Source organism: Nuphar pumila, chromosome 13, assembly GCF_984573655.1.
Source record: "Nuphar pumila chromosome 13, dmNupPumi1.hap1.1, whole genome shotgun sequence".
Lineage (NCBI taxonomy): Eukaryota > Viridiplantae > Streptophyta > Magnoliopsida > Nymphaeales > Nymphaeaceae > Nuphar > Nuphar pumila.
Window position 1 is genome coordinate 1,926,087 of NC_143261.1, and position 72,089 is coordinate 1,998,175.

The 72,089-nt window shown below is 36.4% G+C and overlaps 1 protein-coding gene across 3 annotated transcripts; it reads left to right on the forward strand.

Annotated features, from left to right (window-relative positions):
* Positions 1-20,349: 20,349 nt before the first annotated feature.
* Positions 20,350-45,054, forward strand: LOC149817469 (U-box domain-containing protein 3-like). Of its 3 annotated transcripts, XM_089984118.1 has the most exons (6): positions 20,384-20,626; positions 22,426-22,554; positions 22,696-22,976; positions 40,042-40,137; positions 40,275-42,257; positions 44,471-45,054. In XM_089984118.1, exons 3-6 carry the CDS (start codon positions 22,701-22,703, stop codon positions 44,534-44,536), a joined length of 2,421 nt encoding a protein of 806 aa, XP_089840244.1. In that variant the 5' UTR covers positions 20,384-20,626; positions 22,426-22,554; positions 22,696-22,700; the 3' UTR covers positions 44,537-45,054. The 3 variants fall into 3 exon arrangements, with proteins under 3 accessions (XP_089840243.1, XP_089840244.1, XP_089840245.1); XM_089984117.1 differs by lacking the exon at positions 22,426-22,554 and having other exon boundaries at positions 20,350-20,626; XM_089984119.1 differs by lacking the exon at positions 20,384-20,626 and having other exon boundaries at positions 22,334-22,554.
* Positions 45,055-72,089: the final 27,035 nt, after the last annotated feature.

Below are 72,089 nucleotides of genomic sequence, written 5' to 3' on the forward strand. Positions count from 1 at the left end.
AATATCTGGCTTGCTTAAGTGTCATTCACTCATATTTTGAACCAAATTTTTTGAAGATGCCAAACTATGTATTGAATGAAGAGAAGCTATGGAGAGTGAACTCAAAGCTCTTAGGAAAGCCAATACTTGGGAATTTCAAACGCTTCCCAGTGGAAAGAAAATTATAGGATGCAGATGGGTGTTCAAAGTTAAAACCAAGAGTGATAGATCTCTCGAGAGGTATAAAGCTCGTCTAGTAGCTAAAGGGTATAGTTAAGAATACATGATTGATTATGAAGAGACATTTGCTCCAGTAGCTCGTATGGTTACTGTCAGATGTCTCATCACCATTGCGTCCATTAGAAAATGAAATATTTATCAAATGGATGTCAAAAATGCCTTTTTAAATGAAGACCTTAATGAAGAAGTTTACATGGATGCTCCACCTGGTATGAAAATTCTTAAAAATAAAGTTCTTCGTTTTCTTAAAACTCTTTATGGCTTGAAACAAACCCCCAAAGTTTGACACGATAGGTTTAACAATGTAATGACAGAAAATGTTTTTTCTTCATGTTATACTAACACTGCAATGTTTCTTAAGAAATCTGATGCAGGAATCGTTATATTATTGTTATATGTTGATGACATGTTGATAACAGAAGATAATACTAAAGGAATCAAAAGTATTAAATCCAAGGTTGCCAAACTAGGAAGCGGAAGCGAGAAACGATACGGGAAGGGGAAGCGGAAGCGAGAAGCGAGGCATTTTAAAATTTATACGAAGTAGGAAGCGAAGTTTCAATTTAAAATCAAAATATGAATAAAAAACAAAGCAATATAGAATCAAACAAGAAACAAATAAAAACTAAAATAAAATTGATCATTCTTATATTTCATGATTTTTCTGTAAAAGAGTTAAATTTTTGTTAAAATCTAACAATGATGGTTACCAATTTAAAGAAAGTACATGGAAAGTGAGTGAAAGCGTGAGAGAAAATACATGAAAAAGATGAAAAAATGGAAAAAAAATGAGAGAAAAGTATATAGTATGTATAGACCATGTGTATGAGAAGCATAGAAGAAGCGTGAAGGAATCGAGCTTCCCATGAAGTTTCAGAAGCGAGGAGTATCGCGCTTCCAAAGCGAGCTTTCGGGAAGCGAGCTTCCCACCTACCTAAGAAGTTTCCGGTAACCCTGATTAAATCTAGCTTGACCTCAAAATTTGAGATGTCAGACTTAGGTTTTTTGACATATTTTTTGAGAATTGAGGTTGCTTTTTCTCACAGAGGTTACTTTCAGTCTCAAACTAAACTTGCTTGTGAGATTTTTGACAAATCAAGAATCACAGATGACAAGGTATGTGAAACTCCTGAAATAGTGAGTTCAAAGATGAAGATTGATGATGACATTCTTCTAAAAGATCCCACACCTTACAAGCAATTGGTTGGATCCCTAACGTATCTCAGCATTACTAGGTCTGATATTTCTCACGCAGTACATGTTGTCAGTCAATTTCAACATGCACCTACTACGGTCCATATGAGCGTCATCCTTCGCATCATCAGATACATAAAAGGTACAATAAACAAGAGAGTATTTCTATCTTCTTCTTCTGAATTAAGCTTAATTGCTTAGACGATCAAAATGACATAGTAAGTATTGGATCATCTCATGATAATCAAGGTTGTATTCAAGACTCCAGACAGGGCAACTCTTAACAACCTTATGCCCTAGAAAAATATACTAAAGCACAAGATCAAATAGTAACTAGGAGATCATCTAGGGTGTCAAAGGTTTCCATAAAATTTGTATCCTATGAGTCTTTCTCACCAAAACATCAAGCTTACATGGCTTTAATACACTCCTACACAAAACTTTCTAATTATGATACACAAAAGAACACCCTCAATGGGTCGAAGCTATGACAACATAGTTAAATGCCTTAGAAAAGACAAATACGTGGTCTATTCAAGATATTCCGTCAGGTAAAAAGCTCATAGGATGCCAATGAGTATACAAAGTTAAGACCAAGAGTGATGGTACTCTTGAGAGGTTTAAAGCTAGACTAGTTGCCAAAGGCTATTCTCAAGAATATTGAATAGACTATGAAAAAACCTTCGCACCAGTCGCCAGAATGACCACAGTTAAGATCTTAATTGCTCTTGTCTCTGTAAAGAAATGACATATATACTAGATGGATGTCAAGAATGATTTTCTCAATAAAAGCCTAGCTGAGGAAGTATATATGGAACCACCTTCTGACATTAAGATCCTTCAAGAGAAAGCTTTTAGTTTACATAAAGCTTTGTATGACCTTAAGCAAGCCCCAAAAGAGTGGTATGACAAATTCAGTCAAGTTATGCTTGATTTTGGTTTTCAATCTTGTCTTACTGACACAACTTTGTTTGTTAAGAATTCTGATGCAGGTCTTATTCTTCTTCTTCTCTATGTGGACGACATGATAATCTTAAACAGGGAGTTAACAATATCAAAAAATTTCTCAAAACACATTTCGAAATGAGTGATTTGAGATTCTTAAAAATTTTCTTTGTTTTAGAAGTTGCTTATTCCTTTTGAGGTTATTTTTTAACTCAATCTAAATTTGCCCTGGATATTATTGACAGATCTAGTATCTTTGATGAAAAACAGGTTGACACTCCTGAAGTGGTGAACGTCAAAATGAAGATTAATGAGGGAGATTCACTGAAAAATCCTACACCTTACAGACAACTTATCGGGGCACTATCTTATCTCTCTATTACCATACCCGACATTGCGCATGTTGTTCACGCCGCAAGTCAATTCTTGCATGCGCCTACTACTCTTCATATGGGAGCTATTTTATGTATTATTAGATACATTAAAACTTTTATCTTTAGAGGACTTTTTTTATCTTTTTCCTCGTTAGAATTAACTGCTTATACTGATGCAGATTGAGGAGGTGATCCTAGAGTTACCAAAAGCTTCTTAGGTAGGTGGAAAGCTCGCTTCTCGAAAACTCGCTTCGGAAGCACAATACTCCTCGCTTCCAAAACTTCATGGGAATCTTGATTCCCCCATGCTTCTTCTATGCTTTCCATTGTAATACTTGGGAATTTTATCAGATAAATAAACTTGAAATTTAGGTTGTTAAGCTAGTACGAAGTTATTTTTATTGTTTTATTTGTTTATTCGTAATTGAATCTCGGATATCCTATTTGGATCTTCAATGTTGGATCCCTAATACCCCGTTCGAAACTTTGATTTTTCATTCGGATCTTATAGCGGATCAAGAACATTTTAATTGGACAACCAATAAGGGATTTTGGGCAAATGGATTGGATCTCTGATATTGGACCCTCAATATCATGATCAAAATTGATATTGGATCCAGGACGAATGGAGTGGATCCATGAAGTTTAAATCAGATTCTTAATAAAAAAATTTCTATATCGGACTTATAACACCTTATGGGGATTCATAATAGCCTATGCGATGTTTGAAATCCACATTACTTCACATGGATCCTGAACATCCAAGATTTGAGTATGGTAAGGATCCAATTAAAATTCAATTTGGATCTGGGATATGTTGCTTGGAAATCTAAAATATTTGGCTTGGATTTATGAATATTAAACTGGATCCATGGTTCCAAATTAGAGTGTGATCAAAACTTCGGATCCCTGGATTCGGATTTCTTAAAGGGATTTACGAAGCACAATGGATCCAGGATCCATAATAAGTTATGTCAATTTTTGGATAATGTAAATGGATCCATAGTAATTCAATTTGGATTCCTATTCGAAATTTTAAATATTAACACCTTAAAAATCTAAAAGAGATCTGGATCCACCAACGGATCCGGATAAGCCGAGTAAGGAGCCATTAAAAATTTGGGTCACGGGTCGTACGAGGGACCAAACCCAAAACCATATCCAAGGAATGGTTAATATATATATATATATATATATATATATATATATATATATATATATATATATATATAATTTTTTTAGTTGGATCCACAGTTGGATCCATATGGATCTAACCTGCGAATCCAAACGGTAGGGAACCGCAGATCCACCTCGCGGTTGGATCCTGGGTCTCGGACCCGGGCTGCGGCCCATGCAAAACAAAAAAAAAAAATTTAAGTTAAAAGTATTGGGCCACTACAGGGCCTGCTCGATAAGAAGGGGTGGGGCGTTAGGCTTCTCTCATAACCCTAACGCAGGCCTCGTCGTGGATGAAAAGGGGTGGGTGGGTGTGCGCAGTTGCTAGGGGGGAGGGGGTAACCTCCTCCTTCCTTTTCGGGGGGGGGATGGGGGGGCACCCTCCTACAAAAGCTCTCCCTCTCCTCTCTTCCTCCCATGCTCCCTCTTTCCCTCTCGGTTTCCCCAACTGCCTCTTTCTCTCTCTCTCTCTCTCTCCCTCTCGAACCCTTTGTAAGGAGGCGGTGCGGTCGAGGCCAGCGGACCTCCCTCTCGCGGTAGCAGCAGCCACCAAGCTCATCAGAGGTAGGATTTACTGTTATTTATCCTTGTTTGGAAGTGTCATATGTTCAACTATGCTGTGCGGGTTGCTGAAAATCTATAGTAAAAAGGGGGGGATTTGGGGTTTGAGGTGGATGGGAATCCCCAAATCTTGGATTTCCGATAGTAGGATTGGCTACGGTTTTGTAGGGTTTAATGTGTTTTTGCGAGTGTACTGCGTTGCAAGCATGTAACGTAGTTTTTCTACGTTGATTTTAGTATATCACTGATTTTCAAGCATGCAGTGGGTTGTCGTAAATCCCAAATCGACAAATTTGGGGATTTAGGTTGCCGTGAATCCCTAATCGAAAAACAAGGGACATAAAGAGGGAAATTCAGAATTTTGTTTATGGTTTATGGCCAGACTGAGGGTTTAGAGTCTGAGTTGGTAACTAATGGGCATTCTTTTTTTTCTATTAGTATTTCTATCGGATTTCGGAATGAAAAGTCCCTGTTGATGTAGCATCTGAAATCTGCATACCGCTCACCTTATTGCACTCTGTTAATGACTGTTGACACATTAAGTTTCTTTTTTTTATCATGCGACTGAATGAGTTTGCTATCTATTGAGTTGTCTTCATAATGGTCATGAGTTTCTTTTTGTTGTCATTACTAGCATATTGGGATTCAGCTGCTTAACGAGGAAAGTTTTACGTACAATAACATTGCCTGTTAGATTATACATGTAGTCCAATTGGTTCCATAAGTGTATGCATCACCAGTGGATGGGGAAGATGAGTAGGCATTACGGGTGATTGTGAGAGTTGCTTTCAGAAAAAAAGGGACCCAAATCTGCTAAATTCTTAGTACATTTAATTTTGGAATTTTGTTTCTTCCAAAATATTCTTTTCAAGTTTAATTGTTTCCAGATGGAATAATTTTAGGACATGCAAAATTATAGTATTTTCTTACTTCGACTGGTTGTAGTTTGACACAATTCATCTTATATTTTTCAGAAGAAGAGTAAAAGTCTAAGAGCGGTTGCGGGATGGTGTGCGGACCAAGATATATAATCTATTGTGTTCCCGGGACGTCAAAAGTTATTTTGGCTAATATTAATTATGTCAATCAGTCATTCAGAAACTCTGACTTTGTGTTTTAAGCTTTTTATTTGAAATGAAAGCAATGGTAATTGCTTTGAGGATTCCTCTTACGTGCCTGAAATGTTTAGCCTGGTTAAATTAAATTTTTTTGTTGTTAAAAAAAAAATTCTAAAAAATTTGGGTAAAATTTTGGGGCGTTACACCCACACACGGTCTATGCTTCATATATGCTTTTCTTGTGTTTCTTTTCAAGTTTTTCATATATTTTTTCTCACGCTTTCACTCACTTTCCATGTACTTTTTTTAAAATTAGTAACCAACATTGTTAGATTTTAACAAAAATTTAACTCTTTTACTGAAAAATCATGAAATATAAGAATGATCAATTTTATTTTAGTTTTTATTTGTTTGTTGTTCGATTCCTATTCAATTACCATATTGCTGTTAAAATGTATCTCCAAAACCTTGTTGTAAGTATAAATATATATACTTATATACTTAGAGATACATATACATATAATATAGTATATGTATATGTATCTCTACATATATAAATATATATTTATACATATTTTATTTTCTTACCCGAAAAGGGTATTCTTGTAATCTTGCGCATATTCCATTTGGGAATATGTTGTAATTTATTTTTGTATTTTGTATTTCTTTATTTTTTATTTTTATTTTTTGTATTTCATAAAGGTGCATTGGGGGTCCCCCAATAGAGTCGTTGGGGGGCCCCCAACGATTCCTTTGGGCGCCCCTCCCTTTGCACCCTTTTGCTTTGTATAAATAGGGGTGTTCCCCCTTGTAATCTTTCAAGCTTGAGAGTCTCAAGCATTTGCTTTTTTTTGATGAAATACATGCATTATTGCATGTTTGTTACTTTTACGCTTTTTGCGTATTTTGTTCAAGTGTTGTGAGAGTGTCTTCGTGCACTTGTTTTATAAAGTATTTATGATTGTATGTGTATTGTCTCTTCATAGACAATTTTATATGGTATCAGAGCTTGGTTGGTGATAGAGGATTGTGGGATTCTCTTCTTTTCAAGTGCCTCGAAAAGCATGCCTTCAGATCTTTGGAGGTTGGAGTGGTGGATCTTGCTTCTCAAATATTTTAGAAGAATCTTGCGCAAGCTACCATTTGAAATATTGTGTTGGTACGCCATTTCTCCCTTTCTCTTTACTTCATAATGGGCGAAAAAGAGTCTCATTTTACTCTTGGCTTCAAATTAAATGGGTCCAACTATCATATTTGGGCCGGAAACATGGAGGCTCACATAAAAGGAAAGGGGCTATGGGGTTATGTGCAAGGCACAATTCCAGAACCGGAACCCAAAATAACTGTGGTAAACGGAAGTGAAATCAAGATTCTTGAAGGAGAAGAAAGGGTTAAAGCTCTTGAAGAGTATTCTAAGAAGCACAATGAATCAGAAATGAAGAATTTCAAGATTCTTGCTTGGTTCTTTTCATCCGTTGAAACTAAGATTAATGCCAACATTATTAAGTTAAAAAAGGCATCGAAAGCTTGGCATTATCTTGAGAAAATGTATACATCGAGGGATCTATATCATAAGTATTATCTTCAAAAGAAGGTTCTCTCTCTTACTCAAGGTGAAATGACTATTAGAGAATATTTTGCCGATCTTTCCTCCATTTGGGATGAGCTTGCCATGCTTGAACCAAAATGGAGTGGAGAGGCAATTGAACTCCGTCACAAGCAACTTGAAGAAGATCAATTCTTCAATTTTTTGAATGAGCTAAGGCCCGAATTTGAGCAAATAAGGTCTTCTCTTTTATCCTCATTTACTCCTCCCTCTCTTGAAGATGTACTCACCAAATTAAGTGGTGAGGAGACTCGTATGAGTTTATGTAAACAAGGATCAAGTGTTCTTGTGGTTCCTTGTAATCATGAAGAAAACAATGAGGTCAATGCCGTATCAAGACCCGGAAACAATGTTAAAATCTATCGTCCCCCTCATTTTAAACCACAAAATCAAGGTGAAAATGGTGGGTAAAGAGGAAAAATGGATTATAGCAAAATTATTTGTCATTTTTGTAAAGAACTCGGACATATCAAACCCATATGTCCCAAATGGAAAAAGCTTCTCGCAATGGCTACCACCGGTGTACCACAAAAGGAGGATGCATCATCAAGTGGGTCACTCTCTTTAAATCAAATAGTGGAAGCCCTTCAACCTCTTCTCAAGGGAGCTACCTCCGGTGCCGCCGTGTCTACTTCATCTTTTCCAGGTAAAGTCTCTTGGCTTTTGGACTCCGGTACATCTTTTCATATGTCCCCAAACATGTTTTCACTTTCCGATTACTCAAAAAATGTTTCTCCCTCTTTTGTTTCCACTGCGGATGGAATCTCTCTTGAAATTAAAGGAATAGGTAATTTTGAAACTCAAGATTTTTTTATTCAAAAAATTAGATTTATACCTAAACTAAACTTAAACCTTCTCTCTGTTTCTCAACTCTCGGACCATGGTTGCGATATTAAATTCTCTTGTGATAAATGTTTAATATAGGATCGCCGGACCGGGAAATTGATTGGGGAAGACTTTAGAAAAGGAGACTTATACTATATGAAATCTCTTCAAGTTCCAAAATCTTTTTGTAATGTGGCCCAAAACAAAGATATAAATGTATGGCACAAGCGACTTGGTTATCCTAATATCACCAAGTTGTCTTATTTACATTTTGCAAAAGACCTATGTAAAAGTTTTTTTTCTTGTAATGATTGTATTATCAGAAAAATGCAAAGTTTACCTTTTGAGCAAAGAACTATGTTCTCTTCTAAAACTTTCGAAATTGTTCATTCGGATGTTTGAGGACCCACACCTGTTGCTTCAAAAGGTGGCTTCTCTTATTATGTCATTTTTGTGGATGATTTTTCCAGATATTCGTGGATCTATTTTCTTAAGTTCAAACATGAAGTTTTTTCGTGTTTTAAAACCTTCCATTCAATGATCAAGAATCAATTCAACAGTAATATAAAGATATTTAGAAGTGATTCTAGAGGGGAATACCTCTCCAATCAATTTAAAGTATATCTTGAGGATCATGAAATTGTCTACCAAAGGTCTTATCCTAAAACTCTTCAACAAAATGAGTTGGCCGAAAGAAAACATAGGCACATCATTGAGACCACTATGACCCTTCTTATTTCCCAAAACATTCCTAAAAACTTTTGGGCAGAAGCAACTCTTGCTTCTGTTTATCTGATAAATCGCTTACCATCTAGAATATTAGGAAAAATATCCCCTTTTGAGATTTTATATAAGCTTGAACCTGATTATAGTAGGTTACAAGTTTTTGGGTGTAAGTGTTTTATACTTACGAATAAGAATGACAAACTCTCTCCCAAGGCTATCCCTTGCGCCTTTCTTGGATATTCCGAAACTCAAAAAGGGTTTTGTTGTTATGATCTTCGAGATGATAAGTTATATGTCTCTAGAAATGTAACTTTTTTAGAAAATGAAAGTGACTTTGAAAAAAATGTTTCTCAACAAGAAAATTTTGATTAGTCCTTTCTATTTGACTTATTGTCTAGTAATGATGATATATCTAGTGATGATGATGTATCATCAAATCATGATGACGAAAATGATGGTGATGTTGGTGAACATAACTCACTCAATGAACAAGAAAGTAGAATTTCAAGTGATCCAATAACCTACTCTTGTAGAAATCAAGACACCTTTAGAAGTGCTATGGACCAATATAGTGAGCTTGTTCTTACCCTCGATCACCGAAGATCTGAAAGGAATAGGAGACCTCCAACTGGTTTTGTTTCTTTTGATTCTTTCTCACCCCGGTATAGGGCTTGTCTTAGTGTCATTCACTCTTATTTTGAGTAAAGAATTTTGAAGAAGCTAAAAAATGTATAGAATGGCAAGAAGCTATGCAAAATGAACTTAATGCTCTTGAAAGGGCTGAAACTTGGAATTTCCAAACTCTACCCATAGGAAAGAAAACTATAGGTTGTCGATGGATTTTTAAGGTTAAAACTAAGAGCGACAGATCTCTGGAAATGTATAAGGCTCGCTTAGTTGCAAAAGGGTATGGGCAAGAGTATGAAATTGATTATGAAGAAAATTTTGCTCCTGTAGCCCGAATGATTACAGTTAGATGTCTTATTACTATTGCATCTATTAAAAATTGGAACATTTTTTAAATGGTGATCTTAACGAAGAAGTGTATATGGATGCTCCACCAGGAGTGAAGATTCCTAAAGATAAAGTTCTTTGTCTTCGAAAGACCCTCTATGGTTTGAAACAGGCCCCCAAAGCTTGGTATGACAGATTTACCAGTGTAATGCTGGAAAATGGTTTCTCCTCATGTTATACTGACACTGCTCTATTTACTAGAAAATCTAATGCAGGGATTGTGATATTATTACTCTATGTTGATGACATGTTAATTACAGGTGATGATGTTCAAGGAGTCAAGGGTATTAAGTCCGTCTTGACTTCAAAATTTGAGATGTCAGACTTGGGTTTTCTGACATGTTTTCTTGGAATTGAGGTTGCCTATTCGCAACGTGGTTATTTTCTATCTCAGCCTAAACTTGCTTGTGAGATTATTGACAGATCAGGAATTTCTGATGACAAAGTATGCGAAACTCCTGAAGTTGTGGGAGCAAAAATGAAGATTGACGACGGTGTTCCTCTAACCGATCCTACTCCTTACAGGCAGTTGGTAGGTTCTTTAATGTATCTTAGCATTACTCGACCTGATTTGTCACATGCTATACACATCCCCAGTCAGTTTCAGCACACTCCTACAACCGTTCATATGAGTGCTGTGCTTCGCATCATCAGATATTTGAAGGAAACAATGAATAAGGGAGTATTTCTATCTTCTTCTTCTGAATTAAAATTACTTGCTTATACTGACTCAGATTGGGGAGGTGACCCTAGTAACCGTCACTCCGCCACTGGCTTTTGTGTTTTCTTAGGTGAGTCTTTGATCTCATGGCGATGGAAACAACAACAGAAGGTCTCTCTGTCATCCACTGAAGCTGAATATAGAAACATGACATCTACCACCATAGAAATTGTATGGATTCGACGCCTTTTGGAAGATATGAGAGTGTTTATCAGAGAACCAACAAAGCTATGCTGTAACAATAAAAGTGCAATTTATATTGCCAAGAATCACACATTTCACGAGCGAATAAAGCATATAGAAATAGACTGCCATTATGTCAGAGAAGAATATTTGAAGAAGGTCATTGATCTACCATACGTGACGTTTGAGTATCAACTTGCAGACTTCTTCACAAAAGCACTATGTTCGCCCAGATTTCATTTCCTTCTTGACAAACTTGCGGTTATCGTACTATAAGTTTAAGGGGGGGTGTTAAAATGTATCTCCAAAACCTTGTTGTAAGTATAAATATATATACTTATATACTTAGAGATACATATACATATAATATAGTATATGTATATGTATCTCTACATATATAAATATATATATATATTTATACATATTTTATTTTCTTACCCGAAAAGGGTATTCTTGTAATCTTGCACATATTCCATTTGGGAATATGTTGTAATTTATTTTTGTATTTTGTATTTCTTTATTTTTTATTTTTATTTTTTGTATTTCATAAAGGTGCATTGGGGGTCCCCAATAGAGTCGTTGGGGGAAGGGCAACGGTCACAAATGTGACCGTTGGGGGCTCCCCAACGACTCCTTTGGGAGCCCTCCCTTTGCACCCTTTTGCTTTGTATAAATAGGGGTGTTCCCCCTTGTAATCCTTCAAGCTTGAGAGTCTCAAGCATTTGCTCCTTTTTATGAAATACATGCATTATTGCATGTTTGTTACTTTTACGCTTTTTGCGTATTTTGTTCAAGTGTTGTGAGAGTGTCTTCGTGCATTTCTTTTATAAAGTATTTATGCTTGTATGCGTATTGTCTCTTCATAGACAATTTTACAATTGCTTCATTTTTTTAATATTTCACTTTTAAATTGATACTTCGCTTTTCGCTTCCTATAAATTTTAAAATGCCTCGCTCCTCGCTTCCCGTATCGTTTCCAGCTTCCGCTTCCTAGTTTGGCAACCTTGGGTGATCCTAATGATCGACACTCAACTACTGGTTTTTATGTGTTTCTAAGTTAATCTTTGATTTCATGGAGGTGCAAGAAGCAACAAAAAGTCTCTCTTTCATTAACAGAAACCGAGTACAAAGCCATGAATACAACCACCATGGAAGTAGTTCAGTTAATGTGATTGCTTCAAGACATGAGAGTTATGTGTACAGGAGTATCACGGCTTTGCTGCGACCAACGATTTAAAACCCGTGACTCGGGACTCGACTCGTTCTTTATTGACTCATGACTCAACGGGTCAACTCGGTGACTCAGACCGGGTTTTGTTAACTTTTGATTTTAAAAGAAAGACAATATATAAATTGTCATTTAAACATATAAAGGTTTGTAGAATGACTTAATTACTAGTTTAATTGATTAATAAGTAAAATAACATCAAGTAAAACTGCTCTTAATTCAAATCTCACATTTACTAAAGAAACTACACAAGCAGGAACATGTCTTTCAAGACAATATATAAAGAATGACTTAATTACTAGCTTCAAGAACTTTAATAGCCATGCTCGATCATGGTTTACATCCTGAATATATGGACATAGCTGTTGTGTTGCAGGGCCTCAGAAAATCGTTTGAAAATTTTGGGAACATTGAACTTTATCTTGATATTTGTAAGCGTCTGTCTGATGTAGAGTTATTGGACCATGCCTTATATATCTGCACATAAATGCATATAAGCTTTGGATAATGAGAATGGTGCGATGTATATATATATATATATATATATATATATATATATATATATATTATAATGAAAAATGTGGGCATTTTATGCTGTTGGTTTTGAACAGGCTGGCAGGCTGCCAACTATTGTGTAGGTCTCACAACAACAAAGTTTCCTTATGGACATTTGCTTTATGTACCTATGTACTTATATAGTTCTTTGTAAGTAGTGGCGTGGTGAACTTTTAATGAAAGAAATAAACACAAACCCTTTAGGAGGAGGATTTGGAGTTTTGACAGGAACCTCTTCAAGTGGGATCTGATGGTAGATATAGAAGAATAACGATGACTTTCATCTTGTGTTTCAAGTTTCAAGTTTCAATCACCTGGTATGCAGTATCAATATGCAAACAAAGTCAGTGTTGCAGAGATGGTTGTATGAGGGATCAATTATGTTAGCTGGATTAGTGGATTCACTCTATGTTCATTGAGGGGTACTGAGTTTGATTCCTTACCTGGAGCTACCAAAAGGAATGAATGATGGACATGTGAAATTTGATGGACTTTTACTAATTTTGTGATTTCATATTAAGTTGGTAAGCCTATTGTTATTATGCTATTTGTTCTTTGAAAAACGAACACTTACATGTGAAAAAATTGCCCATAGCCTTTGAAAAATGAAAAAAAAAGTGCCCAAAACTCGATCGAGTCAGCCTGAGTTTTCGCAAAACGAGTTTACCTTGCCGGGTTGACTCGTTGGAGGGTCAAGCCGAGCCGAGCAGAGTCAGCCGAATCATCGAGTTGACTTGGCGAGTTTTAAAACCCTGGTTGAGACAACAAAAGTTCTATTTACATTGCCAGCAACTGAATATTCCATGAACGGACTAAGCATATCGAGATGGATTGTCACTACGTACGAGAGGAATTCTCACGCAACACCATTGATCTTTCATATATCTCCTCAAAATATCAACTGACAGATTTCTTTACCAAACCTCTCGCTGCTCCTTGATTTCACTTTCTCTTGGACAAACTTTTAATTTTTCAATTGTAAGTTTGAGGGAGAGTGTTAAGAGAAAACTATCATTTGTAATCTCATAACTTATCTCATATGTAATATATCCCTCATATGTAATCTTTTTTTAGTTTAGTTACATAGTCTAGTTAGGGTTAAGATAGTTATCTTCTTTTTTTTTAGTTCCTTTTTAGACACTTTTAGCCTTTGTGTTTTTTGACCAAAGTCAAAAAGCATAAAGTGCTTATTGACCAAAGTCAAAAAACACAAAGAAGAGTGAGCCATTGGACTCCCAACAACTCTCAATAGAGCCGTTGGGAGCCCAACGACTCTCCTCTTATTTTGTATTCTTGAGTGTGGGTTTTTCTCACTTGAATGAAAGTCTTTTCTTATTCCCTTTTGCTTTGCATACTCTTTTTGACTTTGGTGTATGAACCCTAGTGGTTCTTGTGTGTGTATGCTATTTGTGAACTTCCGTGGTTCTTTTGTGAGATTGGTTTTGAGTATCATTTGAAGATCCAATAGTGGACTTCATTTCCTTACAGTAGGGTCTTCAAGAAGAGTCCCATCTTGAAGTCTTAATTTATCATTCACCACTTCAGGAATTTTCACTTTATTATCATCTAAAATGCTAGATTTAGCACATATATATGCAGTAAGTTTCATTTGAGAAAGTATGCACCTTATGGGAGAGTATGCAATTTCAATTCCTAAAAAATATCTTAAGAATCCTAGGTCAAACATATCAAAATTATCTTTTAACACATTTTAAACATTACTAACTCTCTTTTTGTCGTTCCCTGTTATAATCATAGCATCTACGTAAAGTAGAAGGATAATAATGCTAGTACTTGTATTTCTCACAAAGAGAGTAGTGTCAGTATAGCATGAACAAGAACCCAAATTAATCATAACATTATTAAATCTATCATACCAGGCCTTGGGAGCCCGTTTAAGACCATACAAAGCTTTTAAAAGTTTAAGAGATTTTTCTTTTTCAATATCAAATCCTGGCAGATGATCCATATATACTTTTTCATTTAGTTTTCCATTAAAAAAAACATTTATAATATGTAATTGGTATATAGGCCATTTTTTAGTTAATGCAATGACTATTAGAGTCCTAACACTAGTCATTCTATCTAAAGGTGCAAAAGTCTTCTCATAGTCAATTTCATATTCTTGCGAGTATCTTTTAGCTACTAATCTCGTTTTATATCTTTCTGAAGTTCCATCGTTCTTGGTTTTAACTTTAAAAACCCATCGACATCCAATAAGTTTCTTGTTTGAAGGTAACTTAAGAGGGAAGAGGGAAAAAATGGAATAGTATGAGGTATAAACCAAAAGTAGGGTGGTAATATACAAAGGAGACTTTAAGGGGGAATAAATGTATTGTCTTGGGTATATTCTTGTCCATCTTTGAATTGATCCAAGGAATATGAAAAATGATGGTTAAACTTACGTGAAAAGTTCATGGTCTGCGGTTATAGAAATTGCTTATAAACCATAGGGTTATGACCATTACCATGATAATGCTAATACTAGTGTTCCCTCTGGGGTTGGCTAAAAGCCATAGCAATTTTGCCATTGCAAAGTATTCTGCAAGGTAAAAAGGAATTTATTATTGGTTGAAATGCCGTAGCAAAGTATTCCGGTATAAGTTAAACCCGCCGTTAACTTCTAGGTTTAAAAGAGATGCTATAGCAAAGTATTCTGAGAGACAAATATGAAACTTTACATCCTTGGTTTCAAAGAAATGATTGGCAAACATAATCTCCATGCTCCACGCAAATTTGCCTTATCCCATGTCCCTGCAAATCTGCCTTATCCCAGCTAAATCCTACTAAAGCTAATCTACTTTATCCCAGCAATTACTTGACCCCACGTGTCGACTCTTAAGGGTCGACTCCCTCTTGGAATGATACAGGACAAAAAAAAAGAAAACTTACATGACAGAATTACTCCCGATTATGTTATAATGTACAAAAGAATACTAAAAGGAAAGAGGTAATATACAATTAGTGATGCAGCATTTTACACATTTCTTAACATGAAGTGGAAGAGGGGAAGAGAGTGTTAAAAAGTAGTGTGAAGTGAAAAGCGGGATTCGTTTTTCAAGCGATTGTGGAAGCGTGAGAAGCAAAAAAGAAACATGATGGAAACAATGGAAAAGCTAGGGAAAGCCAGTGGGAAGCTAAAAAAATATTGACATGAAAAACACCAAAAACAAGGCACAAGGGAAGGGAAAATAATGGGGAAGTGAGTGGGAGCCTAGAGCGAAGCGAGTGGGAAGTGTGTTTCCCGCAAAGGGGAAGCGAGTTTTCCCATGCTTTCCCTTTTTGGAGAAGCATGGCGCTTTCCGCTTTGGAAGCGTGCTTCTAGGGAAGTGCAACTTCCCCCCTTATAGGGGTCCTTCCTGTAGCTATGGTTTCATGTTTCTATGACGTGTTAACTGCAATCAGAATGTTCCCTATGTGTTGTGTCATAGTGCTAGACTTGTGTTACATTTGATGTTGCACTTCTATGGATTTGACTTAAAGGTGATTTTGTTTGAGGGATCTAAACAGAAGTCCACTCCCTTTCTCTCCCTTTGCAGTGTTTGAATCCTCCAGCGCCTTCAGTTCCACTTTCTACAGAGGATCTTGAGTTAGCAATGGCCATTAATGCTTCAATCTAGTCAGCCATGAACGAGTGGTTGCTCACTTTTCCTGGCATCCACCAGAGCATAGAAGCAATTAGTGCTAATAATTGGGCAAACCCTCCTGCAAATCCTAGCCATAATGATTGGGGATTCAACAGTTTGCAAAAGCCTATTGCAGATGAGACCCCATCTTCAAAAACTAATGGTGGCAGGCCTCCATCAGCTTCAGCAGTCAATGGCCAGATAATATATCCTGTTGAGATCTCTTCATTGATTGCTTCTTTGGTCTTTCAGCATCGCCTATTACTGAGGATAGACCAATTCACTACCTATCTATTGATTTCAGCCCCGTTGACTTGGGAATGCCTTCTGAACATCCAGCCAAAGCTGATGGTGATGGTTCACCTGCATGTGTGATTTGCTGGGAAGCTCCAATAGAGGGTGCATGCGTTCCTCATGGTTACTTGGCTGGTCGCATGGCATGTTTGGATGAAATCAAAACAAAAAATTGGGGTTGCCATGTCTGTGGTGCCAAGATTGAACATGCTACGAATGCCTACACTGTTTAGGTGGTGAATTCCAGGATGCAGAAAAGAATTTCAGTATACAACAGAAATATGTATATGCTAGATATGGTCATAACCATAGGCGGAGCTTGGGGGGGGGGGGGGGGGCGGGGAAGGCAGGACTGGGCTGTAGCTCCTCCCGAAACAGTTAATTTTTTTTTTAAAAGCCCAGTCCTAGCCCAGCCCTGACTGCAGCAAATAGTTTGATTTGTCCATATGAAATAGATTTTTATTAATAATTGTAGTCATTGTTTATTTTATCTCAAATTTTTTTTTCTGGGCCGCTGCCCCCGAACCCGCGCCTATCAAACCAGTTTTTTTTTCCTACACCCCTGTTTACACCCCCGCCCCCCCCCCCCCCCCCCCCCCCCCATGAATCCTAGCTACCCCACTGGTCATAACAAACCAGCACCTTGTTTATGTATTCTTTGCTGTTTTGCATACAATTATGTATAAGAAGCTGCATTTGGGGTAAAGCAGACATTCAAGGCTGTCATATTCTTTGTTACTGGTCTTCACATAACTAACCTAAATTCAGTTCATTTCAGCTGACTGTATGCAAAGTTTTCTTCTTCTTCACATATTTGAACAGGCCTTATCAGTTAAATTCAAAGGAAAGTTGTATGAGGAAATGATTGGATGCCTCGTGATAAATGACTGTGGTAGGTATGGCCTATCTGTTCTCTTAGTTCTCTTATTTATTTTTTTATATTTGTTCTTGATTTCAATTGGAGCAATATATGATTGGCGAAACTGATGTCTGTATTGAAAATGATTGTATGCCTTTGCAAAAGACAAGTTTGTTAAGCAGCTCTGTTCAACAGTGGGGACAAAAGTTGGCGTTTGGCGTTGCTTCTGGGATTGGTTCCATTCAATTTATTGCAGTTAAAGTTGGTAATGAATTCCAGGTGGCTTGTCATGCAGTCCAGCTATATTTCTGTCCGAGTATGGGGTCAGCATGAAGAAATGCGTAAAGGAAGGAGTGAGGCAAGGAATTATAAATTTATTTTCTCCCTTGTCTGGAGCGATTGGCTTCCATCATGAAATCTGTCTAATGCTGAAGAGGCCTTTGACCAAGTATAGATATTAGATGCTGACTCTAGTTAAGCAGATAACAAATGCGTAGAAGGAAGCATGAACCATTGTGGAGAGAATCATAACTTTCAAATGAAAAAAATGACGTTAAACATGGAAAAGGGCAAAAAAGAAAAAAAAAACGCTTGCTCTACCTTAGAGCATGCTCTGTGTGTGTGTGATCATTAATCCAGGACTTTTGAAGTTTGATAAGAACAAAAGGTTGGATATAACGATCATGACCTTCCTCTCTCCCTCTAAATGGGTGTTAGTTTATGCATCTATTCTTTTCGTTATTATCAAGCCTGTCACATTTCCTCGACAGATGAATCTAAGATCAACCATGTGTGTGTGTAACATAGTATCTAAAATAAGATACATTGTGGGGTTGTATCTGATAGCTGGATGGTTGTCATGCACTATCGTAACCGAAGGATCTTGATTTCCAACTATACGACCTTGGCTTGCTTATCAAAAACAGAAAAAAGTAAAGGAAGTCACAGGGCGTTTGTTACACTCCCACCCAAGGAAAGCCTCTTTCCTTTGAAAGGGCTACTTTGGAGGGAAAGTGATTCCCCATAGGAGTGGTATGAACCCGTTTTGACAGGAAACCTGTTTTGTTTTTTGCATTTATTATGTGAGTCTCCTACCACATATTTCTCACTGACATGTTTGTTTCATCCCTTCTAGGAAAGAGGCCCTATTTCTTATGAAAGAGAGCCTCTAGGAAAGGTCATGAAACAAACACCCTGTAAAGGAAATATGGCTTTCAAATTAATAATGTGAGAAATATGTACTGGGTGAATACACATGTTATCTTGATCATATGTAAATGTAATTTCCAAGGCTTAGGGAGGAGCAAAGGGTGGGTTTTGTCAGGGAATTGAGCCAAAGAGCTTCTAAAGCTGGTGAAAGTTTTTCACCAAGGTTCTGGTTACCACATAAGGATAAAATACTTCCAAGCCTTGGAAATATCTGTGTATACCGATACTTATTCCTCTCTATTCAGAATTTAAATTATAGTGTGCTTGGAAGACTAGATTTTTTCAAAGAGATTTTCTGTCATCCCCAATTCGCCAAATGGGATTATATGGTTAGTCAGCTTGAATATGAGTTGTCCATACACATGGCAACTCGAATTCTCTATAATAAAAACGCACCTTAGAGATATTTTACTAATTGAACATGTTTATCATGGAATTGTCTTCAAGGTAATGAAAATCCCCCATTGAAACGTCCTTTTAGTGCTGACTTGAACACCTCTAGACAACAGAAATAGAATCTATACATACATCTGGGGTGTTTTGGTTTGTGTTCCTTCTCCATAGACACCGAGTCGACATGATTCGTTCAGTACCACATGTGAAAGTGTGTTAGAGAGAGAGATTTGATATATGTCATCTCCGTATGATGCTTGGACCTGTCAATAGCATGATGGAGCGTAACCATTGAAGAGGGGTTTTCCATGTTGGGAACACAACCATTATTGGGCCTCCACTAAACGTGCAGACTCCAACATCAAAGCCCATCCTCTGCTTCAAGCAAGTTTGAACAAGCACATGATGTGCTCATGGGAGAAACAACTTTATCAGCTAAAGCTTCGAAAAGGCGGACCCCAATCTCTCTCTCCTGTTTGCTTTCCGTAGCATGTGGCCTCTCGCCAGTAATTGTTGCGAGGAAACTTGCATTGACTCCTTCTTTGACCCCTCCCTACAACTTTAAGTATCAAACTCTTACATAGAAAGTGGTGGCACCCCTAGTTCATCAAATGGGTACACAAAGCTAAGCCTGATCCTAAAGACCTAAACAGATGAAAAATCATGAAAATTTGCAATGCTAATGACCAAAACTAGACTCGCTAAGCGCCAAATAGTTAAAGCACCTTGAGCTACATTGTCAATACCGTGTCTTGTAGGAACAGTGCAATGAATGTCCTATGTCATAATGGCCTCAGAAATAAATCACAGTATGGTCCTTAATTTTCTTTTTACTAATACGGAGGTCTTGACAAAAAAACAATAATGCAAAACACTAAGTCCACACTTTACCCCCAAGCCAGCAACCTCACCCCCACAAATTAATCCTTTAAGGTGATGATGACTTGATAGGTGGGAATCGGGATAGGGACATGCGGAGTGAGTCATAATGGTCAGTTTTGATATGATGAAATATTGCAATAAAAGGTAGGGGGTGAGGTACCGTTGAGGAAATAAGGACACGGGAGATGCCAACCAAGACATGGGCGCATGATAAAAAAAAATGGTGGTGAGGCTTTAAACCCAGATTTCCTCAGAAACCGTCAAAAGTAAGCATGCATATTGCTCTCTTGTTTTAAGTTGAACAATAAATAATCAAAACACAGACACCCCAAAATAATAGGTTTGTTAATAACTAAACTACCATAAACATAAGATGATGTTATGCTCCACCAACACAAAAATAACCTTGAGTTCACCTCAACCAAAAGTTACTTATCGGCCATACTTTTCTTTCATACAACTGTCAGATGGGTTCAATGAGTTGGGGGTAAAAGAATGTCTTGTAACTACTGACTGTTTTCTTTCTAACTTTGGTATGTTTGTCCATACGAGCAATTTCACAGATCTGTCAATGGACACTCATTAAGCCAATAAAGGGTGTAATAGTATAGCAGTTGAAAAAACATAAATGGGGGTAGTTTGGTCTTTGTCCACATGTTCCCCATGATGTTAAGATCTATGGTTCCTTCTATCCCTAGTTTCCTGCAGTTTAGAGAGAGAAAAAAAAGCCTGAGTTTTGTCTGTTCAACACATCCCGAAAGCCACCAAAACCCATCTACATGCAACACCAATATTCCCCAAAATATATTTTAGAGCATCTCAGTATGCCTATTTTCTCTCTCTCTCTCTCTCTCATGGTCTTGGAGCCATGAGACGAATTGGGGTCTGCGTGCTAAGCTAGAGTAATGTAAAGAAGGGCACTCGTGATATTCTAGAGAGGAAGGAAGCTTGCTTCTTGGGTTCTTCAAGTTTGAAGAGGTAAAATTCCAGCTTTTGTAGTCAATTGTTGATGTATAAGGTGGGGAGGGACAAGACCCACAATATTATTTTAGCTGAAATTATCAAAATAAGTTGATGAATGAGGAATGACCTTTTTTTTTCCTTTCCTTTTTCTGGTTTAATGTGGATTCCGTGGATGTTGTGTACCATCATGTCAAATTGGATTTGTGGACATGATTTCAGAATGGCGTTGGTGGAAGCTTGCCGATCTTTATGCTATTTTATAGTGTGTGATTTTCACACAATTTTGCTCTCTCTCTCTCTCTCTCTGTGGTGGGGGTACTTTTTTCTCTTTTGTGGTTCAGTGGAGGGTTCCGAAGAACCAGTAATGGAGACAGATTACTCATGTATATATTCTCCTTAACAAAAAAAAAATAACATGAACCTTCTTTTGGTTTTTCGTGTCCAATGACATTTATGCTTTTTTTTCTTGAACTGTTCAGGAACGATTAAAATAGTATTTTTTGTTGTATCCCAGTTTTCAGTTTTCTTGTGATACTTTATCTTTCGGCGAGCTGTGTGTCGTCCGTCCATTGGACTAGTCTATGGTTTATGAATATTGTGATCCATCGTAGGCTTGACATTGTTTTTTTTTCCTTCTGGATTTATTACCTTAGGTTTGTATTAACTGTGGTTTATAGTTAGAAATACGTAAAGCAACAAAAAGTCCTAGGTCAAAAAAGCTTACGAATATGTGAGATTTCTCCTTGAAAATCAAGTTGGGCTGGTAGGGTATTAAAACTTCGAGATTCAAATTCAAGATATTCTTTTTTTCACGTTCTAAACATTTCTCTCAAAAAACAAGTTTTTTAGCTGATATTTTGAAAAACACAGACTTTCATTGTTTTTTGGTTTTCACAGTCTTCAAAGGAGTTTTATTGAAAAAGACTTGGTATCATCTCAGGTATTCCTCTTTTTCTTCTTATTTTAATATAATTGGGTATGCTGGAAGCAGAGAATGAATATTATTATCTGGTTCTTTATGTTGATTGGTTTAACTAGCCATATCATCACGCATCCATGACAAGGGTTCCTCTATGTTAGCATGGAGTTTATATAGTCTTCTTTCAGTTTCTCAAATAATCTAGTGTGTCCTGTCACATTAGTTGAACCAGAAACAGGATAGGACATGTTCACAGAGGCCTGACATTGACTGATTTTCGAGAGACAAATGATGGATCAAGGGAAGGAAATAATAGATAGTAATTCTAGTACCAAATTAGTTTGGAATAGGTGAGTAGTCACTAGATAGGATTACAACGTTGAAAAGGAGATACTATGTTTTAGAAGTCAATCGTCAGGGAGTGTAATGAAATTGTTGACCAAGACAACCTGTCCTTGCAATCAAGGGCTGATCCAGGGGGGGCGAGGAGGGGCTCGATTCCCTCCTAAATTTTTGAAAAATGTCATTATTTTATTATAAAAATTTATATTGCTCCTTTTATATTTTAGTTTTATAATTTATTTTATTATAAATTTATTTTGCCCCCCTTTAAGCAAAATCCTGGATATATTTTAGTTTTATATTTTATTTTATTATAAATTGTTTTGGCCCCCTTTTAAGAAAGTTTTGATAAATTTCATTATTTATGATAAAAATTTATATTGCCCCCCTTTATATTTTATTTTATTATAATTTTTTTTGCCCCCCCTTTAAGCAAAATCCTGGATATATTTTAGTTTTATTATAAATTTTTTTGCCACCCTTTATGCAAAATCCTGAATCCACCACTGCTTGCAATTACTGGTTCTGGAAAAGTCTAGTTGATAAAATGCAGAGCGTTGAAGATTAAGGATTTGATACTTTGGTAAGCATGATGCTGATCAAGACCAAATATGAAGATTTAGATCAGTTTGGAAATTCTTTTTATGACTAGGAGGGTTTCTCAAACTAAAGCCAAGTACAGGTATGAACTAGTTGAACATAAAAGAACTGAAAGTCAAATTTTGCTCATTGGCTGGCATGTGTGTACCTTTGCTTGTTTTCCTAATTCATGAGTTTGCTTTGTTCCTGCCATTCTTACCATCTATTTCTATTCTTGAAACAGTTCTGATGGGAAATATGACTGGTGAAGCTCTACTTAACAGTATCTCAAGATATATTCATTTAGTTGCCTGTCGGACCATGATGAAGCTCGAGCCACTTCAGGAAGACTACAGAAAGATTGTTGACATTTTGAAACTTCAGAGGCCAGTGCTTGATGAGGCCATTGATTCGAACATACACTCGGAGGAGCTACTTATGGAATTTGAGGAATTGGATTTGCTCGTTAATGAGGCCAGGGATATCATTGAAAACTGGACCCCTAAGACGAGCAAGATATTAAATGTATGTTCCATATGCACTTGCTTTATGTTGGTACTACCTGAAGCTTTCTACTCTGTTACTATGTGTCTTAGTGCGTTTCTTGAATAGTTTAATGTTAAAACTCTTTCAGAAATTTTTGGGTTTATTGTGATGACATGCTCAAGAAAAGATTCATGAGCTCAGTCATTGTTATTGAATTCATTCATGACTTGCCACTACAGTCATCTTTTTTTTTTCTTTATGATAGTAAATCTAAGCGCACAGTGACTTCTACTTCACACCATTAAAATTGTAGACCATTTATGTAAATTTATTTATCACTCATCCTCTTCACAGTAACATCTCCTTGTCTGGTGTCTCCTTTCATCAAATTCTTTTGTTAAACCTCTATTGTCATCCAATGCGTTTTTCTTCAAAGTATCATGCTTATAACAGCTAGAGAAAATTAAACTCAACCATTATTCTGGTATTAGCATATAGACCATAAAATCATATCAATGGCCACTTCAATACATACTTCATAAAGGAAAATGGACGATGGCAGTGATAGCAAGATGGTACTAAAAGTTTGACATATGTGTGAAAAGATCACCAACTTGTATCATTTCCATATTTTTGCAAGTTATAACATTGTGAGCACCAGGTGAAAATTTTCGGGAATGTGGAAGCATCACAAGAACATCAAAACGAAAAAGATCACAGTAACATATAAATCATCATAACATTAATTAACCTGAATAATGTACAAGAAGTGAGATAGAAAGGTTTTTACGGCTGGTGCTCTCCTCAGAAAGAGACTTATAGAGTAGGATGATAGTCCTATCACATGGTAGATAGGCAGGGAAAGACTGAATATACAAACCAAAATGCCTAATAGACTAAGATACCTTCCCATCCATAAGTAGCCGATGTGAGCATGGAAACTTCAGATTAATTGATGAATAATCAAAGTTCATGATATGTGGTTGAATTACTGAGTTACCCATAATGAGACGTGATATTTGGATCTGGATCCAGATCCACGTCTGGATCCAAATTCACATCATTTAGTGTTTTATAATGTATACCTTGTTTCCAGTTTTCCCCCTTAGTTAAATATTATCTTGTACATTAATATAAGGAGCAGGCTTGTACTTGTACATAAAAGGATCAGTTATCTTTTATTAAAATAGAACCCCACACGTCCCACATTGGGATTTTTGTGTGGTGAGTTGTTGTAACCCTTATTTCTGGTATTCTGTCTCTTCCTCTCCTTCTACCCTTCCCTGGTGATGCGGGTCTGGTTTTACATGGTATCTTAGCACATTCGGTCTTGATTCATTCATCAAGGTGATTCAAAATATCTTGGCTACTCTCTTTTCTTCATCTTTCCATTTCCCTTTCTTCTTTCTTGGTTTTCCTTTTCTTGAAAAACCCTAAATCAGATATTGTGTCTGGATTTTCTTCCTTTTGTTCTTGCTGAATTCTTATTCTAAAAAATCTTTCTTCCCTTCTTTATAACGCTGTTATTCTTGCAACATATCTATCATTTCTCGATAAAACCCTATTTTCTCTTCTTGATCTATTTCTTCAAGTTTTCTTTATTAATATCATTTTCGTAGATTAAACTTGGCTGCTGCTATTTCTATCTTTGATTTTGTGATTGTTCCCTGATCTGCAAAAAAAAAAAAGTGCAGATCTGTGTGTCATGAAGGACTGATTCTCTGCAGTTTTTTTTTTAGTTCTGAATTTTATCAGCAGCAGCCTGTTTAAGAAAGAAAGCATCTTCTTTATAATCTTGTTCTCTTGGAAATCACAAAATTAGCATTATTCTTGTTTTTTAATGGATTCCTATTTTTCTTCTGTTCTCTTTGCTAGTTTTTTAATCAACTAGTATATAAAAAATGACAAATTCCAATTTTCTTACCTGGAAAAGACATTATTCCTTTCATTCGTAGTGAGGATCGTTCAGGTCACCTAGATGGGTCGGTCAAGATCCCACCAGAATTTATTTTTCAGGAAGAAAAGGATGAAAAATGGGTTGTTTCAACAACTCACATTCAGAATCTGGTTTGCATATTCTCGATGAAACGTGATCAGACACTCATTGCCTATATCACATCCACATTTCTCAAAAAGTTTTGATCAACATTCCTGATGATTGTACAATTATGTAACTCTAGGCTAGGCTAGTACAAACATATTCTCAAGTTTCAGAAGCTAGAATCATGTTCTTAAAAAATGAATTTTTGAATCTCAAGAAAGGCTCCATGACAATTATAGAGTATCTTAACAAGATGAAAGAGATAACTGACCAACTTGCTATGGTTGAGTGCAAAATTTTGGATAAAGATAAAGTGCAATAGACTCTCAATGGGCTTGAGCTTGAGTACAATGTTTTCTATACTACCTTGTCCTACTTTGATGTGCCGCGCCCCCCTTTGAAGCATTGCATTCCAAACTACTTTAATTTGAGATGAATTTATCAGGCACAATAGAAACTCTTCAGTTGCACCATAGAGCCATAATGTTCTAGTTTTTAAAATGCAATATGGAAGAGGTCGAGGACGTGGACGTGCAGGAAACCAGGGAGGTCATAAACTTCTTCCTCATCCAAACACTCCTCCCATCACCTATCAAGGAAAAAGGATTCCTACTTATTTTATATGCAAAAAGCCAGGTCACATCAAAGCGAATTGCTGAAACCTGGTTCAAGGATGATCCGAGGTATAATACTGAGGCAAGCACACAGGCAAAACCTTCAAAAAATAAGCCAGGAAGATCCGGAGTAGAGTCACAACTGCCAGTGGATAAACAACTTCCATTGGCTGCCATTGAAGGGTTGAATCTCAAGCAAAACGCTAAGGGAGTTTGGTATGTGGACTCAGAGACAACAAATCATATCACCGGGGATGAAGATAAATTCAAAAACTTGATATCTTATTTTAGAAAAGCTAGAGTTATCACTAAAGAGTAAAGATGACACTCGTCACCCCATCACACACATTGGAAAAGTCTCTATTCCTATGTCCAATTTTAGTTTTCAGTTATCCAATGTCTTTCTCGTCCCCAACATAAAAAAAAGTTCTCTGTTTCTAAACTTGTTGATACTAATTCTTGCATTATTTTTACTCTTTCTGTTTATTTGAAGGATCTTCACATGAATATGACGTTTGTTGAGGGAGAGAGGTGAGGAAACATGTACCCGTATAAGGAAGATCCATCAGTAGAAGTCAAGAACAAATTCGCTGAAGAGTCTAGAAGTTCCCCTTCCTCCTGCTTCATCAATGAGTCTAAGTCAAACAAGTCACATGTCTGACACAATTGTCTTGCACATTGTAATAAAGCTTTTATTGAAAATCTTGTTTATAGTAATTTAATTCTAAAGTTGTGTTTAAGTCGAGAGTCGAGCAATCATGTTTGTCCAAGTTGTCAGATGTCTAAGAGTCATGTATTATCTTTTGCTTCCATCAATAAAAGAGATTCCAAGTTATTTGAAATTGTTTATTCCATGTATGAGGACCATCTCCTAATATTTCTTCTTTTGGGAGTTGATATTATGATAATTACTCATGGTATACTTGGATATATTTCATGAAACGCAAACATGAAGTTTTTAACATCTTTAAAAATTTTCATGCTTGATCCACAATCAGTTTTCTCTTCCCATTATCAACTTCCAGTGTGATGGTGGGGGCGAATGTAATGAAATGAAGACCTTCAACAAAAACACAAATGCTCACAGCAAGTGTCTATTAAAGACACATTAACCATAATCCACAAAAGGGTACAACTAAGAAGGCTCAAGAGTAAAAATAATAATCTTCATTTCATTCACATAAAATGCTTAAAAAACATTGATACAATGAGAGGGGAGTTACCCCTATTTATACGCATAAGAGAGAGGAAAAAATGGGCCTCAAAGAGACTCAAAGAGAGTCGACTCTATTTATAGCCGTTGGACTAGCTCTAATGGCTCTTAAATTAGTCAACAAAAAAAGTGTTGATTGGTTTGAGTCTAGTTCAAAATGAACTAGACAAACTAAACAGAAAAATAAAATAAAAGCTAAAAAGAAAAAATATATAAATATACATATATTATATATATACTTATATATATACACTTTTTAACACTCTCCCTCAAACTTATGGTACAATGATCGAAAATTTGGTTAAGAGGAAATGAAATCTAGGAGCGACGAGAGGTTTTGTGAAGAAATCTGCTAATTGGTATTATGATGTAACATGAGGCAGATCAATAGTCCCATGTAGATACTCCTCTTAGACGTAGTGACAATCCTATTCGACATGTTAGGTGCATTCATGAAATGTTCAGTTGCTGGCTATGTAGATTGCACTCTTATTGTCATAGCACATGCGTGATGCTTTTGTCATTTCAACTCCCATGTCAGCCAATAATCTTTTGAGCTTGACTACCTCCATCGTTGTGGTGGCCATGACTCGATATTCAGCTTCAGTTGACGAAATAAAGACTTACTGCTTCTTGCACCACCACGAAATCAATGATTCACGTAAGAAAACACAAAAACCAGTGGTTGAGTGTCTTTTATTGGGATCACCTTCCCAGTCAGCATTGGTATAAACAATTAAATCTAATGAAGATGAAGCAAACAAAAAGAGGCTTTGTGAAAAAGAAGACTTAATGTATCTAATAATAAACAAAATTCCTCCCATGTGAACGAAAGTGAGAGCGTGCTGAAATTGACTAGTTGTGTGTATAACGTGTGCTATATCAGGTCTAGTAATTGAGAGGTACGAGAATGCTCCAATAAGTTGTCTGTAAGGAGTGAGATCTTCAAGAGGTTTTCCATCATCAATTTACCTTTTAGAGTTGACAACCTCAAGAGTATCAACTCTCTTATCATCTGTGATTCTAGACTTGAAAACAATATCAAAAGTAAATTTAGATTGAGATAATAAATAACCTCTAGAGGAACAAACAACTTCAATTCCTAAAAAATATCTTAATAAACCTAGATAAGTTATTTTAAAATGATTTTTAAGAAGCTTTTTAATGTTTTCAACTCCTTGTTTGTCTCCTCCAATGATGATCATGTGTAAAATCCACATTTTTTTTCAAAAAAAAAAAATCTTTTCGGACCCGAGTCGGATTCAGACTTGACCCAGACCCGATAACCCCCTTTTGGGTTATAACACCCGACGCAGGGGGGGCGAGGGTTTTTAAAACCCTCTTTCTCCACCCCCCCGCCGCTTTCCCCTTTCCCCTTCGACTAAAAAGGGAAACCCTTCGAGGGTTTCTCGAATCGCAACCCCCTGAGCCCTTTAAGAGCGACACAGAGGGGAGGGAGGACTCACATGCCTCCTCCTCCCCTCCCTCTCGACGGTGCTCTCTCGTCCCCCTCTCTGCTGCATCATCGACGCCGCTCAGGGGAGCCCGTCGTCGCCTCCTCCCTCTCGTTGCGTTCAGCGCCGCTGTCGCCGGCAACCTCATAGGTACGCCTCCATCTCTCTCTCTCTCCATGAGGGTGAAGCAACCCTAAGAAACCCTAAGCCAGGCCTCGTGAAATTCCCTAGCTGAAGCAGCAGAGTGGGGGACTCCGAAACCCTCACCCACCCGGTGATCATGTTCTCCCCTGCCTCGAAGAGGCCTAACTTGGGCGCTCACAGAGATCGTAGCTCCGCCCATGGGGCTCCCGGCTCCCCCGTCACGCCGTTGCTGGACCCTCGCCGGCTGGTCTCTGACACCCTCGTCCCTAACCGGCCAGATTTTGGGACGCCAATGCCCAAGCCTTCGAGATTATCTGCTCTCGCCAGATTTCCAGTAACAAAGAAAACACAAAACAGAGCAGGAGATGAGCAAATTCAGCCTATACATGTAGGGGAGTTTCCACAAGCACTTTGTAGTGCACAAGCTAATTTGCTTCATAAGGGCATCACTGTTCCTGACTGGGTAACACATGAATGCCTCACCCTTGCATGCCGTTCAAATGGTGAGATATGGCTATTCAGGTGCAATTCTGCTGGAGTATCTTGTGAAAAGGTCTTTCAGGTGTTCAGCACTGGATCCTGTGGAGATGTTGATAATGATGCTCATTTACTCGATCAAGAGATCCAGTATTGGAATATTAACCTTGCAGGAGAGAGAAATATTTCTAGACTATGGGCTCACAAAATAGTTGGCATGGATAATGAAACTGGTATTAAAAAAGATCCCTCTGGTGACAAACAAGTTTGGCTTTTGGATATGCAGGTGGATGATGTTGGTAAAGAACTGACAATTTTGGTTGCTACCTTTTGTAAAGATAGAGTGCAGTATAGGCCTGGCCTGGACATCTCTAGGGAAAGAGGTGTGCTAAGCAATGAGAAGGTATTGGAGAAAAAAACAAAAAACAAAAAACTCCTATTCAGGTATTCCTTCCTAAAGCACGGATAGAGGAAGAGGAAGTTTTGTTTGCTATGCGATTGTGTGTTGGTGGGAAGCCTCCTGGATCTGCGATGATATTGTCCATGGATGGAACTGCAACAGTTGCTCATTATTGGAGGGAAGCTACTCGACTCTATCAATTTGATTTGCCATGGGATGCAGGGAAGGTTATTGATGCTTCAGTTCTTCCTTCTGTGGAATTTTGTCACGGAGGTGCATGGGTTGTACTCACTGAGAAAAAAAGGCATATGGGCAATTCCTGAAAATGCTGTTTTACTTAGAGGAGTTGAACCACCTGACCAAAGTTTGTCTTGCAAAGGTGTCTCAAATGAAGCGGCCTCTGAGGAGGAAACAAGAAGTATTGCTTTTGGAAGGAACTTTGTTCCTAGAAAGGCTAGCTCTGAGGCCCAGGATATTGGTGAAAGAGAAGGGGCTGTTTTAACTGGTAACATTCAATGATTTTTTACCATCAACCTTGTCCTTTTTCTCGATCCACACAAAGGTACGAGTTCTTTCTTTTGAATCATGTGAGAAATCGAATACCGATTCAATTTCCATGCAATATTTAGTGCAAATCCATGGTTAAAGAGTGATTCTATGTGTTCACTCTAAATTACATGGATGAGGATTCATAGATCCTCTTTTATATGGGTGTTTTCAGTTCTTTACACATAAAATTTTTGTGTATGGGGTTTTTATACAAAAATGGACTCATATTGGGTTATAATCGAGATTTATTTCTGTTTGTTATGATCAAGATTTATGCTTGTATATACATACCTTAAACTGCATTTTCTGTTCTTGAATTGGGTTCATGCTGGATATAGTTTGAAAGACTTGATCGATGCTTATAAAACTGATTTTTTTTAGGCACATTTAAGATCAATGCTTAGGTGATGATTAGGTTTGCAAAATTGTTTTCAAGTTCATTGACTCAGCAAATTGTATATGGCTATATACATATTCTCATATGAAAAGTGTTCATGTTATCCCTTGGTTTACATGTGTTAAAGATTTAGTTTTTCTTTCTACGCATGTGAATGTATGAACATGTGCATGTATTGAAAACATGGATCATGAAAGTTTATTGTTATTGCACTCACATGCTTATATACTTGTATGCATGTTTTACTAGAGGTGAATCAAGGAAATAATGATATTTCTCTTGTGCTTAGAATCGACATGTTACGCTTGATTAAGACATTAGTGCAAGGTTGCTTGCATATGCATGTGCATATATGAAATTGATGTATTTTGGCACGTACCTCATGGCATGCGTGTTCACATATTTTAATTGGAACTGGTTCATGAATAAAAATATGCATTTGACTTTAGTATGCATCTGAATTGAACAAAGACATGCTTATTAATATTTTGTGGCTTAGACATGATATATGTTTGCATTTCTGAATATACATATAAATTTTCAGAAGGTGTGGTGTGCATGTATTTTTGGTTCTCGAGACATGTCAAGATTTGAAATTATTTATATGCTTTGACTTGATGTGACGTGCTTAAGCATCATACTATATGAAGTTTGTTTCAAATGCATGTGCATACATGCATTGATGTGTGTTTTCGCATGTACATAAATGCATGAGTTGTTCACTTGTCCCAATTGAGATGATTCATGAGTGAATGCATGCATGTGAAATGATTTCGTAAAGGCACATGCACATGAATGGCGAACACATGCATATGAATGTGACATATCATGCACATGGTTAAATTGACATATATAAATATGCATTTGGAAGCATGTTGACATCACTGCATACATTGCAAGTTATAGTTTTTGCGTATGATGCATCAATGGTCTAAATGAATCATCACAAGCCTGGAGAGCCTTGAGCTTTGGTTGTTCTTTCTTTAATTGTTTACATGCATCGCAAAAATCACATTTATTTTTATTGCACTATATTGCACTGTTCTATGTGTTTCCACGGGCAGGAGTCCCGTGATGGTTCTCGCAGGGGTAGATGCGAGCTTTTGCCTTGTTTCTGCATGCTGAATTGCAAAACTCAATAATTGGATTTTAATAAAAAAATAATGAATAAGGACAATGTAATATACGTTCTGGGATGTTCCATCTGAAGAATGGGGATCTTAGAGATTCGGTCTTGAGGAGACTGTGAGGATACAAAAACTCCGTGTATTTTATTTTGTCTCCTGAACCCGATATTAAGGTTCTTTCTCCTTGCTATGGTTTTAGGGAGAGTCCGCCACTTGACCTGGGGGTGGTGTGTTTGACACAACTGTTGTTTTGGTACTAAGGAAGTAACACTTGTAGGCGTGGGGTGTCCCTTGTGTCCCCGACATTAGATGTGGAGGTCTAATGTTCCGATGGACGGTACTGTTTCCTGATATTGGTTGAGAGCTAAGTTTGGAACCCAGTAATAAAATACAAATTGTGTGTTAAGCTACCCTGGGAACCTAACTTGACCTTAGGGATTTTACCCGTTTGGTGTATCCACGGGTAACGGTAATTAAAAAGAGGAACTTAAATTATATGCATTTAACAAGACATGCATATGAAAGAGAAAACTTTAATGAAAGATAATGAAATGTTCATATATTGCACATAAATCATGCATGTTCCTGCTATGCATTAGAACATGCATATGTTATCTGTTTCCTTAATTGTTACATGTTGGTGGATGCATGATGTTTAATCTCTAATGTCTTGCTTACTTAAATTGTGATTCATGCTATTGTTTAATGATTCTTCATGCTTAGAAATTATTCCCTATTGCATGGATACTTAATTGAAGTTATAAAGTTGTCATAATTGCTTTCCTCTAAATGATTACATGAAATCTTATTTGTATTCGTTATGCTCACTTGTTTCATTAGAAGAACCTGTGCTCAAGATTTCGGTTCTGACACCCTATTTCTATGATTTTTCACAGTCGCAGGTGAGCAGTGAAGCGACTGGTTTCTGAGAAAGTTACGAGTGTCACATTTTTGCTGGACGGTTTACAGAGGGACAATGTGGCTCAGTTTTTCGTTATTTACTTTTATGTCATTTAAAATAACTCTGATATGTCTTTTGCAATTATTGTTAGATACTCTTTCTTTCATGATTAATAAATAATGAGTTCCTATGGGTTGTGATGATAAATGTAAGCTCTATTGTGGTGTGTTTGGTTATCCAATTGGGAGTGAAACTGTAAATGCCCCGGGTTTCTGGGATTGTTTCTGCACTTGTAAAAAAAAAGCTGCATTTTTCAAGGGGTATGAGTTGTGGTCGTTACATCATGGCATCCACATAAAGGAGAATAATAATAATACCTGCATCAAAAATCTTAACAAATAAAACAGTGTCAGTCGGGCAAGTTCTGAATCCAATATCGAGTATAACATGACTAAACTTATCATACCAAGCTTTTGGTGTCTCTTTAAGACCATAAAGAGCTTTACTCTTAGGAATATTTATACTAGGTGGTGCCTCCATTTATACTTCTTCAACTAACTTTCTATTGAGAAAAATATTTTTGACATCTATTTAAAATATAGGTCATTTTCTAACAACGGCTAAGGCTATTAAGGTCCTAACTGTGGTCATCCTGACAACTAGAGCAAAAGTTTTTTCGTAATCTATTCCATACTCTTAGGAATATCCCTTTGCAACTAATCTGACTTTATATCTTTCAAGAGTTTCATCACTCTCGTTGCTATTAAGGTCCTAACTATGGTCATCCTGACAACTGGAGCAAAAGTTTATTCGTAATCTATGCCATACTCTTGAGAATATCCCTTTGCAACTATTCTAACTTTTTGGGGCAGCTCCATTATACCATTGGAGCTTCTCCCAATGGTCATAAATATGATTGTTGGGAGCAGCCCAACAACCATATTGGGGTTGCTCCCTAGTGGTCCATTTGTATTTTCAACTCATTTTTGAGTGACTATGAAATAACAAATTTGTTAGACCCTTGTGCGGGTGGTTTGATGATTCAATCGACTATTCTACTTGATTGAAAGTGTGTTCTTGCATGTTTATTGGATTCAATTCATTTCATTACATGGTATCAAAGCTTTGGTGGTCCAAAAACAATTTTTAGAGGAAAGTTCGTGGCAATATCAAGAGGAGGATCGTGAGCTTAGCGGATACAACAAATCATGGATTGTTGCATCAGGAAGCTTGCCACCTCTCAAAAAAGTTTTGTATTACTTTTTCTTTCTCTTCTTCCTCACTCTCTCTTTCTTTTCGAATTGTAAAGAAATGAAGAATGAGAGGAAGGTAATGGTCTATATTTCCGTACGCCTAAACGATACTAAATATGTGATGTGGGCATCCATGGTAAAACACAAAATATGGGAAAAAGGATTATGAGGTTTGGTGGATGGTATTGAAAAAGTGCAAAAGCTCATTCTTACGAAAATTGAGAATGGGAAGGAGGTTGCACTTCAAGGAGAAGAAATGGGTAAAGCCGTTTTCGACTATGAAAAAGAAATGGAAAGAGTGAAGGATGGGCCATTCCAAAATAATTGGATGGTTCATCAATAGTGTGGACATCCACAAATGTTCTAGCTTGGCGAAATTTGATTTCGCTAGTGATGCGTGAAAATATCTTAAAGACATGTATAGTCTTAAAGATATTGCACACATATGCAATGTTCAAAAAAATGTGAGAACCATGACTCAATGAGAGATGAACATTAAATAATACTACAATGCATTCTCTCTTCTTTGGGATGAGTTGGCTCTTCTTGAGCCAAAGTGGCATTGCCCACAACACATAGAACTCCATAAAAACCAAATTAAAGGGGAGCATTTCTATCAATTTATTAACGGGCTTAGACCCGAATTTGAGGGAACCAAGTCGGCTCTCCTTCATAGAGGAGGTATTCCTTTCATAGTGGAAACTCTTGAAGAATTGACTATGTAAGAGAATAGATTAAAGAAGTCTTCTGTTTCAAAGGATGAAGAATCCGTGCTCGTCATGTCAATGCCCGAAAATCATACTAGAAGTTATAAACCTACTCATTTTGTTAAAAACGAGAATGAAAAGAACCCCAACAACTTTGAGAGAAATGAAAAGAGGGGTGATCATGAATACAAAAAAGGTGAAAAGATAATTTGTTATCATTGTTACGAACCGGGATATATCAAGCATTTTTGTTCCAAAAAAAAGAAGGATGATCATAAAAAAAGAGTTGCTTCTGTTGAAAGGAGTGAGATAGACGGCTCCAAGTGCATTGACTCACTCTCGTTGTTTCAACTAATGGAGACACTACAACTTATACTTAAAGCTCAAGCTCCATCATTTTTGGGAGCGGCCATATTTACAAGTGGTAATCATGGTAAGACCTCTTGGATCCTTGACTCCGGTGCTTTCTTTCATATGACACCAAATGAGTCCATATTGTCCGAATGTAAGTTTAACGCAAATAACTCTTATGTTTCAACTACCGATGGAACATCTTTGAAAATCAAAAGTTTTGGAATTTTTCAAAATCATCAAATCTTTCACATACCAAATATTAGAGTAGTACCAAAATTAAATTTAAATCTTTTATCAGTTTTTCAAATTACGGACTATGGTTGCAAAGTATTATTTTCATCTAATGATTTTCTAATACAGGATCTCCAGTCCGGGAAGCTGATTGGGCGAGGTAATAGAAGAGGAGATCTCTATGTTGTGGACAATCTTGAGTTACCAAAACAACCATTTTGTAATTTTGTGAAAAAGAAAGATAAAAATTTGGCACAAAAGACTAGGACATTCTAGCGTGACCAAATTACACTTGTTTCCATTTCAAATTATAAAGAAAGAGATTTTGTGTGTGAAGATTGCATTCTTGGCAAAATGAAGTTTTTGCTCTTTGGACCAAGACATTTTATAACTAAGAACCCATTTGAGTTAATACATTCGGATGTATTGGGATCGGCTCCCGTCGTATCCAAAGGAGGGGTATCCTGTTATGTTGTGTTTGTAGATGACTATAATAGACATTCTTGGATATTTTTTCTAAAACAAAAATCGGAAGTATTTGAGTGTTTTAAAAAATTTCATTGTTATATTAAGAATCAATTTAAAACTAATATTCAAATCTTTAGAACCGATAACGGGAGAAAATTTGTGTCAAAAGAATTCGAAAATTATCTTGACCTAAATGAGATTATTCACAAAAAATTGTGTCCATACACAACAAAATGGACTATCCGAGAGGAAACATAGACACATTATTGAAACCACTAGAACACTTCTTGTATCTAGAAATGTTCTAAAAGCTTTTTGGGCCGAAGCCGCCCTTACGACAATTTATTTGATAAATACAATGCATTCCAAAAACATTGAAAATATCTCTCCTATTGAAAAACTTTTTAAAACTTCTCCCGATTATAAAAGGTTAAGGGTCTTTGGATGCAAATGCTTTGTCATTACCAATAATAATGACACACTTTCTCCAAAAGCAATCTTTTGTATTTTTTTAGGCTATGGCGAAAGTCAAAAGGGATATAAATGTTATGACATTGAAAGAGACAAATTGTATGTTTCTCGAAATGTCACTTTTCTTGAAAATGAAATTGGTTTTTGCAAAGAAAAAATCTAAGAAAGTTGCGATTATTCGTTTCTTTTTTACCTTGTCAATGAACATGAAAGGTGTGAAAATATTCATGACACACATGAGAGTAGAAATGAAGACATGCATAATGCAAGTGAGAGTGTGAATGAGGGTCTTAATGATATAGACCCATATCACAATGATATGCATACCTATGCTCGACGTACCGAAAATCATCCACCATGTGCTTTAGAAAGGTATTCTCAAAACCAAGATATAGATTCATCTAGTCTTAGAAAATTTATAAGAATTTCTAAAACTCCCAGTAGATTTATATCTTATGATTCCTTTGAACCAAAGTATAGATCATGCCTCATCGCCATACACTCATATTCAGAACCAAAATTTATCATGAGGTTAAAAATCATCAAAAATGGATTAAAGCGATGAATGATGAATTAAAAGCCTTGGAGAAAACAAAAACCTGGGAAATCCGAACACTGACTAAAGGAAGAAAGACCATAAGATGTAGATGGGTCTACAAGGTAAAACCTAAATGGGATGAAACATTAGAAAGATACAGAGCTAGGTTTGTAGCCAAGAGATATAGTCAAGAATATTGAATAGACTACGACCAAACATTTGCTCCAGTTGTTCGAATGACTACTGTGATAACTCTCATTTCCATAGCATCAATTAAAAAATGACCTATCTTTCAAATGGATGTAAAAAATACGTTTTTGAATGGTAATCTAGACGAAGAAGCTTACATGGATCCTTCGCTAGACTTGAAGTTAGCATATAAAAAAACTCTTCGGTTGCGCAAAGCCTTGTATGACTTAAAACAAGCTCCCAAAGCTTGGTATGATAGGTTCAGTAATGTGATAAAACAACTTAATTTTAAATCTTGTTTTACTGACACAACGTTGTTTGTTAAGTCTTTCAATGCAGAGATGGTGATCTTATTACTTTACGTAGATGATATGATAATCATAAGAAGGTGATAGGCAGGGAGTTGATCATATCAAAGATGTGCTTAAAGCCAACTTTGATATGACAGATCTTGGTTTTTTACGATATTTTCTTTGAATAGAAGTTGCCTACTCACCTTATGGTTATTTTTTGTCACAGACTAAGTACGCAACAGAGATCATTGAACGATCAAGACTCTTGGATGAAAAACTGGTTGATACTCTGGAGGTGATAAATGCCAAAATGAAGAAAGATGATGAAAAACCTTTGCAATATCCAACTCCCTAAAGACAAATGATTGGGGGCTTTGTCTTATCTTTCTATTACTCGTCCTGATATATCTCATGCTATTCATTCTGTTAATCAATTTCAGTATGCTCCCACTACAGTACATATGAGTGTTGTAATAAGAATTGTTAGATATATTAAGAAATCCATTTATCATGACTTGTTTTTATCGTCCTCTTCTTCATTAAAAGTCATTGCATATTTTGATTCTAACCAGGGAGGGCATATAAATGATAGAAGCTCAACAACTGGTTTATGTGTGTTTGTAGGTGATTCCCTAATTTTATGATGATGCAAAAAACAACTGAAGATATCTCTCTCCTCCACTGAAGCTGGGTATCGTGTCATAGCAACAACTACGTCTGGGTTGGTATGGTTGAGACAACTTCTCGAACACTTGGGAGTTCATATTGTGGAACCTTTAAGGTTATGCTGCGACAACAAGAACGTTGTATACATTGCAAGCAATCATATTTCATGAGAAGGCAAAACATATTGAAATGGATTGCCACTACGTTCGTGAATTTTTTTTGAGGAAGACCATCACATTGCCCTACGTTCCGTCTGTGTATCAACTAGAAGACTTCTTCATCAAAGCGCTTCCGTCTCTCAGATTTCACTTCTTACTTGGCAAACTCTTGGTTGTTCCACCATGAGTTTGAGGGAGGGTGTTAAGATATATATAGATTTGCAGTAAACCGAAATACCCTTGGGTATTTCGGTCTTTTATTATAATAGGCGTCAGCCCATTAGGGGCTGAGAATCTTTGACTTTTTATTTTATTTTGTATTTTTGTTTTTCGGTTTTTGTGTTTTTGGGGTAGCTCTAATATAGCTCTTGGAGCTGCTCCCAACGGTCATAAATTTGACTGTTGGGAGCAGCCCAACAGCCATATTGGGGATGCTCCCTAGTGGTCCATTTGTATTATAAATAGGCCCTTTGTGGCCTTGTATTTTCAACTCATTTTTTAGCGACTCTATGAAATAACAAATTTGTTATACCCTTGTGTGGGTGGTTTGATGATAAGTATTCTACTTGATTGAAAGTGTGTTCTTGCATGTTTATTGGATTCAATCCATTTCATTACAAGATCAAGTGGCATACCTATTCACAAAGGGGCCAAGCCAACAATAATTTTGGTATTTGAAAAGCAAGTTGTCCATGATTCTCACCATGTACAACTTGAGAGAGGCTAATGTGACGTGATATTTGGATCTAGATCCAGATTCATGTCATTTAGTGTTTTATAATATATACCTTGTTTTCAGTTTTGCCCCTTAGTTAAATATTATCTTGTACCTTAATATAAGGGGCAGTCATGATCAGTTATCTTTTATGAAAATAGAACCCCACACGCCCCACATTGGGATTTTTGTGTGGTGAATTGCTGCAACCCTTATTTCTCCTATTCTGTCTCTTCCTCTCCTTCTCCTCCCCTTCCTTGGTGACGCGGGTCTGGTTTTACAAGTCATCCCTTAAGGTTCCTACCTCTTTTATACTTCTGGTAGTTCTTCATGTAGGAACAAGTTCACTCTCTTGGCCATCAGGATGGTGCTCCTCTCAGATTTTGTTGCAGAGAACTACAATCTCTTCTATATAGTTAGATGAGTTCAGGTTCATGGTAGTGACAAAGGGAGGATTATTCAATTTCAGCAATAACAAAAATTAAAGAATAAAGAAAACAATAAAAACAGGACATGAGAGTGAACGATGGAGAAGGAAGACCTTAGACACAAAGATGAGTGCAGGTGGAAAAAACACTTACGAGAGAAAAGGGGAAGGTGATATCCAGACAGGGAGAAGACAAAGAAATAACAAGATGAAAAGGGTAAGCAGCTTGGCCAACATGGTGAGGGGGAACTCACAAGGCAAAAGGAACTCCTGAAAACACTGTTCTGTTTTTTTTGTGCTCAAAATATAGGAAAAAATGAAAAAAAAGAGAAGGGAGTGGCTGATTTGGAGAAACCACAGTAATATAGGCCTAGGAGCGTGACAGGGAATGAGCAGACATGTCAAAATTTCCACACTTAGAGAGAAGGGGAAGGAAATAGCCCGATAAGGAGAAGAGATAAATAACAAGATTAAAAAAGGGTTAGCAGTGAGTTCAACGTGGTAAGGGGAATTCATAAGGTAAACAAGGACTACTTCTGCAAACACTTGTCAGTTTTGTGGCTGCCAATGAACACTTAGTTGAATAGGCAGATAAGACAAAGAAGAAGAAACTCCAGCGAGATGATGTTAAAAGAGACATTGGCACAGATAAAGAGAAGGGATTAAGAAGGATTAATAGCAGATGATGAACAGCTAGTTGAATAGACAGATAGATAAAGAAGCAGAAGCCCTAGCTCTGGTATTATGTGATGATACACAGCAGAGGGAGAGAACAATTTATGAGAGCAATAAAAAATATGTTTGAATGCAATAAAAAAGATAATAATTAGAACAAACCCTAAAGATATAAAAAAAGAAAAAATGGGAATACATATGATCACAGTTTACAATCAGTATATCATTAGTAGACACATAAAGTAAAATCAATTTATAGAATATTTTGGATCAATTACTTTCGTTCACTGCTGAACATGTTGGCACCTTAAGAAGGATGGATCCTCTGCAAGCTCTTTGAATCGTTTAGTTAACTATTCCCTTTGCTTAACATCAGTTGGTAGCCATTCTGAACTTTGTGTTACATCACATACCAGCTGCACTTTTCTTTTTCAACATCTGCATGATTGCAGTTCTTGTTTTTGATGCACAACTTCTGAGTTATGATGGATTTGAAGAAGCTACTCTTTCTGGTTATTACACATTTTGATGATATATAGCTTAAAGCAGGAAACTTCATGGGTGAACTTTGCATTTTTTTGTTCTAAGGCCTTGTCCTACATCATGCACTAGCTCTTGGCTAAACTTTTTATATATGTCCAGGTTTTAAGAAGTGAGCCGCTGATGATCAAGGTTAAAAAATGTTCTTTGGGGATTTGTTGTGTGCTGAACAGATTGCTGTTGTCTTCTTCTATAGAGGTATTATAGAGTTGCCATTCATATCTAATTTTTTCTATGCCTTGTGTTTCTGAATATTACATTTTTCGCAACCTTTTTCAATTTTTTTGTGTCATAGAAATATGAAATGGAATCTCATAACACTTGAATTATGTCAGCACTGTATGCAGGAACTTCAATTCATGGAGCATGGGCTAGCATCAAAACTCATTGAAGAAGCTCTGGGAGATCAAAGAGAGAATCTCAGACCCCGATCAGATAATCTGATGAAAATTGTACAACTGCTTGGCTTGGGATCTAACCAGGAGTTGTTCATGGAAAATGTTGCTTTGGAGAAGGAGAGGGAGAAAGCTGAATCAAGGAGAGGAAGAATGGATGTACACTATCTTGATCAGATTATTATGCTTGTTGGTCATATTCGGGATTGCATCTTCAATTTGAAGAAATACATGCTCATTGATGGCAGGCCAATCCCTACATATTTTTGCTGTCCACTGTCAATGGAATTGATGTTAGATCCAGTTATTGTGGCCTCTGGACAAACATTTGAAAGAGCTTTCATTCAAAAGTGGCTTGACTATGGACTAAGAACTTGCCCAAAAACACGCCAATCTCTTGTTCACCGTAATCTTATTCCGAATGACACGGTGAAGGCACTTATTTTGAATTGGTGTGAGATGAACAATGTTCTCCTTCCTCCTGTCATGCCGACGGTTCACCAGTTTTCGCACCCTTATGGTCCTTCAACAGTCTCAAATTCTATAGACAATAAAGCCCTCTCCTACAACAACAATGTCAGTTCAGATGACACATCAAATACAGCTACTCAATACTTTGACAGCAATAATGTCTTGAGCAACCAGATTTCAATTTCTCATGGAGTTAGGAACATGTTGCAGAGTGATGATGCTGTATCATTTCAAAATGGAAGAGGAAACACCTTTCCAGAGAAAATGAGCGCGAGTCATAGCATTCAATGTGAAATGCCATTAAGTATAGTGGTATCAGACGATAAGCATGATAACCTATCATCGTGTGATCAATCTAGTGATCATAGCCAAACCGATTCACTCTCAAGTGCCATTTCTAGCATTGAATATAATCATGCAGTGGGTGCAGAAGATTCAACTGAAGCAACAAGGATGTCAAGTAAGTGTGATAGCACTGAGGCCTTGGGAGAAATAATGTCAGGCCATCAAGTTTCTCTCACTTGGTTGCCTGGGCAAATTCATAGCTCAGGAAACAGATTGCGGGCTGGAGATAGTGCTGTTCCTAGAAAACACCCCTCTTCAGTTCCATCTCATAAACACGAGGATACTGCAACTTCAACCACTGTTGAACATGTTAAGAAATTGATTGAAGGCCTCCGCAGCCAATCAATTGGGTCGCAAATAGCAGCAGCAGCAGAGCTTCGGCTTCTTGCAAAGTACAATATGGAAAACCGGGTTATAATTGCAGAATGTGGAGCTGTAGCTCCATTAGTTTCCCTGTTATATTTGCAAGACAAACTGGCTCAAGAGAATGCAGTGACAGCACTTCTCAACTTGTCAATAAATGATGAAAACAAGATCAGAATTGCAGAAGCTGGTGTCATTGAACCTCTCATTCATGTCTTAAAAACGGGAAACTCTGAAGCTAAGGAAAACTCTGCCGCAACTTTCTTTAGCCTCTCAGTCATGGAGGAATACAAGGCTAAGATTGGCAGATCTGGTGCTATTCGTCCATTGGTTGATCTTCTGGGTAGGGGGACTCTCAGAGGAAAGAAGGATGCAGCCACTGCACTCTTCAATCTATCCATCTTTCATGAGAACAAAGCACGGATAATCCAGTCAGGTGCAGTGAAGTTTCTTGTGGAGTTAATGATGGACCCGGAAGCAGGAATGGTCGATAAATCTGTTGCTGTTCTGGCAAATCTTTCGACAACCCCAGAAGGTCGTTCAACTATATGCGAGGAAGGTGGGATTCCGGCATTGGTGGAGGTTGTGGAGTTTGGATCCCAAAGGGGTAAAGAAAATGCAGCTGCTGCCTTGTTGCAACTCTGTATCAATAGCCAGAGTTACTCCAGCCTGGTGTTGCAAGAAGGAGCTGTGCCCCCACTTGTTGCATTATCTCAGTCAGGCACGCCAAGAGCAAAAGAGAAGGTAATGTGTTCTATGATTTTTCCCAAAGGACATTGTGTGCCTGAAATATGCAACAATCAATGCGTATCTGTGGTGTGAACATCTAGTTGAAAGTAGGGCTGGGAAACAATGAGCTGCTTGTAATCATGTTTGGCTTACAAAGATCTCGCTTGAAATCATAAAATAAGCATAGTAAGCGAACGACGAAGCACATATGTTTGACTCATATAGGCTCATTAAGTAGTAGTAGGCATATTTTAGACACATTTTACTTCATGGAGTATGTGTATTAAGAAAAATGGGTGAAGCATTTGGCTTGCAAACAATAGGTCTAGAGTTTAAATATTGTTGCTTTTACAATAACAACAACTATGCCTTCATCCCAAAACAATTGGGGTCGGCGATATGAACCAAAAAAGAAAATCATTCTGGGTCTTCCACATGAATCCTTCTCCTCCAATCATTTCTATCCAATGCCATGTCCTTGGTGAGGTTCAAAGCATTCATATTCTTTCCTATCATCTCCATCCAAGTCTTCTTAGGCTTACCCCGACCTCTTTTAACTAATATATTTTCCCATTTCTCCATCCTTCTAACTGGAGCATCATTAAGCCTTCGCCGAATATGTCCAAACCACCGTAAACGATTCTCTCTCATCTTATTTTCAATGGGTGCAACGCCTACCTTCTTATGTATCTCCTCGTTCCGAATCTTATCTTTTATTGTATTTCCACACATCCATCTAAGCATACGCATCTCAACTACATTCATTTTTTGAATATGATGTCTCTTGGCAGCCCAACATTCCGTACCATATAGTAAAGCGGGTCTAATAGTCGTCCTATAAAACTTTCCCTTCAACCGCAATGACATTCTACGATCGCACAACACTCAAGTTGCACTTTTCCATTTCATCCACCCAACCTTTATCCTATGATTTACATCTCCATCAATTTCTCCATACTTTTGAATGATAGATCCTAAATATTTGAAACAATCATCTACCAGTATTTCTTGCTCACCAAGCTTCACTACACTCCCATCACTACTTCGTTGCTTACTGAACCGACATTCCATATATTCTGTCTTACTCTTAATCAACTTAAAACCTCTTGCTTCCAATGTCTGTCTCTATAATTCTAACTTAGCATTAACCCCAGCTCTAGACTCATCAATCAAAACAATATCATCAACAAACAACATACACCACGACACATTTTCTTGAATTGATCTTGTAAGCTCATCCATCACTATAGCAAATAGGAAAGGGCTTAAAGCAGATCCTTGATGTAACCCAACCGTTATAGGAAAATTGGTTGTCACCCCTCCACAAGTGCGGACATTGGTTACTACTTCATACATATCTTTAATTATACTAATGTACTTGAGAGAAACACCTTTCTTCATCATTGTGCACCAGAGAATGTCCCTAGGTACTCTATCGTATGCCTTCTCCAAATCAATAAAAACCATATGCAAATCTTTGTTTCTCTCTCTATATCTATCAATAAGTTGTCTAAAAAGATGTATAGCTTCCATAGTTGATCTTCAAGGCATAAAACCAAATTGATTCTCCGATATCATGACAACCTTCCTCAACCTACACTCAATCACCCTCTCCCAAAGTTTCATAGTATGACTCATGAGTTTTATACCACGATAGTTTGTGCAATCTTGTATATCACCCTTATTCTTACTCTTCCTCCACTCATTAGGCATCTTATTGTTGCTTTTAGCTTTGAAATAATATATTTATTGTGAGTCAAACTCAACTTGATACATTTAGAGCTCAAAACCTATTACTTCCAGCTTTGGGTAACAAGACAGCTCGAGCTAGTCTCATTTAACTCAGGCTTGCCATGAGCTCGTTCGCCACAAGGAGCCGAACTTGCACACCTCAAGCTTGGCTTGTTTGGCCCGTGTACCAGCTCTTACTTGAAAGTGACCATGAGAAACACAACGATTAGGGACTTGGACAACTATATCAGACTCTGCCTGAGAATTATTAGAGCTAATGGACTTGGAGAACCTTCTCCAGCTCAACCCAAGTAGGTTACTCTTCTTAGTAAGAGTCGAAGAGCTAAGCTGTGGGCTTGAGCTTGAATAGCTTGGCCTGGATCAACAAATTCATAAGTGGCTTATTCTGAGTACATTGGGTCAGCTTCGCTCATTTGTTTTTCTATTGTTTGATTCAGGAAGAAAAATATAATATGCTTCATGTGTTGTTTTTGCAGGCACAACAGATCCTCAGTCATTTTAGAAACCAGAGAGAGGGGAAGATGGGCAAAGGGAAGCAATGAGATGATTGCTACGTTAGTTAAGCAGTGTCAAATTTCTAAATGCATGCTTCCTGTTAGATGCATTTGTTCAGTGAGATCTACGATCTTCAGTATGCCTTTCACCATTGTAACACATACCATCCACCGTAAGCAGCCCTTCTGCAGTTCACATTTTGTCTGATGTATAAAGCATACTCTCTCTCTCTCTCTCTATATATACACACACATGAAATTGGAGTGTCTTATGTATAAGCTTTGCATATTTGCATAAAGGAAGCTAGTTGAAAGCTTGTACTGGTGCATCGTTCGTTTCAGTGAGATCCATCGTCTTCATTGTCCTTTCACCGTTGTAACGCATACCAGCCACCGTTGCTATCTTGATTTCACGAGGCAGCCCTCTTGCAGTGAGATTTGTAGTTACACAGTTCACAATTTGTCTGATGTATATAGCATGCTGTAGCGTGTTCTCTCTCTCTCACACGTACAAAATTGGAGTTCTTTTATGTACAAACTTTGCATATTTGCATAAACGAAGCTAGTTGAAAGCTCGTAGTGATGCATTTTGGATGCAATATATATATATATATATATATATATATATATATATATATATATATAGAGAGAGAGAGAGAGAGAGAGAGAGAGAGAGCTATAAATATATCCAACACTTTTTTAGCAAATCCAACCATGCTGATGTGCTTGACATGGTAAATTTACTAGGAATCAACCATTGGATCATGCATTTTTGATGAAAAATGTGAATTTATTAAGATTATGAGCCATTGATTTTAAAGCATTAAAAAAACCTTGTTTATGCATCAAAATCAGATGATTCAAGAGCGGGTTCTTATAAAACCAATCTTGTAGATTACAGTTTAGCCTCAAGAGTAGAATAAAAAAATCATGAAAATAGTGGTTCAAAAATTAGTTCTCATATTCTAGTCTCTCTCTCTCTATATATATATATATGTATGTATATATATATATATATAGAGAGAGAGAGAGAGAGAGCAATGGTAATATACCGGGCCCATACCTGATGGACTTTTTTAAAAATCCGACTTTACGGATGTGTTCTATGTGCCTGTTTTCATAAGAATTGATTCTTGAATCATGCATTTTGGATGAAAAAACAGTTTTTGGAGACTTGAAAGTCTTAAAAATTTGTAGACCGTAGATTTTGGTACCTTATAAAAACCTATCCATGCACCAGAATCAAATGATCCAAGACCCAATTCTTATGAAAATAAGCACGTAGAACACATCTGTAATGTTATAATTTTTTAAAAATATCAATTTTTTTTTGAAAAAAACCCATTTGGTACAGGTCGTGGGGTTGGGTATCTTCCCATTTTCTTATATATATATATATATATATATATATATATATATATATATATATATATATATATATATATATAGTCACTAGGAAATATGAGAACTAATGTGTGAACTACAATTTTCATGGATTTTTTGTTCTTTTTCTCTTGAATCTAACAGCCCAGATGCAATCTACAAGCTTAGTTTTATAAGAACTCACTCTTGAATAGGATATAATTGAGCATTTTTTAAGGCTTTAAAATCAGTACTTCATAATCTTCATAAATATTCAAGCATTCAAAGATCACAGTTTTTCATCAAAAAATACATGATCCAATGGTTGATTTTTAGCAACTTCAGTATGCCAAACACATCCACATGATTCAACAACAAAAAAAACGTGTTGGAAATGCCCATATTTCTAATTCTCATATTTCTTTTTTTTTACAGAGAAAGTTGGGGTTACCCCTACCAGTACCATTTGGGGTTCGAACTTATAATGTCCCAACACAAGCTGATGCGCTAACTGCTCCTGCTAGACAAGCTGAGCCCCATTGGTATAGTTCTCGTATTCTAATATATATATATATATATGAAAAATGAAAACCTACAAAATGGGCACAATGCTAAATGATACATGCTATTGGAGTTTCAGTGTTGCTTACAGATTTGATCTATGTGCTTGTTTTTATAGGAATCACTTCCTAGAGCTTTTGATTCCAATGCATGGATAGGTTTTTATGAAGTTTCAAAAATCAATGGCCTACAATTCTCATAAAATTTTGAGGCTTCAAATATAATTTTTTTCATCCAAAATGCATGATCCAAGTGTTGATTTCTAGTAAATCAATCATGTTAAACACGTCTATAGGTCTAAATTTAAAAAAAAACACTGAAAATCCATTAGGCATTTTCGATACTTTTTTTTTGCAAATCCAACTTAGCAAATGTGTTTAACATAGTCCATTTGATAGGAATCGACTGTTAGTTGGATAATGCTTTTTCAACAAAAAAACATGATTTTTGGATACTTGAATATTTACTAAAGTTTTAAGTAATTTATTTTTCAAGCATTTCAAAATCCTACTTATGCAGCACAATTGGATGATTCAAGAGCCAATCCTCTTAAAACTAAACACGTATATCACATTTGTACAATCATAACTATGGATAAAACAAAAAACCCATAAAAATTTTGGTTCTGGTTTTCATATATATACAGAGAGAGAGAGAGAGTATTTAATATCCTGTGGGTAAGGAAACCCTTTCATCAAACTTTGGATTGTTTTTCCATGTAAAAATGCAATTTTGTCAAGGTTGAAATTTGATACATTGTAAGCCGTTGATTTTTCAAACCCCATAAAATCTTTAACTCGTTGAAAAACATGATCCAATCCAAACACTGATTTCTACTAACCCAAGCATGCAGATCATATTTGAAGAGTCAATATGCAAAAAAACAAATTTTTTTTATAATATTATAGTTTTTTATTAAAGGGTTCCTTGCCCACTAATGAAGGTAAGAAACTAAATGCTAAATGAGTTCTTTTTTTTTTATTCTGACGGTACATATGTGATCTATGTACTTAATTTTATACATATCAATTATTGAAGGATTCTATTCTAACATATGGGTGGGTCTTTATAAGGTTCAAAAAATCAATGGTGCAAAATCTTTGTAAAATTTTTAGGCTCCAAATATCATTTCTTTCATGAAAAAAACATGATCCAAGTGTGGATTCCTAGTAAATCTACCATAATCAACACATTTATTGGGTCGAAACTGCAAAACAAAAAACAAAAAACGGAAAAGCCAAAAACCCATTTAACAAGGATATATATATATATATATATATATATATATATATATATATATATATATATATATATATATAGAGAGAGAGAGAGAGAGAGAGAGAGAGAGAGAGAGAGAGCATGGTCTTTATGTCAACCATGCAACATGGAACACGTTCATACTACTTTCACCATGAGGCTGAGAAACATAGCTCAAATTTATTTACATAAAGATAACAACGTCCACATGAGCTATCACCACCACCAGCACCTTCCGCCTCACCTGGAACTTCCAGCTTATGGTTGAAGAACTTGCTGCACGTAGGAATAGACAGTTTTCAATTTCAAAAACTTTGCTAATTACATAAGGGGCAAAGTCCATTGATAAATCTGATCACCTGAATGCATGAAAGTGTATAGTGGACATCGCTTTCTGAGATTTGATGGTGCAGAACAAGCCTAATACTGCAAAAATGAAACAAAAATGCATATGTAACAGATGGACTAACGAACATGGTTTTAAACAATCAACAATCAACCTTGAAACAGAAGCCAATAATAAGAAATAAACTCGTCGATAATAACATAGATGATAGATCATTGCTTTCATCTGATGAAACTATGACGAACACCATATTGAGAGCATATGACTACAGTTTGGGAACTGCAGAGATACTCTACCAATCTATCACATTTGACCGCTTCTTATGTTCTTTTACAGCTATAGTTTGTCACTTTAAGCATCTTGTGAGCAATGCACACAAATAAAAACCTGAAGATATTTGCATGCATTGCTCAATGCTACAAATTAACTAATCCTCTTCCAGTTTGGCTTTGCCAAAGGATTGGAAACAAGAAAAAAGTATAATTCTGTAAAATGATTTGGTGACAGCCAGTTCCCAATTTAAAGACAAGTCTTCGATGGTCTGGTGCCATGAATAAAGACAAATAGGGGTGTCAATGGGTTGGGTCAAGGCCGAGTAAGGGTTGACCTGGACCTGTTCATATAACTAACAACCAGGTTTGGGTTCAGGTTTTGTCGGGTCACTAAAATAGAATCCCAAACCCGGACCCTCATAATTTTAGAATATATGATAATATATATATATAGTCTCAAATATCGATATCAACTATATCTCGGTGAGGCTATTTCTTGCGACATTAGGCATTTTTTATCTATGGTTGATCCAAATTTTGAAATTATATGTAAAGCCTTGATGCAAGGTAAGATCATTAAATATAATGTTTTACATGATTTTGAGCTTCAATTTCATAGTTCTGCATCGCATCTATCTGAATTTCATTTTGTTCTTGCATTGTATTGCATCAAATATTCTTGTCATTATTATAGAGAATTTCCTGCCCTGTTTAGTTATCTTTTATTTGCCTTGAGTAGTTTCTGCACTGATTATATTTTGAATTGTTGTAGGGATTATGGAGTGGCACTTGAGCACAAACATGCTTCGAGGACGAAGCCTTTCGACCCAAAGAGGAATGATGCACCTGAAGATCCGTGCATTGAAGGCAAGTTGGATTCATTTTCAACTCATCAGATCTGATCCGGGATGCAATCCGTGATAGATCCAATCGTACAGGACTATCTGGGTCCAATTGGATCTCCACGTACCCAGATCCACTTTGAATATTATGTTCCAATTTCTGGAATATTTTGTTTGTTTTTGAGAAATTGTATTTCTATGTTTGATTCTATTTTGTATGTCCGAAATCATTAAGACTTTTTATGTATTTTATTTCTGTTATTTTTTCCTTTTTTTTAGGTGCCGTATTCTACGGATCCGGATAGTTCTAATGCCCTATAGGATTATTTTGCGACACTAGAGGGTGTATGGGGCATTCAGGTAGTTTTCATTTTTATCTGTATTTTATTTTAATGCATTTTTGAGCAGGATCCAGATTGTAAGAAGTTTGGATCTTGCCCAAGATCCAAACCATGTTAGATCCATTTGGCACCACTTCAAGTGAACAGTCCTGACCCTCATTTGAATCCCAATTTGACTCAAAAAGTCAAATGGTTGTTGGAGGGTCATAATAACCCTTTTCAAATATTGCAAACTCATTGGTCTAAGAAGAGGTGGCAGCTCATTGGCTCAGTGAGAGGTGAGCCTCTTGTCCATATGCATTTTCATTGAACCAACTTAAGGTGCAATGAGAGTTAAGATGTGTTTGTAATATGCTCTCTCATTGGCCTCAAGAGAGGTTGCCTCTCAAGTGGCCAATGGAGAGCCTTGCTCCTTTTTGAGCTCCTTAAATCTCAGCAGAAAAATGGTGGAGAGGTTGGCTGTCAAAAAAAATCTGCTGCAAGTTTTTGTGAAGAAAAAAATGCGAAGAGTGGTCATTTGAGGAAGAAGGCCCTTGTGAAGGGTGTTCAGGTGTTGCCCAACATGTGAAAAAGGTCTGGAAACCCTTGTGGTTGCTATCCTAGATGTCGGCGACATCCCTCGTATTGTCAAATCGATCGTGGGCTTCTATTGTTGCTACTGAAGTGTGGTTGATCGTGGTTGCATTAGATACATAAACTTCTTCTCTTGTTTCCTTTGAGTTCTAGTTTTCAACTTATGCATGTTTACAAAAATTGTATTGCATCTTTTCTTTGTGTTGGAATTTCATCTGGGTATTACTCATTTGTTATAGTTGGTTTCATTTTGAATTTGTTCAAAATCTGGTGGATTTTTTTGCGTGGTTATCTTGGTTGGATTCGAGATTGCAGTTCCGAGCTTTGAGTTTGGTGTTTGTCGTGTTCGTCATTCTGGACTGTCTGACGCAGTCCCAGAGTTTGGACCGTAGTTCCCAAGTTATTGGTCCGTTTTGTGTGTGCTTTGGCTCGTTGGAAAGCCAAGACATCAAGCTTTAACTTTTATGTTGAAAATTTGGCCGTAATCCGTGTCTGAGAGTGGTTAAAATTGCTGGCAAGTTCCTGTCATTGGGATGTGAACCACGTTCTGTCCTAATAGTAATTTGTCTGACAGAGGTTAGCATTTTGCCATGATCTCCCAAATGATTGAACAAAAAAATCTGAGTCTTAGCTTGTTAAAAAGCTAACATCCGGATCTCCAACTTTTCTGTTAAAAGATTTTTCTGATTTGACTTTGTTGCTAGCCAAATACGGCTATCAATCTCTGTTGCGTGAATGCTAAAAACAAATAAACTTGTTGAACTGCTTTGTTATGTCTCTGACGACATTCGGTATTGGTGACAATTCTTTGTCTGTGCTGCTTTGTCTCCTTTCTCCCCCAGTTTCGTCTTGCTTCGAATGTTTCTCTAGTGCATATTCTTCTTACCCCCACTCGATGGAAGTAAGTGCAGCTCGAAGGTAAGACCACTTTCTTTTTTTCAACCCCTCCGTCAGAAATGGATCGGAAGGTACATTTCTTCTCTCCCATCTTTCAATAGTTTTATAGTTTTAGTTTCTGCATACGTACATCATATCATTGCATGTAGTTCATGATATCATTGCATATTTATTGCATATAGATTAAATTATTTTTTGTTTTATTATCTCTCTCTCTCTATATATATATATATAATAGTTTAGTTTAATTATTTTTCTCGATTTGCATGCCAAGTTAGGTAGTCATATTATTTTATACAGTTAGTTCTTAAACTTAATTCATGTCAAGTGCTATCTTTTATCAGAATTAGTTAGTTGCTTTCATTAGACATAAATTAGTTTAATTAAAATTCAGATTAAAATTAATCATGTTAGCCTATTAGTGTTTTATATATTTTTTAGTTAGTTTGTGATTTTCGATGCTTAGATCTAATCTTTCCGGTTTATTTTCATTAATAAGTTAGTTTATTTATTAATCAAGTCATGCCTTTGCTGCTTTTAGCATGTTAGATTAGTTTTTTTAGTTTTAATTAATGTTAAATATTATTTAATTACATTAGAAATCGGTAGATAGAATAATCATTATTTAAATTTTTTTATTTATTCAGCCAAATAGATTAAATTTATTTATTGTTTCTATCAGTTAGTTAAGTTTATTCACAAAACCCACACCACCAACAATGATTAAAAAACCATTTAAAATGATTTTTTTGTTTTAAAAATAACAAAAGTATATATATATATATAATGATAAAGAAAATAAGTGTTTTCTCATGCATAATGCATGAAATAAATAATACAAGAAATACTTAAAATATATAAGATACATACTGGGTAAATATTTTTCTTGAATCCAAGCCACACAACGATCATGATTTTGAAATGAACTTCGCTTCTTTTTCAAATTTTGAGTGGCACATTTTTTGATGCACCAAAAATAAATTTAACTTGATCACCAAGCTCTAATACCATGTAAGGAAGTATGCAAAAATATAACTCAAGAATGCACAAGCATTCACAAAGTCCAATAATGGACAATCACTAAGGCATACAAGTAAGAAATCCACAAGTGACAATACAAAAGCCTAAAAGGCTAAACGAGCATGAAAAACAATGAAATATTTATTAGAGAGAGCCTTGAAAGGCATAAGGAATACAAGGGGAGAGGTCCCCTATTTATACAAAAAGTGGAGAGTGAGAGACCATTGGGGGCTCCCATATAGAATCGTTGGGAGCCGCCCCCAACGACTCTATGCTAGGACCCCCAATATACTTTAAAAAGAAAGAAAAATAAAAAATAAAAAATAAAAAATAAAAGATTACATTTAATTAAAGCGAGAAAATAATCTAGTTGTTTCTAGAAATAACCATGTGAAAAGACTAAAATATCCCTATTGATTAATACAAAAGAATTACATATTATATATATACATATGTATATACATTTTTAATAGAAAGTTCTCATTTCTATTCCCTCGAAGCTATGCTGCAGCAATAAAAGTATCATCTACATTGTTAGCAATCATACATTTCATGAACGAACAAAGCATATTGAGATGGACAATCATTATGTTTGAGATGAGTTTTTACGTGATACTATTGAACTTCCATATGTCACTTCAGAATACCAGCTTGTGGATTTCTTTACCAAAGCTTTACCATCTCCTCGTTTTTTTTTTCTTCTAAGCAAACTATCAGTGATCTTACTGTCAGTTTGAGACAGGGTGTTAAAATATATGTATATGTATATATACTATTGCTTTATTTTCTATTGTGGGCAATTTAGTCTTTTTCTATTTATGTAAATAGAAATGTCCACTAGGACATTTTTTATCTTTTTTTATTTTTATTTTATTTCTTTCCCTTTTTCATTTATGAAGGGGCAAAAGGGTCCAACCATAGAGTTGTTGGGACTCTCCTCAACGGGGGGAGCTACCAATGACTCTATGGAGCTACTAATTACCGGGTTTGGATCCGGGTCGAATCTGGATCTGACCCGAGTCAAAAAAAATTCCTGGTAAAATCCTGGGCTTTACAAAAACTACCTGAGAATCCAGAAATAGAAATAGATGCAAGGGGACCCATTGAGAACCTATTTACACCAAAATAAACAGAAACCATATGCAGCCAGTACAGGAGCTATCAACTAGGTTTAGGGAGTAAATGGAGCAACATTGAGCTCCTTTTGGCAGGAGTGACCCGTAAATAGAGTGGCAATAACATCTATTTCAGGCACGAATTGTATAATAAGATGTAAAGAAAAGAAGTAGAAAGGGTGTCCAACCTGCAGGACTAAGCTTAAATTTACAGCCAGTACAGGAGCTATCAACTAGGTTTAGGGAGTAAATGGAGCAACATTGAGCTCCTTTTGGCAGGAGTGACCCGTAAATAGAGTGGCAATAACATCTATTTCAGGCACGAATTGTATAATAAGATGTAAAGAAAAGAAGTAGAAAGGGTGTCCAACCTGCAGGACTAAGCTTAAATTTACAAGGCTGAATGAGCAATTAAGCCATAAGAGTCCAGAATTTCTTATATTACACAAAATATCTATTACATTTACCAAAACAAAACAACTCAGATATATGTTCCATGTTCCTTTTTCCTACATGATCCGTATCCTATGGTTCCCACAGTGTTCTTGATTAACTATTCAAAAACAAAACATCACATGTTAAATCAAAGTTATGGTTCTGCTTTATTATTTTAAATGCAACAATTTAAATTTCATTCAACCTGTTTAGTTTGAGAAGTATTGTACTGATTAAATCAATTCAAACGTCTGCAGGATTCATTTCATGAGCTGAACATTGTGCAAAATTTTAATGTCCTACAAATTACAAGTTTCTAAGGTCAGCACTATATTGATCTTTTTCTGGCTTTCTGGCTTAGAGGTGATAAGTTCCCACGCGGTACCTACCATGTACCAAAGTTTTTCCTTCACTCCCAAAAAGGATGAGTACCATAAACCCCCATCATTTTCACAGAAACACATTGACAAATCATTTTTCCCTTGTCAGGCAAGCTATCATTGAGGTGCACAAAGCAGCTGCCTCCAAATGTTATCAACAACTTTGAGCTAATGTGCAATCACAACACTTAGAATATTATTCAGTGTTCAATACAATCATTGAAGTCTGCAATTGATCAAGTTTTAAACACCAAACTAGATCTTTCATCTAAAGCTCCTCGGTTTACCCTCAGCCATCGTTCATGGATCATCAATTTTCCCATCGGTAGAGACCAAAAGCAGTCTGCTTCTGTTAATAATGTGGCATTTTCAAGTGTGCACAATAACAGTCATAGCCATTATAGTGTATTGAACATGATTTTCTAAAACACAAATTAGAAGATCATCAAACAGATCTCTTGTAGGTTCCAATTTTGTTTCTCTTTGGGCATGTTTGCAATGCCCTGTGATTCTTGGATCCTATAATTGTAAATCACAATCACCATATATCTCAAGATTAGTAGAACATAAAAAGTAAAAGTTGTGATTGTGATTGCCACCTGTGATTGTTTTGCATGTTTTTGTCTTAAATCTTGTGAAAGTAGATCACAAGGTTGACCTTGTGATTCACAATCAACTTCTATTTTCTCACCTGTGACCAAAGCAAACATGCCCTTTATATCTCCATTATTTCATCTTTGTCAGAAACATATACTCCCCTTGACCATCTGTAGTGCATAAAACATCACTATTTTGAAGTTTGACCCCATCTTACTGCCAAAGGAGTCGGCCTCATGTCATGTGGTTCTTATCCCACGTAAACAGCATGGTCTCTACAAGCATACAGACCATCCCTTTAAACTTTTTATGGAAGTTCTAGTGCTAATCTAGCTTGCCAGCACCATAGAACTTATGTTGCAGTACAAGTACCATATGTACGTGGTGGGAACAATGCAGTCAGGGGACCAAGGTAAACATCGCCCCCTTTTTTTTTTGAGGCAAAATACTGAGTTGCACAACCTCGGGATGATGCAAGACCCCACTAAAAGGCGATTTTATAATGGAACCATGACTATGGATGTGGCCAAGGGGATAACATTTCATATTCAAACAATGTGGTGTCTCGGACACACTGGTGCACCGAGAAAAAAAAGGAGGAAAGAAGATGATTAAAAACATCAACCAAGAGAATAAAAAAGAAGTGGACATAGACTCTTTCAAGGAACCGATCCCACACTTTCGAAAAGCTACCTTCCTATGAAATGGTGAAGAAAGAATGTCAGGATAACGTCAGCTAAACAATAGCAACATATCGAGAAAAACAATTACAACACAAACGAGAGCACTAGATGGAATCAAGTGATTCCCAAGTCGTTCCAGAAAGAGGGTCACAGGCAGAATTCGTTCCTCCAATTCTTTCCTCAAGTAAACAAGAACCAATCAAGAAATTAAAGAAGAGAAAAGCAAAAATTTACTTTGCATGAGTGTTCTCCAAGCAGATAAGCCTTGTAGTTGGGTAGTAAAGCTCCTCCTCCGGGTCCCTGATGGCTGCTTCGATCAAATCAAGATCCATTGTTCCATCCGGATTGTTAGGGATCGTTCTCGAATGAACGCCTCCGACAGTAGAGATTTCACCATTCTCGTAAACATTGATATTACAGTTGTCTCCAAGAATGACTTTGCTTCCTCTGACCTCGAACCAGAACGCTTATAAGGTTGCCCATCGTCCCTGAAGGAACAACACAGGCTGCCTCCTTTACCATGATTGATAAGATAAGCATACCAGAACCGCTCCTTTCAAGTGATAACCCTATAGGTTGAAACCAGGAGTTATCGTATTATCGTCACACGGTTCGGCTCCTCTAATATAGCGTTTTTGTTATCCTGTAAAGTGAATCCCCTAATGAAGCGTATGCGTTAAAGATAATGCGATTGTTCCTCTAATATCGATAACTGTTATCGTGTAACATGACAGCGTTATCCTTGAGCGTTTCAATGACTTCTAGCATTACCGCAACCCAGTGGAATACCTTTGCAAGTCTCGTATCAATCAAGTTGAACAAACAAAACTATGTTCTCTGAATATGTCAATTAAAGTCAGTCATGATGAGCCAAGATATTCTTGGATTTGTAGATAACTCCTCTCCAGAACATCCCCAGTTCTATAAAAGAATGAAGTCCATAATTGAAATAACATACACTCACAAGAACCACTAGGGTTCATACACCAATCTCTAAAAGAGTATGCAAAGCAAAAGAGAATAAGAAAAAACTTTCATTCAAGTAGGAGAAACCCACACTCATGAATACAAAATAAGAAGAGAGAATCCCATATTTATAGTACAAGAGAATGAGAGGAAAGAGGAAGTCATTGGTTGGGAGTCCAATGGCTCACCCTTCTTTGTGCTTTTTGACTTTGATAAAAAAGCACAAAGGCTAAAAGTGTCTAAAAAGAAACTAAAAAAAGGAAGATAACTATCCTAACCCTAACTAGACTATGTAACTAAACTAAAAAAAAAATTACATATGAAGAATGTATTACATATGAGATAATCTATGAGATTACAAATGATAGTTTTCTTTTAACACTCCTCCTCAAACTTATGGTTGAATAATCGAAAGTTTATCCAAGAGAAAGTGAAATCGTGGTGCAACGAAAAGTTTGGTAAAAAAATCCGTGAGTTGATATTTTGAGGAAATATATAGAAGATTAATGGTGCCCCATAAGAATTCTTCTCGTACGTAGTGACAATCTATCTCGATATGCTTAGTTCGTTCATGGAATGTTCGGTTGCTGACAATGTAAATAGAACTTTTGTTGTCGCAGCACAACCGTGATGCTCCTGTGCACATAACTCCCATGTCTTGAAGCAATCGCCTTAGCAAACTACTTCCATGGTGGTTGTAGCCATGCCTCTCTACTTAGCTTCTGTTGATGAAAGAGTGACTTTTTGTTGCTTCTTTCACCTCCATGAAATCAAAGATTCACCTAGAAACACATAAAAACCAATAGTTGAGTGTTGATCATTAGGATCACCTCATCAATTTACATCAGTATAAGCAATTAATTCTAACGAGAAAAGGAGATAAAAAAAGTTCTCTAAAGATGAAAGTTTTAATGTATCTAATAATGCGTAAAACAACTCCCGTATGAACAGTAGTAGGCGCATACTGGAATTGACTTACAGTGTGGACAACATGCACAATGTCGGGTCTGATAATAGAGAGATAAGATGGTGCCAAGGTGCAGGATTTTCCAGTGGCTCTCCCTCATCAATCTTCATTTTAACGTTCACCACTTCAAGAGTGTCAACTTATTTTTTTATCAGAGATACCAGACGTGTCAATAATATTCAAGGCAAATTTAAACTGAGTTAAGAAATAACCGTTAGGAGAATAAGCAACTTCTATACCAAGAAAATTTTTAAGAATTCCAAATCACTCATTTTGAAATGTGTTTTGAATTTTTTTTTGATATTATTAACTCTCTGTTTATCACTTCCTGTGATGATCATGTCGTCCAAATAGAGATGAAGAATAATAATACCTGCATAAAAATTCTTAACAAACAAAGTTGTGTAAGACAAGATTGAAAACCAAAATCAAGCATAACTTGACTGAATTTGTCATACCATGCTTTTGGGGCTTGCTTAAGGCCATACAAAGCTTTATGTAAACGAAGAGCTTTTCCTTGAGGGATCTTAATGCCAGGAGATGGTTTCATATATACTTCCTCAGCTAGTCTTCCATTGAAAAAAACATTCTTAACATTCATCTGGTATATATGCCATCTCTCTACAAAGGCAAGAGCAATTAAGATCCTAACTATGGTCATTCTGGCGATTGGTGCAAATGTTTCTTCATAATCTATTTTATATTCTTGAGAATAGCCTTTGAAAACTAGTCGGGCTCTAAACCTCTCAAGAGTACCATCACTCTTGGTCTTGACTTTGTATACCCATCGACATCCTATAAGATTTTTACCTGGCAGAATATCTTGAATAGGCTACGTATTTACCTTTTCTAAGGCATTTAACTCTGCTATCATAGCTTTGACCCATTCAAGGTGTTCTTTTGTTGTATCGTAATTAGAAGGTTCTATGTAGGAGTGTATTAAAGCGATGTAAGCTTGATGTTTTGGTGAGAAAGACTTATAGCATGCAAAATTTCTGGGAACCTTTGACACCTTAGATGATCTCCTGGTTACTATTTGATCTTATGCTTTAGCATATTTTTCTAGACCACAAGGTTGTTCAGAGTTGCCCTGTTTGGACTATTGAATACATCCTTGATTATCATGAGATGATTCAGTCCTTAATATGTCATTTTGATCTTCTAAATCAATATCACCTTCACTGATCTTCTAAATCTAAATCAATATCACCTTCACTGATCCAATAGGAAAGAGTACTCATCTATTTCTCTAAAGTTCTTCAAAAAAAAATTCTTTTTCAAGAAAAGATACATTCCTTGACACATATAACTTTCTAGTTTTGAGATCAAAACATCTATAACCTTTTTTGATGGTTTGCGTAGCCAAGAAACACACACAAAATAGCATGAGGAGAGAGTTTGTTATTTTTGTTAGAAAAATAAAGCATTTTAGACCCAAATATCCTTAATCTTGAATAATCTGAGATTTCTTTGAAAAGTTTTTCAATAGGAGATATATTGTTTAGTGAAGATGATGTCATTCTATTAATGAGATAGACTGCAGTTAGAGTAGCTTTAACCCATTTTTTTGGTACTTTATGAGTAATATGTAGAGTTCTTGTTGTTCCTATAATATGTCTAAGCTTTCTTTTTGCTAAATCATTTTGTTGTGGAGTATAAGGACATGACTTGATGTGTAAATTCAAATAGTCTTTAAATTTTTTTGATAAGTACTCTCCTCTTGAATCAGTGTAAAAAATGAAAATATTATTTTAAACTGATTTTTAACTAAGTTGTAAAATATTTAAAAGTGTAAGAAAACCTCAGACTTATGTTTGAGAAAATAAATCCAAGTATGCCTTATAAAGTCATCTATGAAGATGACATAATATGTAAAACCTCCTTCGGATATGAAATAAGATGGTGTATGTTACTGAACCTCTCGTGGTGCGATGACTCACACAAAAACATAAATGAAAAATATACATGTATGCATAAATATAAAATTTTCAAGATTCTGGGTATACTTGAAAGACGACATATGTTACTAGATTCTTTGGGCTCTGGGTACACCTGAAAGACGACGTATGTTACTGGACCCGTGGTCTACCTTGGAGAGGGTAGGTGGTACAAGCTCCATGGGACAATTGAGTTTTTCGTGAGAGCTAGGCGTCTCACCCGGTCCCCAGTCCCCAGTCCCCAGAGTTAGGGGGCCAGGACTACCAATGCGTTTTAGGTGGTAGATCCAAGACTTCTGTAGAAGTGTCCTGGGTGCATTCTAATTCTTGTTCTAGCCACTGGGGAGTTCTCTCTCGGTCACAGACCATCTTTTTTGGATATTCGTATGGCTAGTCATACGGGTTATTAAATAATAGACCCTCGTATGGTCTGTCTGATACAATGTCGAATGTCTGTGCATACCTACAGGGTAATTGAAAGATAAACATAAAAAGTTTACATTGTTCTCGTAGTTGTTTGTGAGTAAATATTGTAATCCTTATATTGGATCTTATAAAGGGTAGAAAACCATAATGCCTATAAGAATGAACACGTATCTGATACTTTTCTTGTTTCATAGCAAAGTAGGAAGCATGTCTGTTTCAGTAGAAATTTCCTTCTTAGCAAGTTATATTGCCCAAAACTTTATAATTGTAATATCTGCAAATGTTGCACATATTTGTACACAGAACACTGAGCACAACATATAAATATAATGCTGCTTATGTAGACAGGAGAATCTGACCCTTTCTGCATTAAAATTTTTCAGGTAGCGAGTAAGTGGAGCAATCGCGGGTGTCATTGCGGGAGTAACCATGGGATCTTATTCTTTAGTGATCATGTTTAGAACTCTGATTAGTCTAATTACTGTTGCATTTATGAGTTGTAATAAATGAACAAATTACTTTCTTTAAATAATGAAAAGTTCTTTAGTACTCTCTGTTTTACCCTATAATTTGCCCGACTATTGGATTGGTCACTTTCGCTATTTCAAAAAAAAAAATTACCAAAATTTTTCCGTCCAAATTGTTGGGGTGTTACAAAGAGTGAATCCAATGTCTGCACCCTTCTTATCATGTGCATCATTAGTGCACATATTCACTTCTTCAGGTGCATCGATAGTACAGATGTTTATTGCTCCATGACTTTCCAATGATTGAGATACATCATCTTCACTGCAACTAGTTGATAAGTTGAATACTGTCATGAGCAAAATATCAATTTGTGTTAGTCGGCGCATACGTTTACTACGATTTATTCAAGATGCATATAACAACGGGTACCGATTAGTTAAACAAGTCAAAGAAATGATTGGATAAATCACACTATCAAAGCAACAACATAATAGCTTACAAATCGATAATAACAAACAAAACCATATCTCACAAATTGATACTAGAAAACACATAATATCTTACAAATCGATATACGATAATTCAGCATAATATATTACAAATCGGTATATGACAATTAATTATAATATCTTATAAATCGATATACGATAATTCAACATAATATATTACAAATTGATATTAACAACTAAAATAATATCTCACAAAATGATACTAGAAAATACATAATATCTTACAAATCGATATACGACAATTCAACATAATATATTACAAATTGATATTAACAAACAAAACAATATATCACAAATCGACACTAGAAAATACATAATTTCTTACAAATCGATATACGACAATTCAACGTAATATATTACAAATCAATATTAACAAACAAAACAATATCTCACAAATTGACACTAGAAAATACATAATATCTTACAAATCGATATACAACAATTCAATATAATATATTACAAATCGATATTAACAAACAAAACAATATCTCACAAATTGACACTAAAAAACACATAATATCTTACAAATCGATATATAACAATTCAACCTAATATATACCAAATTGATATTAGCAAACAAAACAATATCTCACAAATCGATATACATGTTACTACAACCGCAATTTGTATTACATTGCATATACTGAGTGAATGGACGATACTGAATGGGGGTAGAGGCCCTTGCTTGCATCTATAACCAAACATTCTTGTCAACAGATCCCACCGCCTTACAAATATCTTCAAGTTTCCAACCGTTGAAACGATAAAATCTACTTGCAATAACAAAACAACGCCTTAATGACACTCATGATGACATATATTCTTCAACAATAGCATGATGACATGAAAAGGTACTCACGACGCTTTAATGGAACTTGTTGGAATGTTTATGCATCATTGCTTTTTTTCATACTGTCTAACGAAAACAAAGAAGAAGAGAAGACTGTAAAAAGAGATGGCCGACAAATCCCCCTATGACGCTCACCAATGATCGAACCAATCGTTCGGTTTATAGTTATCTCCACGAGGTAGGAACTAACCCGGGAATTTTTTCTATCTAACACAAGGCAGGAACAAGAAGGCGGCCATGTGTTGTAACACAAGCTAAAAATAAAGGCAGAACATGCAAATCTATTTACGGGGAGCAGGTGGACATTTTCCTCTAACACATATCTATCTTACGGGAGGACATTTCCATCAAAAGCATATCTACCTTTTTTATATTTTATTTTATTATAAAGTCATCGTGGGCAACATTGGCATATGAATTATCGTGGGTCCAAGATATTCCTCCGTACACCGGAACACGCAAATTTGTGTTCCAGAGAAAACACACAACACCCTCTCTCTCGGGCTTTTTTCTTTCTTTTGAGAGGTCAAAGAAAAACTTGTTATTAATGAAATTCAAATACAAAACACAAAGCTCCACGATCTGCAGCCTTCATCATATCCTGACAGATACAAAGGGCCAAAGAAAGCCTCAAAAGACAATTTGAACTAGGGCCCTCCCACACATTAAATTTACACTCAAACACACTTTTGACTGTGCTTCTTGGTTTCCTCTTCTTGGTACTCTCAGAGATCAACATGATTGGGGGTAGCTTGGAGGATCTCTAAACAAGTGTCTCTTTTGATATTTCATTATATAACTCTTCAAAGTCACCATCGCTATTACTATGGATAGTTACCTCGCAATGTGTAGCGACCAAGCAAGAAAACACTCTTTCTCGAGCTCTACATGCTTCCATAATCATACACCCTCCTGGCCTTTTTTCATGACCACTTGGAGTTACCTTTGTCATCATGTTATGAAAGAATACTTCATAGAAAAACAAATGATTTTGCCACTTAACTAAGTTAACTAAGCATTTATGGAGACAGACAACCTAGCTATTTCCAGCCACAAGCTCAAGACTGCGCCCATAATTGAGTTTGTTATTTTTTTTCCTTTTTTTTTTTTGACATGATAATTGTTAATCCATTGATTCAAAGATGAATATGCATGCTCCTGGAATATCGTTTGGGCAGACCCAAAGGACAAACAACATGGCTTATGCCAATTGAAGATGGAACATTACTATTGGAGTGCATATCAGGTCAGAGCAGTCAGAGGTCAGCCTGATGCATGCATGCTGATCATCCCTGCTATGAACGGCATCTAAAATACCAAGGTTGAATTCTATATCTTTTAGGTCAGCCTGCAATACCAACTATCATTGTCCCAGAAGCACAAAACTAACAAGGTTAATTTGAATGATGTGGTTGAAAAGGAAGTTGACAGCCCAAACAAAGGCCTATATATCGACATGTTAATGATAGTGTGGATAAGAGATGAGCTGAGAGAATCATGAAGCAGGTGCCCTGTTGGTTTTCTAATGTGATATATATTGAAGCGAAGATGGTGAAACATGTCGATATATAGAATGTTTTGGGGATTTGTGGGATTGTATGCTTTTCATGCAATTGCTTCCTTCTCAAGTTTGTAGGAGTTAAGTGCGGTTGTTATGTCCAATTTTTTTAGAAAAGTAGACGTCTTGATAGCTATCTTCCATATAATTCTCACCACAAATGTGTTCTTATTCAATAATGATCTTGTATCGTCTTCATAAAGCGATTTCAAATTTAAAATTTTTTTTATCATCTGCACATGTTGGGTCCCCTGAATTACAGACACGTCACACTCCACCCTACACTTGTCTCTCTCTCTCTCTCTCATTTGTTGGCTGGTTTTGTTGCCCAGCTATTTCCTTAAAGTTGGGTTTTGGGAAATGTTTCAACGGACATTAATTCAGTCCTACTTTTTGGGATAATATGAAGCGTAGTGATTTCCTAAAAATGGGAAATTATGGGGAACTTCTTTTTCTTTTTTGATAGGCAAGTTGGGGTTAGGCAGATCCCACCAGTTACACAACATAGGGTTTTGAACCCAACACATGGTTACGTGCACTAACACCTCCTACCAAACAAGGGGAGCCCGGTTGGTCTTGTGGGGAATTTCAGTAATAATTTCATCCAGTCCAGATTTTTGGGAATATCCGGGATTATTCCTTCATGTCCAAGCTAACTCTTTAAGTGCATGCCACATGCCACTCATATTGATGAGAATGAGAGCAGATCGGGTCATATTGAATAACCCCACCATATCTGACTTGGTAACCAAGAGAGTGGGGCCCACATACATCTCGACCAAGCGAGATGTGCAATGGGGATTGAATATTTCCCTTGATGTAAATGTGTCAGAATGTCAAACCAGATATGATTCACATATCCAAACATGCATGGGTGGCATATATCTGAATGTGGTCGAATTCATTACATGATACAAGATCGGGTAGTGTCTTACACCTCAAAAAAACAAAGACAAAAACAAAAACAAATCGGGTACTGTCGGATCTGGGTCAATATCAAATAAACGAATATGGTTAGATCTAACTTGAATTAACCAAAACCATTTACGTTTTCCATGTAAAAGCTAATATCATTTATCTGTTTTCACCGGAATCTGCATCATGGCCCATGGGTATAGCTAGATCCAATCTTGGGTCAATATTCTTTAAGGGCACGTTTGGAAGAGAGAAAAACTCTCATAAGAAAGTTTTGCCTATGAGAGTTTTTGATATGAGAAGTTCTCTAAAAAAAAGTTTTTAGCTTGTTTGTGTAGCATGAGAAAAAACAAAGTGGAAAAATGTGAAAAAATGAGAGAGAGGAGGAGGAGGGTGGTGGTGGGGAAAAAATAAATTTTCTCTTGGTAGGAAACATTCCTCCACCACCACCATGGAGGAATGTTTCCTATCAAAAAGTGTACTTTTTAGAAAAAACTCAGTGAAAAAGTCTCTCTCGCTTGGAAGGGTAAAAAGTCCGTACAGATTTTCTATTTTGCATCACTTTTCCTACATCTTTCTTGCTTTCAAACATGTCCTAAGGCTTAGATTGCATGGGAGATGATATTTGAGCGAATTTGTTGGAAATGAGCTAGAAGGAAATTATGAGAAATAGATTTGGAAAGAATTAGAGGAATCCATATTGTTTGACAGCACCTTCAATTCTTTCAAGGATTGTCTACACAATTCTCTTTGATTTTTTATCTTGTTTGGCGACAATTCTTTGTTCATAAACAATGATATATATATATATATATATAACAAATAAGGTAAAAAAAAGCTCGTGAGTCGCAAAATTTGCCAGTTACATTTGATGATAAATACTTCTCAATGAAGGAAACTAAAATAGAGAAAAAGGAAATGGCAAATGTGGGCTGGCATTCTATTTTCACGAATATACCATTGCCACGTTACCTTCCCAGACAGGTTATATGGCAGTCCACATCAGTCATTTCTCTCGAATGGGTACCATTTCTCTCTGATCACCAATTTACAAACAGACCCAAATGAGATTTGAGTTAGATGACTAGATCTGTATCTAGAATTATATTGAACTGTCTTTAAATGTGAGTTCATATCTAGATACAATGTCAAATGTTCTTTCAAACAGAAGAAAAAAAGTCGTATGACCCGATCCATATAGAACCCTTTGCACCCCTATCCACGTACAATGATTCCTAATGTCCTACCTGTGGGGCACTAGCCTTTGTTGAACCATAACATTAACCTCTAGGACACCTCTAATTGAATTATTCATAATTGGAATTTTCTCCAAGATAGTATCTGGCTTGCACAAATATGATCTAGATACATATATAAAGAACTATATATCATCTATGGTTATGTGTTGACACATGCCTGCACATCAAGAAAAAGATAGAAATATAAAAAATGTTGAAACAGAAGTCCACAGCATTTGCAAGTAGACGCACAGTGCTTGTTGAATTGCTTTACAAGGCCCACCTCCACGGCAGGATAGCAATTGATGAAAAATCACAGATCAGGTAAAACAGGAGGTCCCACCATGTAGGACAGCTATCGCTTCTGCGTTGATTGCTTTACATTACAGTGTCAGCTCTACGAAAGCAGATAAAGGGTCCGTGCCGTGCTTTAAATGAGACATTATTGGTCCTTTTTTACTTCTATATAGTGGTGTTGTAGTCTTAAGGTATGGTTTCTTGTTCTGTGGTTTGGTCAAGCGCTGTGGATCAGTCATGCCCGAGGGGCAGGGCGGGCTTGGCTTATGCTCAGCTCGTAAAGAGCTCGTTCAAATTTGTAGAATAAGGTTGGCAGGTCAAACATAAATAATAGGCATTCGGCTTGTTTCGTATGACCTCACTAAATAATCATCGATATATTTAAAATATATTTTTCATCATATAATACAGTATAAAACAAGTGATCGAAGCTTTTGGTTTATAACAAAGACAAAATCTTATCGCTTCCAACTTTGAAACAATTTATCTTTTGGGTAATCCTATTACTTCCAGCTCTATAACAGTTTACCTTTTCAGCTCGAGTTTAGCTCATTAAGCTCGGGCTTACTATGAGTCTAAACTCAGGTCGCGTCGCTACAAGAATGAGCCAACCTTGAGCACTTCAAGCTCGGCTCGTTTGACTCGTTACCAGACATGCTCATGAGGTCATGTGTCATCTATGAACTAAAGGGGACCCTAATGAATCTAATTTGAGGCTCAATTATCCAATCCAGTTATTCCCACACTGTTTACATCTCTCTCTCTCTCTCTCTCTCTCTCTTGCTTGCTTATGTGCATGCGTTTCAAACACATGCATCTTAGAAACACACCTGCATGCACGCTCTTTGGCCTTAAGATGGCGCCACTTTTAATCTCTACCTTAAAATAAGCACCAAATCATGTGTGCCAAGAAACAGCCCATGTGCAGGCATAAGCATGCACATGTGCAGGCATGAGCATGCACATGTGCGTGCATGCAATCAAACATGCATACCATGCATGCAAGCTAGCAATCATCCATAATGACAGGACCAAGATATGCTGAGGTGAGTTGAAGATCTGCCATGATCCCCCGTTGTAATTTAATACATCAAAGCTGTATGGAAAATGATAACCTTCCATCTCTTTTCCTTATTTTTAAACAAATCAATCATTTGAGTTATTCTTCCACTTTTGGCGATCTCCATATTGCACCTGAATTGATTCTCCCCCCTCAAAAAGCTAAACCCTAAACCCTAGAATTGCCTGAATGGTTCCAGCTGCATGACACCTTTGTCAAAGCACACAGCCCTCTTGTAAAAAGTAAAGGGAAGACATGATTTTATGTCGTAGCTAGGTACGAGATTGTCTATGAAATACAGACTATAAAAAAACAAAGCAAGAGGTGTGAAGAAATTTAAAGTAAGTTATAATGGTTTTTCATGTTTAACCAGAAAGCTGGTGAAATTGAATTGGAAGTTGGTGACTAGCTGGGCGTCATGTCCACGGTATAGGTGTGATGGTGGGTCCTTCATGTCCCTGCCCCCCCCCCCCCCCCCCACCACACACACACACACACACACGGCCCTTTCTTAATCATACTTTTTTTTCTATTAAATTATTATCAAATTTTTTATTTATTTGTTGTCGTTTATTTTCTTATTTACTTGTAGAATTACACTTAATCTCAAATTAAGGTACTGGGTGAATTAAATAGTGGCATACTTCCACTGTACTGTAATAAGTAACAAGCATGGGAGCCCATGGGGACTCTACTCATCTAGTAAGGGTGACTCGTGAAAGTCACTAAGTTGAATGGATGTCATGAGTTCAAAAACCATGGTTGCGGGTTCCTTTCTGCCAGGCTGAAACTGGGTGTACTCTTTGAAGGACAATGGGGGTCCTGGAGTTTTTACACCAATGAGTTCGATTGAGTGAGTTGGGTTTCCTCAATTGATTAATCACCCCCCCCAAAAAAAGTAACAAGAATTAGAGTTTTCCTATTTTCAGAGAACGCATTTAATTTCATCTCTTGACAAAGATCTACTCACACACCTTTATTGAGTTCAGTTTTGCCAAATATGAGTTATTACATCTTTACATATTTCAATAAAACATCTTTACATATACAAAAATGACTAAGAGAGGAGAATGAAACGGGAAAAAACAGGGTGTTAGAAAAAACTTGATTATATTTTTCTGACCTTATTTTAGAAAAAGGGCAGGATTTCATGTGATTTTTTCTTGTAGTCAAGATGTGCCCACCTCGAGGGGGTTCGGCATAGTGGGGTGAGGCCTAGGTCGTCAGATGGACGGTCGAGGTTCAATTCCTTTGTGCTCACTCCCTTGCGCAAGCCAACATCCAGCATTGACCCTGCGTTGGGGGCGAGGGTCCTAGACTCAGAGTTTTATGCCTCTGGGACGAAGATCGTAAGTATGGCAGGCTGAGCCAGCCTGACTGGGTATTCGATCGTAGATGCTGTTTCTTCAAGTCATAAAAAAAAGGATGGGTTAGACCATTAAATGCTCCAACTTCACCATTTATCCATCACTTTGGATTGGATCGTCTTTTTTAATACCCCTTTGAAAATTAAACCATGGAAAACTAAGAAAAAGGACTTAATTAGCAACAAAAATTACAGAAATAAACTAAGGTTGTGTCGTGATCGGATTTAACCAGATCCATTTGGCTTGTTTAAGCAAAACCAATACTTTGCATGAGTTGATATGGTACATGAAATGATAAAATTGACATGGAGTTGGTACTCAAATAAATGTCAAGGTTGAGGGATTGTAAATTAATTTGTAAACTAAATTTTCAGATCTTGGTTATTACTTTTTCACTGCACCAAAAAGTTGGTGAGTTTCAGGTTCTTGGCACAAAAGTTATTTTCATCTATAATGTAGACTTACAGACCCTGCCCAAAGTAAAAATTTATTACTCACAAACCAAAAGAGTGTGCAGTCCAAAGACATTATTCATGACATCAACATCCAAATAATTAATAGGCGATGTAACTTCAAATACTGTTGAAGAACCTAAACCTGTACAAATTTTGAGAATTTAATGGAACTTGGACACAATTCTATACTTTATGTTTCAGCAAAACAAGGGTTAAACGTGAACAAAAATCCTAGCCTAGGATATCCAAACATCTCCTATTATGACCAAGAAAACTTCCTTAGACAGGAAAATCCACCAACAAAAAAGAAAATTTTGGGTATTCAACAAAATTCTACTTGAAACCAAGAGAGAGAGAAGTTGGAAATTCATTGAAATGAAGAAAAGAATAATTTGTTCATTACAAATACCATGTCTCTAAATTCATAATATTTATACAATATTGACAAGCAAAACGAATCTATTCATCCATATTTGACCTAATTAATATGAAGAGAATCCTATCACTATCCCTAATAAGCCATTTAAGTACGATTTTACAATTAAAAAGAAGTATAATTTTTTTTTCTCTGGGCCCACTCCAGTTGTGTTGCACTAGATGTCCAAGTTGCTAGTTGGTGAAATTGCCATTAAGCAAATACTGAAATAATTATATTAACCCCTAATATATCATAGTTTGAAGATCATTCACTGAAGAAATTGATGGTAAGAAAAGCACAGCCAATAACTGATGGTCAGATCACTGCCGATATTACGGTAAAAATATTGTTGGCACCGTAAAATAAGCGTTTTCTGAACATGACGTAGATACCTACCTAAGATTGAAAATGAACACCAAGACCAAGAAAATGACATTGATATTGTTAAGCAGCTCACAATTAACGCTTAATTACCATCGTATATAGGGGACAGATAATCTCAGATACTAGTTCTACAGTCATCTCAAAGGATCCGTTCAATAAGATTGACAATGACTATATACTAGGACCAAGCAAATGAAATTGACATTGTTAAGCATATCCAAATAAACTCTAAACTAGCTGTCATAGTGATAAATGATCTGAGGAGGACAGTTCTATATGTAGTCGTCCCAAAAAGATCCATTTAATGAGAGCAACACCAATCCCAAAGGACCAACATGGTCAAACAAGCTTAGGTGTAAATATTATGCTAAAGCCTAAAGGTTCATGTACTACTGGCAAAATTGCAGTGAGATTTTTCATCATCTCCAAATTTCTTCACTCCTTTATGTCAAAGCTGCATATCCCCTCAATAAAGAATCCATTTAATGTCACATCGAAGAGAACCTTTGGCACACCCCATTCCTTTGGATCCACTTCTACCGAGGAATACATGTAGTGGGGTTTACATATAAGGTACCCTATTCAAATCTGGAATAGGATGGATGTGGATCATGAAAATCATGTCTCTTCTTGTCCCATTAAATAAGCAAAGAACATGTTTTCTGTTGACTCAGATGAGAACATTCAATGAAATTTGGTCAGGTGAGGATTTTTTTTCAATCAGATATTTGACATAGGTTTGAATCAGAAAGGACAGAAGACAATTGGGTATTCATGCAATTTAAAGCACCATAATTTGGACCCGTATAAAGATCCAACTGGGTCGGACAATTCATATATAAACTTGATCCTTGTCTGACCCAATTTCATTTTGACACAATTTAATTTTACCACAATGGACCGATGTAGCAACTAAAGCTGTTAAGAAAGGGCATCTAGACTCCAATACTTGGTAAACCCAACATAAGTAAAGATTAAAAAATGCTTTAAATCATAATCTCAAATATCAAGCATTTTTTGAAAATCTTTTGATTTTATCTCGTAATTTTAAAAAACCAATACAATCCCTGAAAAAACATGATATTTTCAAAATATTGTGCATTTATATGGCGGTATTGTCATATTATTAAAAGAGATATTTATATTTGTATACTTTTTAATTTTCGTATAAGTTAATATATTTTATTATATATTATTATAATTTAAATATACTGATATTTTCAGATACTTTTTTGAGAAAAACATTTTTTTTTATTTATTGTGAGATTTTCCTTTACTAACAAAATACAGATAACGAGATTTTTTACTATGATTGAGATTACTTAGAAAGAAGGAAAAAATAATCAATTGGAAGGGCTAGCATGATGGATCAAAAGACTGAGTTCACACAACCTTGACCAATGGACCTTATCTGGCCCATCAAGCCCTAAATTGGCACCAAGTCTTTGGGAAAACCTCCCCTTTGAACCGGACCACAACCCTTTAAAATATTCAACGCAATTCTGAATTTCATGGAATTGACTAGAGATTGATTGTTATCTGGATCAGCTGATATGGTTCAAACTTGATATGGAATCCAGACACTGTTATTTGGATCGTGAAACTGGATCCAACTTCGCAGATCAAAATTTTGTTACACTGAATCTGGCTCCCAAAATACATACACGAGGTTCAAACAGATCATGATGAGTATCTACTCGGATACAATGAGTCTGAATACCCCCCTACATTTTCAGCCTTGAAATCTACTTTACCAATTGCTACACAAACAAAATAAGTATTCATCATATCCACCAGTTCTTCATTTAATTTTTGCAATTCACTAGAACAAGAAATAAATTGGTTAAACTTCAAAATTAAGTATTTTAAAGACCAAATATAGCCTAATCATTACATTATATATGTTAATTGGTCACCAAGTAATTCCTTGTTGTTTTAACTGTTATTGTTAGACTAAGTTGAAGAACACTACGTTTTGTTATTATCAACAATTTGCTATTTTTCTTCTTGTTGATATTCCAAAGTTGAAGGTCATAACTTGTGCCTGACAAATTCAATAGCTCAAATATGTTTGATTTCCCAAGTTCGTGTTTGATTTGGAATACCTAGTCTTCATCAGGATTATTCAGTGAAAAATAAATGAATTCTTTGGAGATTAAATTCTATGGTGTTCATAATTAACAAGCTCAATTTCCCCATCCCAATGGAATTATGATAGGCACTTTCCTATGTGCTCATTTAAGTCCCCGCAAACTCGATGGCGATCGATTTTTGCAGAGCTCAGCTGCTGCCATCTCTAAATCGTGGTATATGTCGTCGTGAAGTGGAACTCGTTTTCATCGGCTCCAAACAAGGCCTAGAGGTAAATGAAAATTTGAAAGAGGGAACTAGGAACAGGGAGTTGGTGTTAGAACCAAATAGGTGTAAAGAAAACCTGGGAACCTCCCAATTTCCTCGGAATTTCCCCTCCAGCCTCCAGCGGAAAACAAACGCACAATTCTCGGGACTGGTGCATCCACCCTGAGAGTATTTCCGTCATTTCATGCAGAGATTGGCATTATCTTCGTGTTAGCGTAGAACTGAGGTACGGTCGGTCAACGACATAGAACTCTGGGTAGCGAATAATTTCCCAATCTAGGGCGTTTGACCATTGACCACACGTGTGCGTAGCACGTACTGTCCATTCCCCTCATTTTAATACCAGGAATACCCTCACGAAACCCTATGATTGCAAGAAACTATATATGCCGGCTCAATTCTTGGGCAATTTCGTCCATAAAAGATGGTGAAACCAAGCTTTGGTATTTCCACCACAGATTCTTCTCTTTTCCAACAAAAAAAGCAAAATTCAACAATAAAAAAAAAAATCAAGACCCATCAATCTGTCTCACTCATATTTTACTCCCAAATGAGTAAAAAACATACGAAGTGTTTAATCAATTAATAAATGGCACTGAAAATTTTCATATACCAATATTGCCCTCAATAAAGAGAGTCCACCAGCCGCTTTTATAGAGGCAATTGAATCCATACGGTAAACTTAATGTTAAATCATGAAAGATAATGGATAGATATTGACCAAGTACCAAGCTAGATCAAATCTCT

Coding starts and splice junctions, on each gene's coding strand:
- LOC149817469 (XM_089984117.1), top strand. CDS start 22,701: ATGGGAAATATGACTGGTGAAGCTCTACTTAACAGTATCTCAAGATAT. Junction 22,977..40,041: donor AGACGAGCAAGATATTAAAT/GTATGTTCCATA, acceptor ATATATGTCCAG/GTTTTAAGAAGTGAGCCGCT. Junction 42,258..44,470: donor CGCCAAGAGCAAAAGAGAAG/GTAATGTGTTCT, acceptor TTGTTTTTGCAG/GCACAACAGATCCTCAGTCA.